The 72089-nt window shown below is 46.6% G+C and overlaps 1 long non-coding RNA gene across 1 annotated transcript; it reads right to left on the bottom strand.

The window, feature by feature from the left end:
* Nucleotides 1-18891: 18891 nt before the first annotated feature.
* LOC142830327 (uncharacterized) lies at nt 18892-46501 on the bottom strand. Its single transcript, XR_012905499.1, has 3 exons — nt 46425-46501; nt 20622-20844; nt 18892-19985 (listed from the first exon to the last, which is right to left on the bottom strand). It is a non-coding gene; the product is annotated as an uncharacterized LOC142830327 (long non-coding RNA).
* Between the last annotated feature and the right edge of the window lie 25588 nt (nt 46502-72089).

Raw genomic sequence — 72089 nt, 5'->3', positions numbered from 1 at the left:
ACATCAGTGGGAGCTAGATTTGCCCTGCCCCTCTGAAAATCAGACAGTGCCTGAATCTGGATTTAGGCTCCTAATTCTAGGAAGCCAATTTTGAAAATGTTACAACAGGTGTTTTGCTGAGGCCAAAAGCTGGCGCCAGAGATTCCTGCAAAGAGTAAAATCCTGGCAGAAGTTGCTCCAGGCCAGGAAAATAAGCCTCAAGCTTTAATTCTCAAAATAAGATTTTGGTCATCAGCAACGTCTCAAGTAAAGGAGGGTCTGGGTGCAAGGAGAGTGGACAAAGACTCAGAGGGCCACAGTGGACGACAAGTTAAACATGAGTCAACAGTGTTGCAAAAAAAAGCAAACCCGATACTGGGCTGCATTAACAGGAGTGTTGTGAGCAAGGCACGAGGAGTTATTCTTCTGCTCTACTCTGTGTTGATAAGGCCTCAACTGGAGTATTGTGTCCAATTCTAGGCACTACATTTCAACAAAGATGTGGAGAAACTGGAGAAGGTCCAGAGAAGAGCAACAAGAATGATTAAAGGTCTAGAAAACATAAGCCATGAGGGAAGACTGAAAGAACTGGGCTTGTTTAGTTTAGAAAAGAGAGGATTGAGAGGGGACATGATAGTGGTTTTCAGGTATCTAAAAAGATGTTACAAGGAAGAGGGAGAAAAATTGTTCTCCTTGGCCTCTGATGATAGGACAAGAAGCAGTGGGTGTAAACTGCAGCAAGGGAGGTTTAGGTTGGGTATTAGGGAAAACTTCCTAACTGTCAGGGTGGTTAAACACTGGAATAAGTTGCCTAGGGAGGTTGTGGAATCTCCCTCTCTGGAGATATTTAAGAGCAGGTTAGATAGACACCTGTCAGGGATGGGCTAGACGGTGCTTGGTTCTGCCGTGAGGGCAGGGGACTGGACTCGACACCTTTCGAGGCCCCTTCCAGTCCTATGATTCTATGACATGGTTTCCGTTCCTATCCCCACACAGGGTCCCTGTGTGACCTTGAGCATTCATCTACCCTGTGCTCTGGTTCCCCATCTTCCATTCCCCAACAGGATTGTCCGAGAGGAGAAAGTTCACCAGTGACTGGGAGGAGCTTTGATACTGGGGCAATGAGGGCAACATTAGTGCTTAGCTAGAGAGAAAACTTGAAAAACACCATCAATATTTGCAGAATGTGCATGTCCCAGAGTCACCTGCCACTGAACAATAGAGGATTTCCAAGTTAAATAGTGCTCAACCCTATTGCTGTTACAGTCAATGGCAACTGCTCCTGGTGGATTCCCCTTGTGCAGCACTGAAATAGACAGGGACAGGAGTAACTCAGTGGTGTATACACGTTACACGTCCCCCTCAACCCCTATCCACAGAGGCTATGGACTACAAAGCTTTAGCACAACCTGAGCAGCCCCAGCCCTCAGCGCTGGAGGGTCTCAGTTCCACCATAGGTGTATCAGCCAAGAGGGCAGCCTTCACAACTGCACTTCTGCAAGCTCTCTGTGCAAAGACTGCCTAGTCCCATCTCGGGGGTTTCCTTGCAAGTTGAGAGTTTATAGGACCGGGCTAGTAAACATCTGTGTCTGAAAAAACAACCAACCAACCCTTGATCTAAGGGAACCTGTGTGCTTTCTAGGGACATAGTGAGTCAAGGGAAAAGCCAAACAGAAACTACCGATTCTTTCAGATTAGATCCTACTAGTGAATAATTCTGCAAACCAGATGAAATCTAGGAGATGAAAGAGGACAAAAGCTGTCACTCTCTGTTGTTTTGTGGGGGTAAACTCTCTATCTAAAATTTGCTTCTGTTTTACTGCCTGTGTGTGTAATTACCAGCAGCAAACATGGCAGCAGCTACTCCATATTACCAGCAGCCCATTCTGAATTTCTTCTAGCACCTTGTGCTCTCAAGCACCTCTTATGATTATTAACCTTTTGTGGAGTAACTAGGACATCTGTGTGGGATGAGAAGCTGTACTTTGGTCAGACTTCAGTTTCCCATAGCCCAGCGAGAAGACAATTAATTATGAGAGTCATGTCAGAACAGGAGCCTGCTGGAAAGAATTCAAATCAAGCAAAGCATCTAATTACTAATGTGCATGAGGGGCTTCTGTTTCTACTGCTGTGCAAGGCAAATGTTTTCTACAAAGAAAATGAAAAGAACAGAAGAGCATTTCAGAAGATCTTTGGAATAGATGTTTGTTTCATTCAGTGCTTTAGCCCATTGTCTTCTCTTTTTACAGAGAACAGCTCAGCTTAGTCAATTCAGAAAAACCCCACACCACTGATAACCTCCATGCTACTTTCAAGGTCAAGTGTGCCAGTACCCAGTGATGTGGAAAGACACATGTCTCCTGAGCTTTTGGTAACTGTTGTTTTGAATTTATTAGTAGACTTTGAAGGAGTCCCATTGTTACTATTTCCATGAACAAGTAGCACAAAACCAGGTAAGGTGCCAACATAAGAAAACGTTAGCTTGGCAAGTCATCATTTCTGATGTGACTAATATTCAGCTATTAAAGTGAGACCTTTACAACAGAAGGCAGTGATCCTGCAAACACACACAGGCTTAACTTTCAGCATGTGTGTAGCTCCTTTGAAGTAAATGGAACTGTTCCCAGATTTAAAATGAAGCACATTAGTAAGTGTTTGCAAGATCAGGGCCTAATTTGTTATTTCTGAATAAATGACAGAATAAATGTTATTTGCTATAATTTGCTATTTCTAAATAAAAGACTCTTAGTTTTGGAGTTTTCCTTTTGTCATAGGAAAAATACCTTTCCCATGATTCACAATAAGATCTCAGAGTTGTCCTTGGACCCTGATACCATCTGTATTTGAGCATCATGGATGGGATTTTTCAAAAGCTCCTAAAGTTGGCCTAACTCTGCTCCCATTGAAGTCCGTATTAAAACACTTATTGACATCAGAGACATTGGGATGCTTTTGAAAAGCCAAACCATTAGCATCTCATTCCGTCTAAACAGCATCCCATCTACCTGACATACCAAAGGCTAAGTATGAGATTCTGGAAGTCAGAAAATTGAGGTTCCCACAGTAACCGACTTTAAAATGTAAATATTTATATATATGGAATCATCCCCAGAATGCAAGACAAGTCTTAGAGCCCTGAGCCCTGTAACCCTACTGAAGTCCAAACAGTTACAATTGTTTATGCCAGAGCTGAATTTAGCCCTTACTCTTTTATTTTTCCATTGAGCCAGGTCCTCAACTGGCATAAGTAAGCAGAACTTGGAAGTCAAGAGAGCTATACTGATTTACCCAGCTGAGAATCTACCACAACTCCCTTTGCCTAACATTAATAATACTTTTGTACTTCTATAGACCTTTTCATCCAAATAGCCAAAGCACTTAGAATCATAGAATCCTAGGACTGGAAGAGATCTCAGGAGATCATCAAGTCCAGCCCCCTGCCCAAGGCAGGACCAGTCCCAACTAAATATTTATTAATTTCCATAACAAACCTCTGATTTAGGTTAATAGAATTGTTAAATACATGAGAAGAATTCTCTTTCATGGCTAACCGAGAATACTCATGTGAGGAGTAGGGATGTAAAATCCTGGCTAATCAGTTAACAGTTAAAAGGCTCAGCTGGAAAGCCCCCCCCCCCCCCGGCCAACTGCAGCTGGGCTGGAGCATCTCCTGCCCACAGTGTGCCCCACAGGACTGGAGCAGCTCCCAAGCCGCCGTAGGCAGGGGGAGGCTCCAATACACCAGTTAAACGTTCACATCCCAAGTCTCTACAGCTCACCTCCTCAGAGGTCAAACATATCGCCAGACCCACAGAGGGCACGCTGGTTGGTTGGGGTGGATTCCCTGGAGGCAAGCAATGGACATTTCTGGACATATAAGTGCTTGGCTCCTTTGTAGAGAGTTAGCGTCAAAGGAAACGCTCTTATATTTTTGAAATTCCAAGTCATATGTCAATGGGGAAAATTTTCTAGCCATAAGTAATGCTTGTCTAAACATACATACCTATATACATAGACGTAGGGTGGGAATTTCAAAGCACACCATGTTGGCCTAACCGAGCTCCTCTGAAGTGAAATAGGGCAGAGTTAGGCCAATGCTGAATGTCTTAAAAAATCCCAGTCTCATTTTAGGGTCTCATCCAAATCCCAGCGAAGTCAATGGGAGTCTTTCTATTGGCTTTAGTGAGTTTCAGTAAAAAGCCCTCAGTGAACGACCAAGCACTTTGGGCGTGTCTAGACTTGCTTTCACTTTTGAAAGAAGATATGCGAATTGGATGCGAATTTACATATCTTCTTCCGATCGCTTTTTTGAAAGAGGTTTTTTCAAAAAAGAAAGTAGTCTAGATGCAGTTCTTTCGAGAAAAAACCCCTTTTTCAAAAGAACCGTTCTTCCTAAAAAAATGAGGTTTACATGGTTCTTTCAAAAAAGGGAGTTTTTCTCGAAAGAACTGCGTCTAGAACCTCTTTCAAAAAAGCGATCGGAAGAAGATATGCAAATTCAGCATGAATTTGCATATCTTCTTTTGAAAGTGAAAGCAAGTCTAGACTAATATGAATTTGAGTTAACTAATTCAAAATAAGTTAGTTCGAATAAGCGCTGTAGTGTAGACATACCCTGGGTATTAACACCACATATGTGCACATTAGACAAATGCCTAGGTAGCCTCCTGGATGAAAGTTGCTCATGCCCACAGACATTAACAGAAAGACTTAGACTGAGTTCAGTGGGCTCTGAACTAGGCCCTCTGTGTTAATCCATAGGCTTGATTCACAGCTGTAATTTGCTGCTTGCTGCACCATTGTGCATTCACTCCAGGTGGTGTTTATACTGCTGCCATCCCTTAGGGTTGCCACCAGGGGAGAGCAGGTCTCTGTGTCAGACAGGGCTGCATAGGAGGCTGACTGGGGGCTGGATTCTGTGCATGATGAACTCACCTCTCCCCAGCCTGTGCCACCTGCTGCAACAGAAGCCCTGGCTAAATCAAGCCAATTATTCTGACATTAATATTACAATAAATCCAGAACATCGGGCTACTTCTTAGTGGCAGCAGAGGGTTTCAGAGTGGGGATTTATTACCCAACTGTAACCATTCCATTTGGTTAATCTTTTGGTTATTACATTTTTTCATATAAAATTGCTTTAAAACAAGGAGATGGTGATTAATTCAATGGTGACGATTACCGATTCAGAGGAAATCAGCCCACTTTGTTCATGTTGTGAGGATGGAACAGTCAGTTGGAGATGATTAGATAGAGAACCCATTTGGATTTATTGCCAAGAAAAGCTGCAGCTCCATTCATTATCCCAATTATCCAAGAATTGGACGTAGCATTTCCACCACACAAAACTGAAATAGAAGAGTGTAACTGGCTGAATGAGCTGCTGAGGCAGATTTGGGGACTTACTGCAATTACTTTAATACCATGGATGCCAAACTGTATGTCAACACAGAATTTCACCCCTCCTCACTTCCAAATCTCTCTGATTTCAGTGAAAGTGGCCTCTCTTATCAGTTATCATCCCTACATCGCAATACAGGGCCTGATTCCCACTTGCAGCTTTTCAACTGCTCTGGCAAACCTACAGTGCCTGTGTGCACAGAGAGAGTCCCCGGAATGTTGTTTAAACATGGTCAATGGGTTTAAACATTCTGAGATCTCTCTCTGTCACGGGCTTCCCCCTAGCACACAGCTGGCTCGAGTGTCTTACATCAGGCTTGCTCCAATTCTTCCATGTGGGAGAGAGATTGGGGGTATGGCAAGGACATTCATGGCTTTCTGGTTGTTCTCTTTCCTCCTTGGACTATAGGTGGGGAACCTTTTTTGGGTCGGGGGGCCACTGACCCACAGAAAAATCAGTCAGGGGCTGCACACAAATGCAAAGCTCCCTAATGCTGGGGGGCCTGAGCCTCGGGGGGCCAGATCCAGGAAAGCCAGGGGCCACATCAGGCCACCAGGCCTTAGGATCCCCACCCTGCCTTAGACCCTTAGGGGGATGTGAAAAGCAAAGCATAAATTACAGCAGCCCTGAGATGGTTCTGAATTACACTGTGGGTTGGGCAGCTCCCACATCCCCAGCCATAAGAATGGAAGACAAGGTTGTGACTCAAAGAGTGTGGTGTCACATAGTCTTGTCTCCAGAGTTAAGACTGAAATATTCTGCTTTGCTCAGGAATATCCGGAAAACAGACAGGAATGAAGATTTATACAGCTTCTGACAAGGAGCTGTCAGTAGAACAGCTCTGACAACGGATGGCATGCCAGGGTCTTGAAAGAACACAGATGTGTACCCGAGGCCCATTACATAGGGTATGTCTACACTGCAAAGTTGATTCGAAATAACAGCAGCTCTCAGGAGCCCGCCAGGGGCCGCAAAAGGCAGGCGCCTTCCTGGTCTAGTGTGGAGATCATGGGCCTCATTGAGCCTTGGGGGGAGGCCTCCAATGCCCACGATCTCTACACTAGGCACAGGAATGCAGCCGTCTACAGCCGCATGGCTGCCAGCCTGGCCACCAGAGGCCATATGCACAGCCAGGAGCAGGTGCGCAGCAAAATTAAAGAACTGTGGCAGGCCTATGCCAGGGCCTCCCAAACAGGGGCTGACCCGGAGGCCTGCTCGCAGTATGAGGCCCTGGACCGCATCCTGGGGGGTCAGATGGTCTGTGCCCCACTCCTCATCATTGCCCCCGGGGCAGAGGGCCCTGCCCCTGACAGAGGGGAAGAGCAGGAGGACGGCAGCCAGGAGCGTGGGAGCATACCCTGCACCCAGAACCCCCCGAGCCAAACCGGAGAGCCCGTCAGCAGCTTCATCTGAGGCCAGGGAGCCTTCACATGTGAGTGATATCACGGTCCCCTTATGCAGGGGCGGGGAGGGAGGGGAAGCCCAGGGACCTTGCACATTGGCTTTGATGACCACGGAGCAGGTGACAACCTGTGCATCTGCCGAGCCATCCGGGACATGTGGCCCCAGCTGGGTGCCATGCAGGGTCCCTGGCCTGTTCCCCACACATGTCTATGCACGAAGGCACATGACACACTCCTGATCCCGGGGAGAGACACTGCACACTGCCCTCCCTCCAGATGCCCCTGCTACACAGAGACAGAGCACATCTCCCCTCCCCCGCCACACACCACGGGGCTGGGGTGCAGTTCTGGGCCAGCTCACACTCCCGGGGATAGCAGGATGTGATGGTGCAGAGACCTGCCGTTCTCGCCTTGCAGAGGGGGGCTGGGTTTCACCCACTGTGTCCCCAAGGAGAACTGACCACTGCTCTTTTTTCACCACAGCCTCAGCACCTACGAGTGCAAGGCGCACCACCCCACCTGGAACATGCACCCGCACCTGGGCCAGCCAGCGCATCCGCAACCTGGAGGAGTTCCAGAGGCAGCAGCTGCGGTTGCAAGGATGGCAGGTTCACAGCCAGAAGCAGTGGCTGTAAGAGGACCTGCAGCTGCAGCAGGAGAGCTTGCATTGAAGGTCTGTTGGGAGGGGCTGAGGTGCCCCATGTAGGGCTTCATCAGCCAGGGCTGTAGGGGGTAGGCCGCATCTCCCAGCAGGCACACGGGCATGTCCATGTCCCCAACCCTGATGTGGTGGTCGGGGAAGAAAGTCCCGGCATGCAGCACACTTGCCGGACCAGCCCACTTTAATGTCTATGAACTGGCCCCGGTGGTCAGACACGGCCTACAGGATCACGGAGAAGTACCCCTGCCTGTTGATGAAGAGAGAGGCCTGGTGGTCTGGGGCGTGTATGGGGATGTGCGTCCCATCGATTTCCCCCCTACATTTGGGGAAGCCCAGGGCGCCAAATCCCTGGATGACCGCGTCCAGGTCGGTGAGGCGGATGACTCTGCGGAGCAGCACCCTGTTGATGGCCTTCACCACCTGCAGAGAGACACACAAAACCGCAAATTCACTGGGGCACCCGGGTGGCTGGGAGTGTTCGTTCCCTGGCACTGCCCCGCGCCCCACTCCCAGGAGCAGCCCCCGCTGCGATCCTGGCTGCTGCGGGCGATCTGTAGCGTGGCCAGGACAGACCAAACCCTCCCGGGGAGGGCACTTACACCACCTCCCCCCCGTTTTCCCTGGGGCAGCCAATGTCCTCCTTGCAGCTTCCAGAGCTTCCAGAGGGCAATGGGCACCCGCTTGTGGAGGGGAGTGGCGGGCCTCATGTGTGTGTCCCGTTGCCACAGAGCAGGGGCGAGCCACTTGCAGAGCTCCAGGAAGGTGTCCTTCTTCATCCTGAAGTTCTGGGTCCACAGACATATACCTCCAGACCAGTGGCACTGCTATGGGCACCCGCATGGCCCCACAATACGCCAACATTTTTATGGCTGACCTGGAACAACGCTTCCTCAGCTCTCGTCCACTTACACCCCTTCTCTACCTCGCTACATCGATGACCTCTTCATCATCTGGACCCATGGGAAGGAGACTCTGGAAGAATTTCACCACGATTTCAACAGCTTCCACCCCACCATCAACCTCAGCATGGACCAATCTACACGGGAGGTCCATTTCCTGGACACCACGATACAAATAAGTGACGGTCATATCAATACCACCCTATACCGAAAACCTACCGACCGCTATACTTACCTGCATGCCTCCAGTTTCCATCCCGGACACACCACACGATCCATTGTTTACAGCCAAGCACTGAGGTACAACCGCATATGCTCCAACCCCTCAGACAGAGACCTACACCTACAAGATCTTCAACAAGCATTCTGTAAACTGCAATACCCACACGAGGAAGTGAGGAGACAGATTGACAGAGCCAGACGTGTACCCAGAAGCCTCCTGCTACGGGACAAGCCCAAGAAAGAAACCAACAGAACACCACTGGCCATCACCTACAGTCCCCAGCTAAAACCTCTCCAACGCATCATTAGTGATCTTCAACCCATCCTGGACAATGATCCCTCGCTTTCACAGGCCTTGGGAGGTAGGCTGGTCCTTGCCCACAGACAACCCGCCAACCTGAAGCATATTCTCACCAGCAACTATACACCGCACCATAATAACTCGAACTCAGGAACCAATCCTTGCAACAAACCTCGGTGCCAACTCTGCCCACATATATACACTAGCAACACCATCACAGGACCTAACCAGATCAGCCATACTGTCACTGGTACATTCTCCTGCACATCCACCAACGTAATATATGCCATCATGTGCCAACAATGCCCCACTGCTATATACATCGGCCAAACAGGACAGTCCCTACGTAAAAGAATCAATGGACACAAATCTGATATTAGGAATGGCAACATACAAAACCTGTAGGGGAACACTTCAATCTTCCTGGACACACAATTGCAGATCTAAAGGTAGCCATCCTGCAGCAAAAAAACTTCAGGACCAGACTTCAAAGAGAAACTGCTGAGCTACAGTTCATCTTTAAGTTTGACACAATCAACTCTGGATTAAACAAAGACTGTGAATGGCTCGCTAACTACAAAAGCAGCTTCTATTCTCTTGGAATTCACACCTCCAGATCAGCTACTAGAAGTGGACCTCATCCTCCTTGATTGGATCCACCTGGTCATCTCCAGCCTGATCCTGGCCTGCATATTTATTCCTGCCTCTGGAAATTTCCACTACATGCATCTGACGAAGTGGGTCTTTGCCCACGAAAGCTTATGCTCCTACACTTCAGTTATGCGGTGTAGACACTCCCAATTTTGAAATAAGCTATTTCAAAATAAGTTACACAATTGACATAGCTCAATTTGTGTAGTTTATTTCGGGTTAAGCCCTGCAGTGTAGACGCACCCTCACTGCCCTACCAGCCATGCACTGGCACCTTCACACATGCCCTGATTCTCAGACAGTCCTCTCCTGTCCCTGTATCTGGGTGACCACCCCAGCCCTTCCTAACGGAGTGTAGGCTGGCTCGCCCCAGGAAGGAACTCTCACAGCCTCTCTGCTGGGAACACCCTTCACTCCCCTACGCCCTCCCTGTGGGTCCAGATCTCCACCCAGGTGATGTCAGTGGATAAGCTTCTCTACTGCTCCCCCTGCCTATCGCCCGCCCTCTGGCTCCAGGCACCTCCCCTCCACTGCTCCTCAAGTCTCCTGCCCTCTCCAGCTCTGGCTCTCTGGCATGGGGATGCCAGCCAGCAAACTCCTCATGCTGCTCTCCTGCTTCCTTCCTGGACTCCTCCAGTCCCCTGGTCTCCAGTGGCTCTTGCCTGCCGCCAATGGAATCAGTCTGTTCTGACTCACTGGGACTCCATCTAGTCCCTTCTAGCTCTCAGGTGCAGCCCCCGCTCCTTCCAGCTGGCCAAATGGCAGCACCTGATCTGTCACAGGGACACTGGACTGACTTCATTCTGTTAGGGCTAGACTCCCAGGGCACAGTGGTACTCAGCACAGCTACCAGGTGTAATGTAACCTATAGTGGCCATCCTCGGCCATTGCCTATCCTAAGTGACCATCCCAGAGTGTCCCAGAGCACATTCAATGCAAGCTAACAATTAATAGGAAATTGCTTTACTGACCTGACCAGCAGCTACCTAAAATGGTCCCTCTGGCACTTTTGAAGCTGTTCTGTGTGCAAGTGTCAGCAGCTTTTGTGGTCTCCTTGCACGGGAGTACAATCTGGAGCAGCCATCCTGCAGAACCACAATGCTCAGATCTGCAGGGTCTTGGTGTGTTGCTTTTGCAAGTGAACAATGTGGCCTGGGATGCCAGAACTACAACGCTACATGGGAATATTGAACCTCTCACTCGAACACACTTTGTTAGCATGTGACATGGTTGAGGTTTAATACCATTTTCATTAGGTGCTGTATTTTAAGTGCTGCACAAAGAATAAAATATTGCTGCATTAAATCAGCATGAAATCTCCTTCCTGGGATTCCCTGAGAACAGATTGAGTACAATTTTGGATTCTTTTAAGATGCAGTTTATGCCAGTCTCTGGACTGATATTTAATACAGGTTTCCCTGTATCTAAACTATGTATGGATCTGTAAACAGCTGCCAAATTTGTTCATGTACAAAATCAAACTTCTCGTATTTTGCCCTTGAAGAAAAGCAGTGGTCCTGTGTATTATGTTCGGTGTATTTTCTTTCTTCTATGCATGAGGGTTTTTTAGTAGCAAGGGTAACAGTAAATCATTGATTTTCTGTCATACTTAGATTTGTTAGTTGCCTATAATGAAGATTCATTTGTTAATATTTGTTCAGTGTTCAAATGTCAAGTGTCATATATAACAGCATTGGCAAAGTGGAGGGTTATGGTTAGACACTGAGGGAGGTAGAATTCACACCAGCCTGTAATGGAGTTATAACAAGGTCCTTCAGCACATGCCTAGCTTTCAGAATGTGGGTACCACTGGATGTACTTTACTGGACGAGGGCCATACCATAGCGAATCTCTGGACCTTAATGAAGCATTGTCTTGATTAAACTGGAAAATGGGACTGTAAAGATTTAGATTAGAAAGCAATGGGAGTTTTCCTATTGACTTTAATAGGTTTTGGATCCGGCCTTATGAGCTGACCTACTGGTCTGTAGGGACTTTTGTTGACGCTTTCCCTTCCCTCTTTTGGCACCACTAGCCCACTTCTGGTTTTTTAGGGCCTTCATTCTCCTCTTCTCACCTCTGATAATGTCACTGGCTACCCAAAGACTTCTGGCCAAGAAAATGAGGCAACCAGTCTGCTCTCATGCTATTAGCTGTGACAGACAGACAAAGGTGAACTAAATGCAGTTTCAATTAGGTGTTTTCCAAAAGAATAAAATCTTCCAGAAACCTTGAATCATAGGGAAAAAAACCATTGTCATATTGCCCATCTCCCTGCCAAGGCAGAGTTCTTCATTACCATGTCATCGCACATGAGATTGTTGTATGTCTTTAAATGAACTAAGTTAGGGGACTTCCAAGGGGTCTTGTGGAAAACCATTCCAAAATCAAACAATTGTATAGCTACTTTATATATTGCTAAACTTTAGTGACATGAATTCAATACAGCATATAGAAAAAGACCCTATTGCTCTAAACTTTCCCAGTTTCTCATTGCAATGAAATATAATTTGTTGACTATTTCAGAGTTACTCCAGATATGGATTCCAGGCTGTGACTTAGGTTCCGATTGCTAAAGGTATTTAGACTCCTCATTTGCATTAATTTCAATGGGGATTAGGCTCTTAAGTACCTTTAATGGTATGGTCCTTAGCTGCTAAACTTTTTGGAAGGCAAACATAACAGTTGACTAGAGCTGTTCTAAAAATGTTCATTGGAAAATATTTCACCAAAAACAACATGTTTAGTGGAACATGTCTATTTTTAGGACCTTTCCAAAAGATAATTTTTAAAATGATTCACATTTGAAATGGAGTTTTGCACTTTGACTTTCCCATTTTATTTCAGCTAGTATACTATAATCAAAGCAAAATATTTTGATGCAATGTAAACATTTTGGTTTGATAAAGTCATGTGGATGTTTCTGATTCAAAATATTTGACAATTTTTATTCAGCAAATATTTCCAGATTTTGGCTTTTTGTCCTGATTTGGGACAAAAACACACTTTAAAACGTCAGAATTTCTCATGAACTGGAAATTTTACTTTCTGATCAGCTCTTTTGTTGACAGCCCAAGTTATTGTGCTGCATTAGTGCTAGAGTCACAATTGCAAAAGAAAAGGAAATACACATAGTTAAATCAGAGCCTCAGTGGTAACACATAGCGGCTTGCAAAGTATTTTACAGGAGGGGAAACTGAGGCATTGAATGATGAAGAGCCTTACCCAAAGTCAGACAGGACTCCAATGGCAGAGCAGGCCCAGTCCGGTGCTCTATCCACTATGCCACATGGCTTTGTTTACAAGTAGGAGCACGTTTAATTCTTTAGTGGTTTCAGTATTTAGTGCACTCACCTTTTATCTGAAAAGAGCCAGATTTACAGAGAGCTTTCTCCACTCAGCGTCTCAAACTCCACTTAGTTTTTCCAGCTTCTGCATTCACTAGAGGCTCTATTCTTGACCAGCCTGTGATCGGCTCTCTGACATTGAACAGTGCCTACCTTCACAAGTACTTCCCCACTGATTTCAGTGGGGCTATGCATGGTATCGTATAGGATTCAATATAAAGGCTTCACAGTCTAGGCTTGTGATCACAAAGGTATGTATGCAAATCAGGCCTCTCGGTGTCTAGTCGATTTGCACATGCAGATTCGACATGCTTGGACAACACTTGGCTTCTGCATTCACAAAAACTTGACATTTGAATTGACAAGTGCAAAAGCTAGACATAGGCAGATGCAGTTTTGGAGTTCAAGCTGGGACCTACATTTCACTCTCAGGAGTTGGCTGTTTTGTTTTTGCCTTCAAACCACCCAATTTATTGTTGAATATTCTTAGGAGAATGATGTTAAACCTGTAACGTCCTTTAAAACTGAGGAAGGCAAAATATGGCCTTCGGGCCAGATCTGTCCTGCCACCCAGAGGGTGCCTCGTACAGGCTCCCCGTGTGCTGTGCTCTCACACACCTCTCAAAGTGGCTGGCTGCAGAGACCATGTGTGTCTGCACAGTGCACACCTGGGAGTGGCTTAGCATGCTGCCCCTACCCCCAGCACAATCTCGCAGTGCCCATTGGTTAGAAATTGGTCAATGGGAGCTGCCTGAATCATGCTTTCTGTCCAGGCAATGTGCGGAGTTCCCCTCCCCGCACATGGCACGCAGAGATGAACAAGGCCCTCGCAGCTGGCTGCTTTGAGAGGCACAGGGGTCCTGCTGGGCTGCTGGCTGGAAGCTGCCTAAAGTAAGTGCCTCCCAGCCCGAGTCTGCATGTGGCATGCCACTCCCTTCCACAGGTCACAAACCAAACCCTTTGCACCCCCCACTTCTGCACCCATACCTCTCCCAGACCATGCACCCAATTATAACCCCCTCCTGCCCTAGGTCACAACCCAAACCCCTGCACCCCTGTCCCAGGCCACAACCCACTCCAGACCCTGAACTCCTTCCCACACCTATGGGCAGTGATGGAAGGTAGGGCTGGGGGGAGGCAAGCCCCCAGTTCTGCCCCCAACCCCACACCTTCTGCCCAGGCCCCACCCCCAGTACCACAAAGAGGTGGAGTGGTGTGCAGCTCCAGCTTCCCCCTGCTCCAGCACCACAGGGAGGGAGGAGGGCATGTGGCCCCACCTCTCCAGCCACAGAGCACAGGGGAGGGCAGGCAGCATGCAGCCCCACCTCCCTGGCCCTGGAACACCGGGGAAGGAGGAAGCACCCCACCTCAATCTCCTGGCCTGGAGCACAGGGAGGGTGGGTGCTGGGGGTGGTATGTCTACAGTGGGTGTTCTGGGGGCAGTGTGGGCAGGGCCATGCCTGGTGGTTTGGGAAGGCAATGCCTTCCCCCACGTATGATATACATTGCCCCTCTTGCCCCCCTCCTGCACCCACCTCCCCTCCTGGACCCTGCATGCCAATCCCCTGGCCCAGGTCACAACCCCTCCTTCAACCAAACTCCCTCGCAGACCCCGCCCACCTTCCTGCACTCCAGTCTCCTACCTTGAGGTCCCTTCTGCACCCAGCGTCTGTTAATGAGCTCACGGCACCTCCATTGATAGAAGAGTGCAGCCCTTGACTGTTTCCCACAGTCTTGGGATGGGCCCCCCATCAGAGATGATTGCCCAGCCCTGCTTTACAAGGAGCTGATCAGCATCTCTTCTTGTCTTGAGAGAGTTGGAAAGTGCCCGGCAGGAATGGAAAGGGGGTTTTCCATCAAGATAGTGGTAGTGAGTGTTAACAAGTCAGCACCAGGAAGGGGAAGCGGGGCCTGCACATTCGGAATCATTCCACTACAGTGCAGCCTAATGGAGATTTCCTCGTGCCTCCCTAGTGATGCAGGCTGGGCTTGTTTGCGCTGCTGAATCTCTTGTATGCACAGGCACATTGTTTGCAAATGCTTTAAACTATAAAAGCTTGGAAAAACATTATCTATTTTATTCTCTTGTAACGAACTAATTTAAGGGGAAAAACTAGAACAAGGGCCAGTTTTGTACCCCGGTGACAGAGATACTCACTGCCATGTAGGAGAGCGGAGTATGATTTTTCCCAGGGGCTGGGCATGATACTGATGCTGTATGCAATGTCAGCTCAATCCAATTAAAGATTCAGAAGCTGTGGGATCTAGAAGGACCAGGTCTGTGTGTAGGATGGGACCCCCAAGGGGAGATGATAGATTTCAAGCATGAAGGATCTCAGCTCTCTTTCTTGCTGTGTGACAGTGGTGCTGTGCGCTGCGATGAAGGAACCCTGGCTCGCATGATCAGTTCTGGTGTTTCATCCCTCAACTTCCAGGGCCCAGAATGCCGAGAAGATTCAAGAGCAAGCATGTGGCCAGACTGAGTGACCTTGAGGAGCTCTGGGGGACACTCCAGGTAGTCCTTTCCCGAAAGGTTAGTGACTCTGGTGTGTAGGGAGACAGGTGTTCACATGGAACAGGGAAAATGAGAGATCCAATAATAATTTATTGCTGTGCTGTGTTGCTCATAATAGGGAAAATGTGTTACCATGAATTGCTGCAGTATGGTGGGAAGGGGGAGGAAGTGAAAACTCTTCAACAGATTCATTCCATATATTCCAGCCAGCAGCTTTCCCAAAGAAGTTCTGTTCAGAAGGTGAGACTCAGAAGGCATCGGGCCTGTCAGTGATGTGACTTTACTGTCTGTGGCAGATTAAGGGTGGCTACTTCTAGGCGCTTTGATTTGACGGGAGCACCAAACAGAGTTTTACAGCAGCAGTCTGTAGTAGATGTGATTCTGACAGCACTTCCTTTTCTGGAGAAAGTGGTGCTGCAATCCAGAACCAATCTGAGGTATGTTGAACGTCAGCGTGGCTCTTCTCACTGTATAGCTCATGTCAGGAGGTGGCGTGGACAGAACCTACAACTTTCCACGGCTTTGCTTCCTGTCGGTTTCCAGCCTAAGTATCAGGGTTGGGGTTTTCCTTCCTGTAGACCAAAGAAATAAGGAACTACTCCGTGTTCAATAGAAACATGTCAAATATTCTGGTTAACACAGCAGAACAATCTGGATGTTTCAGGGACTATCCCAGGGACTTTATGAAAATTATTTAAATATCTATTTCCTCTTTGTTCTGCCTATATGCAGAGACCAAACATGCAAAGGAGAGGCAGCTGTGCAGCTCAGAAAGGGTTGTCTGTACCTACTAGAGGAGATTCCTGAATAAACCCCCTCAAGGCCAGATTTTCAAGACAAACATGGCTCAAGGCTATTTTTTCAAGGGCTCAGCACCCACAACTGGGGACAGATTTTCAAGGGAATTCAGCACTCAGCAGCTCCTATTGTGATATTTATGGGCAGATTTTCAAAAGACCTTTGCACCCAACACATGCCCAGTTCAACGTGCTGAGATTTTTAAATGCGGTAACTTATTTCAGTACCTACCCGGGAGATGAAAATTTGCCTTTGAATCTAAGCATTTTTTTTCCAAAAAACAAAACAAAAGAAAACAAAAAAGCCCCCAACAACAACAAAACCCAAGTCCCTGATGTTTAAGACATGGTGGTTCATTTTAGGAGACAGTATCTGATCATCTAGGTTTGCAATCAGATCTTCAGAACCCTTGGAGAACTAACGATCCTTTGTTCCAATCTAGAATTATTTTCTGAGCGACAAGGGATGGTTAAGTGAGAAATCTGGTATAGAATTGTGCTCGCCACCTTTTTTGTGTCATGAAATGATGACTTCAGTCTGTGGTGAGCAATCCTTCCACAGAAAGAGGAAAGAAAAGTCCTCGTTGTCACAGCCACTCTTACTACATCCAGTGCTTTTACACAGCTAGCGGGGCTTCACTTCATTAATTGCCTACACTGAAGAAAAGCCTCCTACATGTTTTATTAACTATGTCCTTATTGTCTACCTTCTTTCTTCCTCTTTGGAAACACAGGACTCTGGCTTCCAGGATTCCACCCCATGTTAGCTCCTGCAGGGTTCTTCACCACAGCCTGACGCAGGGTGTGTCTCGATTAGAGGGTTTTGTCGACAACAGTTGACGTTTGTTGAGGAAACTATACCTATCCAGTAAGTCGACAGAACGCGGCAGTTTTGTCGATGGTGGTAAACCTCATTCTACGAGGAATAACTTCTTTGTCGACAGAACGGTAAGTGCGGACGTAGGGAAGAATTTGTCAACATTAAAGGCTTCCAGGAAGAAGCCCTGGTGGACACTCCTGCCACAGCTTTCAACTCTATTGTTCCTGCCTGCAGGCACCCAGGATTACCATTCTGACAGCAAGCCAGCTCCAGCCAGGACCTGAGACCGCGTAGCTCTGTCCGGTCAGGAAACTCGAAGCCATGTCCCAGGGACAAGCTCCCCAAGACCCCCTGGCCCTTCCAGAGTCCTTCTTGGAGCTCTGGTCTGAGGAGGAGGCTCTTGAGTTCCCACAGCCCAGGTGCAGAACGTGGACATCTACGCCAGAATGGCTGATGGCCTGGGCAGGAAAGGCCACCCCCCCCACCGTACCCCAGGCCAGAGCCAGGGTGAAGGAGCTGCGGCAGGGGTACATCAGCACACTACTGTGCCTACTACGAGGACCTGGACCGGATCCTGGGGGCCTCCCAAGAGTCTGGCTTAGAGACCCCTGTGCTGCAGCGGCTGCAACTCCGGGCAGACAACCAGGAGCTCCAAGAGGACGAGGAGGAGGAGGAGGAGGAGGAGGAAGACAGCACCAGGAGCTCCAGGAGGAGGAGGAGGAGGAGGAAGACAGCACCAGGAGCTCCAGGAGGAGAAGGAGGAGGAGGAGGAGGAGGAGGAGGAGGAAGACAGCACCAGGAGCTCCAGGAGGAGGAGGAGGAGGACAGCACCAGGAGCACCCAGGAGCCAGACACCCACGCTCAGGAGGCCTCCCAGACAACTTCAGACACCGGGGAGGGAACATGAGGTGAGTGCTGTGAGGGTCCAACACACAGGGCAGGGCAGGCGGGAGCAGAGTGGATGGTGCAGTGCTGGGACATGTCATGCTGATCACAGCCTGGGGGGGGGGGGCGGTGGCGCACCCATGGCTGTCCCCAGGCTGTCCCCGTCTTACCCCTGCACCTGCATGGCTGCAAGGCATGGGTTGGGGACACTGGGATTGCCACACAGCTTCAGGCCTCTCAGCAATCTGCGGGAACCCCAGCTGTGGCCTGGCGCTTGTCCGTGCTGCTTGGCCATGGGGTGTGTGTGAGATGGGGCAGGATGGTGGCTTGCACACCTTGGGTACGTCTAGACTACGTGGCTCCGTCGACGGAGCCCTGTAGATTTGTTTGTTCGGCAAAGGGAAATGAAGGGGCGATTTAAATAATCGCGGCTTCATTTAAATTTAAATGGCTGCCGTGCTGAGCCGACAAACAGCTGATCAGCTCTTTGTCGGCTCAGCGCGCTAGTCTGGATGCTGCCCTGTCGACATGAAAGCCCTTTATCGACCTCCCCGGTAAACCTCATCCCACGAGGCATAACGGGGAGGTCGATAAAGGGCTTTCAGGTCGGCGCGGGAGCATCCAGACTAACGTGCTGAACCGACAAACGGCTGATCAGCTGTTTGTCGGCTCAGCGCGGCAGCCATGTAAATTTAAATGAAGCCGCGATCATTTAAATCGCCGCTTCATTTCCCTTTGCCTATCAGCCTAATCTACATGGCTCCATCGACGGAGCCATGTAGTTTAGACGCACCCCTTCTGGGCTCCAGGGAGGCCGTGGCTGCTGGCCAGGCCACACCATGCCTTACTGAGATGCACATGAGCATCCTCTGACCCTAGGACAGGCACTGACTGCTGAGAAGGAGGGAATGCCCTCTCAGGGAAAGTGTGGGCATGCACGACTGACGACTTTTCCCTCTTATGAGCATGTTTGTGTGTCTCCTTCTGCAGGTGGTGAGGGCTATCAACTCCCTGCTGCTGGGGAGGGGCACCCCACTGGAGGACCTGGATGCAGCTGTGGCTGGATTTGCTCCATTGGGGTTCCCGAACTGTGGGGGAGCCATCAACGGGACACACACCCCGATCAGAGCGCCGGACCATCAAGCTGCAGTTTATTAATAGAAAGTGCTACTTTTCCGTTGCCCTGCAGGCCCCGGTGGACCACAGGGGCCAATTCATGGACATTTTTGCGGGGTGGTCAGACAGGGCACATGATGCCTGAGTCTTTAGAAACTCAAGAGCCGATGCTGGCCACGAGGGCCATGCATTTGAACAGCCCCACACCGCTGCCACATGCCAGGCCCATCAGTGGGGGTGTGAATCCGGGAGGCCTGAGGGAGCGGTTCTCTGAAGCACACCAGGAACTCTCCCCAGGGCCTCCCCAGCAGGGGCCTCTGCCTTGTTGCTTTATCCCTTCCGCTTGCCCCTTTCCTGATAACACACCTGTTTGGTTTCAGAACAAAACAAGTCTTTTTTATCCAACATTCAGCAAAGGTAGGCAGGGGGGGAGGGGACGCTGAACTGGGAAGGGGATCTGAATTGGGGGAGGGTGTCAGGACTGGGAGGAGGAGTGGGGTGGCTTGAAGTCCCACCTCGGGTGTGGGGACCTTGTTGGGATTGTGTGGGTCTGGGGGCCATAAAGGGCTGGTCAGGAGTGGGGGCTAGAGCGGGGTCAAGGTTGGCAGGGGGCAGGAGGAGGGGCCATAGGTATCACTTGGGGAGGGGGCATGGCCATTGCTAAGGGAGGGAGCAGAAGCAAAGCAGGGGCTGGCAGATAAGCAATGGCTATGGGGGTGGGGAGAAGGGTGGAACCCAGGAGCGGCAGCATCAGGTGAGGGTGCCGCCATGCGGGACATGATGCTGCACGTGGTGTCACAGCATGACATCAACTGGTCCCAGGCACGCTCCCGCCGCTGCGGGTCAGCATCGAGCCTGCGCGCCAGGGTCTGCTGGATGTCCCGGAGGATGCTGATGTGCTGGCGCACCCGGGCTCGTCTGCAGGTCCCCCGGACGCTGGTGGGTGGCTGTGGTGGTGTGTCTTGGCCCTCTGTCCTGGCTGCTCCGGCTGTGGAGACCACACAAGAGGGAGAGGCCATCAGTCATCCCTGCACACACATTTCCTGTGGCTGTGCCCTCCTCTGTGAGCGGCGACCACTATAGTCCACTCCCCACAGGAGGGGGATGTCCTGGGTGCAAGGCCATGTGTGGGGGCCACAGTGTGCCCAGAGGACTGTTCTGCCCACTTCCCCCTCACCCCAGCGCTGGCAGGCAGACACAAAGTGTCTGGCCACAGTGGGATCCCCTCATGGCCGGCAGAGGAGCCTGGAGCAGCCTGTCCTTCCCCGGGGTCTGCACACACAGCTGCAGCTCGCTGTGCTGTCTGGGAGTGGCTGCTGCCTCGCACTTGCAGGCATGCGTCTGGGGTTGTGCCTGCACCCTTGTGGCTAGCCTGCGTCCAGCCGGGTGAGCCCTCTGGCTGCCTCCTCCCCGGGAGCAGGATGTATGTGCACTCCCCATTGCCTGGCACCAGGATCCTGGGCGTGTTCAGGGGCTGCCTGCTGTGTCCACGTGCTGCACCCTCCCACTGCACGTGGTTGCACGTGAATGGACTGTAGCACCATGTGCAGCCCGAGTGACAGTCGCCTCCCACTCCCTGTGCACCCGTCTCCCCTGCCCTGTGTGTGTGTCTGTGACAACGCACCTGAAGATCCCGCCCAGGTCCTGGCTGGCCATCACTGGCTCCAGGGACAGGGGGACAGTCCCTGGGTCCTGCTCCTCCTCCTCCTCCTCCGGCTGGGGCTGGCCCTGGCCCTCCGGCTTGTATTCAGGGGCGACCTTCGGGCGGACGACGACCGGGATGTTGAGGCTGGAGTCCACCGCAATGCCTGGGGAAGAGGTTTCCCCACCAAGATGTGGTGGAGCTCCTGAAAGTAGAGGCAGGGCTAGGGTCCTGCCCCTGAGTGCACGCTGCACTTGGTGGCCCCGATATACCCCTGACGGATTCCTTCATCTTTGCCCGGACCTGCTCCATGGGCCGGGCAGGGTGACCTTACTATGCCAGGATATGGCCATATGGCTAAAAAGCTCCACATTCCGCCGCTTGGCCCAGGGATCCCGGAGCAACTTCTCCTCGTCCCACAACTCCAGGAGGGTCACTATCTCTGGGCCAGACCGAGTGGGGGCATGCCTTTTTGTCCCCTTGGGGGAGGAGGTCCTGGGACCACTGGGGCTGCTCCCTGGAAGGGCCTGGGGTCTCTTAGGGGGCTTGCTGCTCTACCAGCTGTGGCTATGGAGTCACAAGACAGAGCTGCGTGGTGAGGGACCTGCTCCCTGCAAACTTCCTGCCACAAGGCTTGTCCAGGGTGCCTGCAGCTTTAAGAGGGGTCAGCAGACAGGAACTACGGAGTTTTACCTTGGATGGAGTGGCCAAGAGGCCACCTGGCTTTTTTCCCTGAAGGCCATTTCTTGTGCAAAACCCCCTGTTTTCTGTCCACACACACCTTTTTGCACAAGAATTCTTGTGTAAAAAGGAGCTATTCCTCGTAGAAAGAAGAATAACTCTTGTGCAAACCCCCCTTTGTTCTGTCAATTTACTTGCACAAAAATACGCTTGAGGTGTGGTTTTTGCGCAAAAAGGGCTGTATTTGTGCAAAAACTCTGCAGCCTAGATGTAGCCTAAGTAACTTCTGCTGAAGCACAGCAGGTCTTTTAAAAAGACACAATCTTGATTTAGTAATGTAAAAGTATGGACTACAGCTGTGATTCAAGCATCTCCAGTGAAGTCGGAAGAGTCTAATTTTAGCTTTGTACATGAGACACAAAATTTGCATCTAGAGGTTGTGTTTTAACACCCATTAAAGTGAGAGGCTGCTAACGCTACCTAGATCCTGTTATAGTGTAGGTAGATGCTACACAAAGTTTTCTCATTCTCTCAGAATATTTCCAAACTGCTATTCTAACTGGTTATTCTGAGGGTTTATTTGCACTCAGCATCTCTCAGGATCCAACCCTAGTCCATTAACCAGGACTGGGTGAAAGGTTTCCATCAAAAAGAAAAGTTTTCACAAGTGTCTGCTTTTCATGGAAAAATTAAATTTTTCATTGTTTAAAAAAAGCATGAAAATTGAAGTATCTTGATTTGACATTACTGCTGTAGTGCATCACAGGAGTTGTAGTTTGGAAGCCTCATATCCATCCCCTTCTCCTCTTTGGTTCAGGCTTTCTGGGGCAGACTTCATAGCCCATAATGCAACATGGCCAGGGAGTTCCATGGTCCACCACCTCTTCACTCCAAAAGAAGAGACTATAGGAGGTGTAGTCTAACCAAGGTTTCTGAACCCAAGAGGAAAGGGAAGCATGAAGCAACTGAATCACAACTCCCATGAGGCACTGCAGCAGCACTTCTGAATCAAAACATTTCAGTGTCAGATAACTTTGTTTTTATATTCAACTTTCTCTGAGAAAAAAAATCATTTTTTTCTGCAATCTCCTGAGTGGTTCTGCTGCATAGCAGAGAGCATCTGTTGTACTGAGATTGTACCAAGTTCTATAGTGTGGACAAACAGCTGCTGGGGATCAGGCTGAGACGGCCAATTCATTTCCATTTGTGACCTCACACAGTCTTTGAGCCTAGCTGTACAGAAGTGAAAGATGTGGACACTCACACGCTGTTCCACACCCCCCCCTCCCAGGCCACTCTCTGCCATTTCCTTCACTTGTTCACAGTTAGTCAGTTGTTGACACTGAGGGTATGTCTACACTAGCTTGTTAATTCGAGCTAGGTAGGCAAATGAGGGCAACCGGGGTTGCAAATGAAGCCTGGGATTTAAATATCCTGGGCTCCATTTGTATGTTCCCGGGCGCCGACATTTTTAAATCCCCCTTAGTCCGAACTAACTGCCCGCGGCTAGATGCGGCAGTTAAACGTTAATTTGAACTAACTCCTTAGTTCGAATTAACTGTTACTCGTGGAATGAGGAGTAACAGTTAATTTGAACTAAGGAGTTAGTTCGAATTAACGTTTAACTGCCGCGTCTAGCCGCAGGCAGTTACTTTGGACTAAGGGGGATTTAAAAATGTCGGCGCCCGGGAACATGCAAATGAAGCCCGGGATATTTAAATCCCAGGCTTCATTTGCAACCCCGGTTGCCCTCATTTGCCTACCTAGCTCGAATTAACGAGCTAGTGTAAACATACCATGACAGACTAAGTATGTGTGAAGGCTCAGTATTGTGCAGCGACTAGCCCCTCAAAGACCACATCATGGAGAAGCTGTCTGAGAATTCCTTGTTTCATGGATGTTACATGAAGATTTCAAAAGGCACAAAACCACATTTCTTCTGTTTCTAGAGGCACACGTTTCATCATCTTTCTCTGCCAGCACATTGTCTCAGCACCTTTGCTTATTAGTTAATTATGCAAAAATGACACACCAGCGTGATTGTTGCTGGCTAATATTATAGACGTGGGTGCATAATAAGATATAGCGCAGTTGGGCGCAATACCTTCAGTGTTGTGTTTCCTGTAGAAAAATACAGAACATACACAATCTCAGGGAGACTAAAATAAAGGTATCGTTTTAACTGAATACACTCTGAATATTAGAATGGCCATACTGGGTCAGATCAATGGTACATGTAGCCCAGTGGCCTCTCTTCAGACAGGCATCCATTCCTAGCACCCAAAACAGTGAGCTGGCGTGAAAATCTCACCAGATATGTCATTTGCAGAAAAGTGGTATTTGCATGACCCGATCTGGGCACTGAGAATCTTCCTGGTTTCCTTCCTTGGCTCTCCTCACTTTTAACTTCCCCCCTCAGGCTGACCAAACACAGGACGAGGAGGTAGCTCCTCAGGGCTGCAATTCAGCCGGCCAGAGAGGGTGTGGGTAAGCAGCTCTCTCCCCCGTTAAAAGTGAGTGAGCTGCCCTTTCACCACTTGGAAACATCATTGGCTTTGGGACACTTTCTGTATCTATCTGGCCTTCCTCCTCCATTCGGTGCCTCCCTCTCCCTGTGATACTGGGCTTAACTCACTCTGAGATGGCACCGCAATCAGGCTGTGTTTTGTGTACCCAAATTCCCTCTCACCATTTGATACACCAGCGCCCTACAGGCCCAGATATGAATAGCTCAATACAGTGACTGTGTAGAAGCAGAAATGTCCTGGCATCTGAAGCAACGTTAACGATTTCTCCATTAGCAATAGGATCTTTTCCTTCTGGACTGCTGCTGAACTTCCCCGGCATGTACAACCCTGCAGCTGTGCAGCTGAATGGCCCAGGTACATCCCAACAATGCACCAAGGTCAACTCCTCAGCCAGATCTGCGGCCAGCGAGAAATGGAAGAGATAGGAAACCTCTCCAGTGGGCAACCTGATTTTCCAAACTCTACACAGCCAGTGGAGGCTGCGGATAGTTGAAATCAGATAGGAAAAACGGATATAAATGGGTCCTCTGAGCTAGTTCATACTAGTGGATGGAGGGCATTGTGTATCAGTTTCAAGACATATGGACAAAGGCTACTTTCCTTTCCCTGAGGAGCCTCATCTGGCATAGGAAAGCTTCCAATTCAGCACTGGTCTCTTAATCCAGGCGTTAGTTGCTAGCCACACCTGACTGGGTTAAAGGTCTGGAAGAACAGTGAATGGAAGAGCAGTCCAACTGGGTTAGCTCAAAGGTCCATCTAACCCAATATCCTGTCTTCTGACTATAGCCCATGGACAAGGTACCTACCTGCGGAGCCAGAGATTGAGGGGTCAAGTTCTGCCCACCCTAGGACGAGGGGCACCTGAAAGTAGGGAGGTGGGGTGGGACCTGGAGTGGCTGAGGGGATTTGCCTGGGGAGCACAGGGTGGTGGGCTCAAGCTTCCCCCTGCCTCAAAACCCCTGGAGCAGACAGAACTGGATCCAGCTTCTGCATGGGGAAGGAAGGGAACCCCCCAGAGGGAATGGACAGGACAGGCAGCCCATCTTCTGTCCTCCAGCCCTGGTTTTCATTAATCTCGGTGGATTAATGAAAACCAAGTGTCACAAGAGAAATGACCCTGCATCATTTCCCAGGCTCATTTTTCTGCAGTTTATACTTTCCTAGACTGCACCTGAATCAGAAAGGGTCTCTCTCTATGCTCTGAGTGGATGGTGACGTGTCCTTTCACATTTAAACTGTTGGTTCAAATTCAGTCTCGGCCAGTAGGAAGGTGACCAATAATAGAATCCTAGGGCTGGAAGAGACCTCAGGAGTCATCGAGTCCAGCCCCCTGCCCAAAGCAGGAACAACCACAACTAAATCATCCCAGCCAGGGCTTTGTCAAGCTAGGACTTAAACATCTCTAGGGATGGAGATTCCACCACCTCCCTAGGTAACCCATTCCAGTGCTTCCCCACCATCGTAGTGAAATAGTTTTTCCTAACATCCAACTTAGGCCTCCCCCACTGTAACTTGAGACCATTGCTCCTTGTTCTGCCATCTGTCACTACTGAGAACAGCCTCTCTCCATCCTCTTTGGAACCTCCCTTCAGGAAGTTGGAGGCTGCTATCAAATCCCCCCTCACTCTTCTCTTCTGCAGACTAAACAAGCCCAAATCCCTCAGTCTCTGCTCGTAAGTCATGTGCATCAGCCCCCTAATAGTTTGGGTTGCCTTCTGCTGGATCCTTTCCAATACGTTCACATCCTTTCTATAGTGGGGGTCCCAGAACTGGACACAGTACTCCAGATATGGCCTCACTAGTGCTCAATAAAAGGGAATAATCACTTCTCTAGATTGTCTGGAAATGTTCCTCTTAATGCATCCTAATATACCATTAGCCTTCTTGGCTACACTGTTGACTCATATCCACCTTCTCACCCACTGTAATCCCCAGGTCCCTTTCTGCTGAATTGCTACTTAGCCAGTCAGTCCCCAGCCTGTAACAATGCTTGGGATTCTTCTGTCCCAAGTTCAGGACTCTGCACTTGTCCTTGTTGAACCTCATCAGATGTCTTTTGCCCTAATCCTCCAATTTGTCTAGGTCACTCTGGACCCTATCCTTGCCCTCTATCATATCTTCCTCTTCCCCTAGTTTAGTGTCATTTGCAAACTTGCTGAGGGTGCAATCCATCCCCTCATCCAGGTCATTAATAAAGATGTTAATAAAACCGGCCCTAGAACCGATCACTCTACTTGAAACAGACTGTCAACCAGACAATTTACTATGTTCATAAAAGGTCAGTTGGAGCTGTCAATGCTCACAGTTGGGCACCAGATCTTGTCAACAAAACCAACTTCATGGTGTTTGACCAAATATCCCTTTCCCTTTTCCCCACATACTGTAGTGGGTAGTAGCAAGAGACATTCTGCAAATCACACAGCATCTATCCCATGGGTACCATGAAACATGTTGCATGTAGGTAGGGTTATGATGTATCAATCTGGCAACTTTCCCTCATCTGCTTTTTCTCATTTTCAGCTGTTACTAGTTTGTACCTGGGCTGTTCTTGATAATCGTTAAGGACAAACTGGGGTGACCTTGAACAAGTCATTATGGTCTTGATCAAGTAAAGCAATGAAACACTTGCTTAACTTGTAGCATGTGAATGGTCATAATAGGTCTAAACAGGGCCCTGATACAGAAAGTTACTTCAGCCTGTGCTTGGCTTAAGTGTGAACTTAAATCTGTAGCTGTGTCTACATTGGTGTGATCTTGCACAAAAGTGGTCGCTTTTGCGCCAAAACTTGCTGCCTGTCTACACTGGCCGCGAGTTCTTGGGCAAGAACACAAAAACACTGACATTCTAATGTATGAAATCAGGGCTTCTTGTGCAAGAACTGTGATGCTCCCGCTCAGGAATAAGCCTTCTTGCACAACTGTTCTTGTGCAAGAGGCCAGTGTAGACAGGCAACATGAATTTCTTGCTCAAGAAAGCCCTATGGTTAAAATGGCCATCGGAGCTTTCTTGCGCAAGAGAGCGTCTACACTGGCAAGGATGCTCTAGCGCAAAAGCACATCTCTTTCGCAAAGGCACATGCCAGTGTAGACGCTCTCTTCTGGAAGAGTTTTTGCACAAGAACTCTTCTGCAAAAGAGTTCTTGCGCAAAATCATGCCAGTGTAGACGTAGTCGCTCTGTGCCTGAGTTCCCCATCTGTAACATGGGAATAGGAATAGTGCCTTTCTCCCTCTTTGTGCCTTTTCTATCTGATTATAAATTCTCTGGAGCTCTCATTAAGCGTGGGAAAGCACATAAGACAGTGGGACCCTGATCAGGTTGGGGCCTGCAAGTGATTTTGTAAAACAAACCAAACAATAGCAGCCTGTTTTCATTTAGGAGTTACATATTTTGATATTTACTCTTTTTTCCAGATTACTTAATATTTATGTTATGATTTTGGGGAAAAAATAGTTGATTTTCATTACCCTACAGTATTTTCCTGGGTGAAATTTGAGCCCTGATCCAATCAATGGCATATCTTCCACTGGCTTCAGTGGCATTCAGATTTCACCCCTCATTCCCTATACCGGAAGATACCGCATTACTGCAGCCTCTGTGGAATTGCAAATTTGAGTTGTTAATGGCACCCACTGTAGCTATCTCTGTATTTAGCATTTTTAGCTCTGTCCCTCAGCTGAAGAAAAGTTATGCTCATTAGAGCTTTTCTCTAATTAGTTACTGGAAACAGATTTTTTGGGGGGTAAATGTCTGAACATAAAGTTATTTGTGTACTTAATTTCTTTTTTATGTTACATTTATTTTAAGTTTAATTCACCAAGGCTTAACATTTGTAGTTCTTGCTGGGGCATTATAAAAAAGCGATGCACATTTATTACAGCCCCTTAAATTGCTGCATTTTATTTCCATATGTTTTAAAATGTTTATTGAACTTGTTTTGTGCACTTCCATAGTTAAAATGCATTTTTATTGTACATAAATGATAAATAATGGATATCTGCCATCTGGCACTAATCCTCTTCCATCCCTATGCTCCACCCATCCTTTTCTTTCTTTTTTAGTTCTCCACAAACACCTTTTCTCTTCCTCATTCTTCCCTTTTTCTTAGTTTCCCTGTCCCCCTCTTCTTACTTTTTCTTGGCAAACTTAATCTCATTTTCCCCAGCATGGCCCTTTTGGACCCAGCAGAGCTGCTTCTGATTGATTCTGGTGTAAATGAGATCAGAATCAGGCCCCGTGTCTCCAAAGCTCTCTTAAGTTCTCTAAACTCTTTTCATCCTTCTACTGATCTCATTTGCACCAGTGTGAATTGGGAGTAGCTCCACTGGAATAAATGAAGTTACACTGCTGTAATACCAGGGTGTCTCTAGACTATAGGTTTTTTTTTAAAAAAGTGGCCTTTTTTCGAAAAAACTTCCCGTGTCTAGACTGCTGCCACGTTCTTTCGAAATTAAATCAAAAGAATGTGGCAGTTTTTTCAACCGCAGTAAACCTCATTTTACGAGGAAGAAAGTCTTTGTTTGAAAGTGCTCTTTTGAAAAAAGGCATTCTTGAATGCAAACAGGGCTTTTTTGAAAGCCTGGGTGCTCTCTTTCGAAAAAGCGGCTCGTTATTCCGAAATAACTTGCTGTATAGATACACCCCCAGTGGCCTTCCAGCATAACGTTGGACAAAGTACCCCACTTGTCTCTTTTCTGTCCTTCTCCACTCTCTGTCCAAGGCTGAGGGTGTGTCTAGACTACAGGGTTTTGTCGACAAAAGTGGACTTTTGTCAACAAAACTATACCTGTGTCCACACTGCCTTTGAGTTATGTCGACATAACGTTGACAAAACTCAGCAGTTTTGTCGACGTATGTAAACCTCATTCTACGAGGAGGTTGACAGAGTTCTGTCGATAGAAGGCATTATTGCATCTACACTGTCCTTTGCGTCCACACTGTTATGTTGACAAAGCGGCTTGCTTTGTCGACAGAACTGAATGTGTCTAGATGCTCTTTGTCGACAGAAGCTTTGTCAACAGTATCTGTCGACAAAACTTCTGTTGACAAAACCCTGTAGTCTATATGTACCCTGAGATAGTTGTGCCAGACTTGAACTTAAGATATTCCTAACCTTGGAATGACACTTCAAATTAATAGTTAATAATTGTTATAAGATTCATCTTTTCAGAATGCCCCCTTGCAATTTTGCCCCCTCACTTCTGCCTCAGTTTCCCCACAACAATCTTCAGCCCACTCCTGCCACAGAGATAACTTCCTCCCCCTACAGCCAGGCCGCAATACCTAATGCAAAACAAAACAGAACGTTTCTGTCTCAATCCAAACTGGACTCAGCTCCTCCTTGTCTTCTGTCCTCTACTACAAATAGTTTTCTGTTCCTGACCCTGGATCTTGCTTTCACTTTTCGCACGTTCTTTCTCATCTTTCTCTACAGTCTCTGCAGAGCAGGGCTAAGTGAATAGTTCCAAGGCTTCCTGACCCTTAAAGTCCAATAACCAGTGTAGAAATATCTTAAAGCCAAAGAGCTGGGTTCACCCCTTGGCACAAGGAAAATGTTTTTAAAAATTCAGTTTCTTTTATCAGTGTTACTAATAACATCATACATTAAAGACACTGCATGAATTTTAATAATCCATATATTTCTTATATTTTTTCAAGACAAGAGCAGAGCAGTTAAGAAAACGCATTCTTGCTTTCTTTCTCTTAAAGAAAGAACACATATAAAGTATCCATGAGGCTATGTCTACAGTGCAGTTATTTTTCAGAAAAGGGTAAGCGAGTTGCGTACCTTTTTCCGATTCTTTTTTTGGAAGAGGCTTTTCTGACTTTTGGTCTGTCTACACAGGGCCAAATGTGGGAAAAACCTCCTCTTTCGGAAGAGCCCTTATTCCTCATAAAATGAGAAATACAGGGCTTCCAAAAGAAGACATCCGCTTTTTTGGAAACTGATCCGAAAAAGCGGACGTGTTCCCTGGATGCGGCAGAGTTTTTTTTATCCTGGAAAAGCGCTGTAATGTAGACATAGTCTAAGAGAGTGAAGTGTGGGATGACACACAGCGTAGTCTGTTATAGATGGGCTGGGGATCAGAAAGAGGCACTTTGTTCTTATAGGTACAGCACCCCTTTTCCCCCACTTACATAACTACGTATGCTACTCTTAGCATCATCTGTGCTATTTGCTAACTTTTTGCATTTTTGTCATCAGGACATCTAGCTATAGGCTGCTCAATTTCAATTTCGTTTCTAGTCAATTTTACTTTCATCTAGTTCTTCATGGATTGATATCATCTAATGTTTGGGTTGTAAACATTGCAGGGGAATATTTATTATTAAAAACTTTAAACCTATTATTGTGGTATTTTGCAAAATCTTGTTTAGTGGAATGTTGCTTTAAACAGAATGATTGCTTAGTAGCGTTTAATCTTGCATTCTGGGACAGTGGACTATAATTCAACATTTGCGTTGCCTGGCTTGGGTTACTCAGGAAGGAGTCAGAATTCCCCAATTTCTTCTGCTACCACATGAGCCTTTCCATACAATTTTCAGGTCAGAGGCTGCTGATGGAACAGCATGTCAGGTGCAAGTAAACTGCTTCTATAATTTACATTCCTGCCTTCCTTTACTATTCACTGGCACGTATCTCTCATAGGCAAGTGAAAAGTTCATGAAGATGCGCTGGTACTATTAAAATTCTGTGAAATGAGCTACTACCTGGAGCACCAGATTTATTGGTTTCCCCTATACAACAGCATCTGCCACATGCAATACATAGGCCAAAGGTCACCCAATATTCTCCAGGGATGGGCATCAGCAGGGAGCCTTCTAACTAACACATATTGATCTGCAAGTTGAGTCACGTTGTGATTAATTTCGATCCAGAATTTCCTGCTACATCAAAGAAATAGGTCAAGATTTCAAAGCTGTGTCAGCTATCGTCATGGCTTTTAAATGCAGCAGAGGTCCCTTTAAGAGGCTAATGAAGGATTATTGCTGGTTAATACCTCCCCACACTTCTAATATTAACCCTGGAACCAACCACACTCAGCTTCATAGCTATTGCTAACAGCGGCTTAATAGCACATTAATATTGAGTGAACAGAAGTTATCAGATTGATTCTATGATTGGTGAGGGATTTATCGCTGCTCTGGCTTCCACTTGCTGCTCACTAGATCTTTTTCCAGTTTCTCATCGCTCTGACCAGAGTATATGGCTTCATAATTAATTTGTGGAGGAAGAAGGTTAAACTAATTTTGTTGTTTTTAATTTCCTCCACCTTTCATTCCCTTCACCTCATGCTGAGCTGTTGTATTTGAAGCAAAGAGCACAAAGGATCTCACCAGCAGCCACTCAACGGCTTTGTCTACACTGCAGGGTTTTGGCATAAGAAGCCTTTTGCAGAAGCGATCTTCCGCAAAAACTTCTTGCGCAAAAGCACGTCCAGACCTCAAAGCACATAATAAAAGTGATGTCCTTTTGCACAAGAGAGCATCCACACTGCTTGAACGCTCTTGCACAAGAAAGCTCTGATGGCCATTCCTGGAATGGCCATCAGCGCATCGGTGCTGTTACCAATAGGGATTTCCTGCGCAAATCCCCCTCCGAAGCGTCCATACCTGCCTTTTTGGGCAAGAGCAAAAAGGAGCTATTCCTCATGGGGAGAGGAATACATCTACTAGTAAAAGCCCTCTGTTCTGCTGATTTATTTGCGCAAAAATGCTCTTGAGGTGTGGACGCTCCGCTGGTTTTTTGCGCAAAAACCTTGTAGTGTAGACATAGCCTGAATGGTCAGGTACCTACGGAACCAGAAAAGAAAGTCTTGTGAGTTAGAGCTACTGAATAGCTTGGAAGCCCAAACAATTTTGGGGTCTCCTGAGACCATTGGCCCTGATCTTCAATCAGCTTTAAAGATATTCAACTTCTATTCTGTTGTGCTTCTCCTGTGTAAAGCAATACAGTATGTTTTAACAAAAGCAACGAGGAGGCCTGTGGCACCTTATAGACTAACAGATTCATTTGGGCATAAGCTTTCATGGACAAAGACCCACTTCATCAGATGTGTGCTTTGTCAGTATACTGCAGAGTTAAATCGGAAAAAGATACACAATTTGTGGGATGCAACTTGTATATCTTTTTCTGATGTTCTTTTGAAAGAGGCTTTTCTGAAATTTTGCATGTCTACACGGCGCCTAATTTCAGAAAAACCTCCTCTTTTGACACATCCCTTATGCCTCATAGAACAAGCTTTACGGGGATGGTGAAAGAGCACGTCCGCTTTTTCGGTATGTTTTTGGAAAAGTGGACACATTCCTTGGACACAGCCTTGCTTTTCCGGGATAAAAAACACTATAGTCTAGACCTAGCCCATGTCTTATGTGCAGATAGAATATATTAATTATTAATCTCATGTTGTATGATAGCAGTGGATAGATGTGCCAGCTGAAATCAGGGCTTCTTTACACTAGGTGCTGCACATAGGGGCTCTGTCTAGACTGGCCTGCTTTTCCGGAAAAACTTGCCAGCTGTCTACACTGGCCGCTTGAATTTCCGCAAAAGCACTGACTTCCTACTGTAAGAAATCAGTGCTTTTTCGGAAATACTATGCTGCTCCCGTTTGGGCAAAAGTCCCTTTTGCACAAAGCAATGTTAATAATCAGCGGTGCTCCCAGCCCTATCTATAACCATAACACTAACCTGTGCTGTGCAGAAATTTCACTCTTTATGCTGAGCTAATTGCAGATAAAAATCGTATTAGCTTTAATTAGCCCCAATGGCACAATTCATGCCAGTAAAGTTAAGCATGCGCGTAAATGTTTGCAGGAGATTGTAGACAGCAAGGCTCTTCGGGCAAGGGCTGCCTCTTTGTTAGGTACAGTGCCTAGCACAATGGGGCCCTGTCTGGAGACCCCAGGTGCTTCTGCGCTACATGGAAGACCGAAAACTGCATGGTCAAGGTTAACAGACAATATACGGATAGCACTTGTCTGGTGCACACTGTGGTAATGAAATAACGGCTTTCACTTATGTCACTGGAGGTGCTCAAGGGTGGGTAAGGTGCAGCCTGCAGGCCACAGGAATGAGGGTAATCTGATTTTGGGCCACCAGACAATTTGCTGACACTGACTATCTGCGGGGACCTGCCCCACCACAGCTCCCATTGGCTGGGAACGGCAAAACGCCTGCAGCAAAATGTCTCAGAGCTCACTCTTTCCTTGATGGTCTGTCTGCGGCTGGCAGGCTGGAGATTGCCCACCACTGGCTCAGCTGCTATGGTGATGGGGGTCATCCAACGCTGTCCTGGAGATGGCGAGGAGATTCGTTCCCTGGAATAACACATGCATTGTTCTATCACAGTGGCTGTGAAGGAATGCGGGAATAACTTGGGGTATAGTAGGTCTGGTGCCAGTTTAAAACCTTAGGCTCACTTGTTAGCCCCCCTCCCTGTCATTTATTCAACCTCTTCCTCTGCTGGTTAGCAGGCTGCCATAATAAACACAGCTGTGTTCTAGGATGCTTGTGTGTATCTATCTCTAAGAGACGGGGTAAAGAGGTGAGGGGTTTTTGAGGTAAATTCCTGGAACCTCAAAGCAAATGCAAGAGCTCATTTGGATTTGGGTTCTGTTTTATCCGAGCCATCAACGTTCAAAGGATATGGGCTAAGAGGTTCTTGTCTGTCTATTCGTATAAACATAAACCAGACAAAATCATCGATGGCTCATGGTAGCAGAGTTTCTTTCTAATAACAGTATTGCTGGGAACATAAAGGCTGAGCAATATCTGCTCAGAACTAGATGACTCAACTGATGCTTCCTGGCAATTCCAAGGCCATGCTCAGCTCTTTAGGAAAGAATCACTAACATAAGGGCCCCATGAAGACGTTAACCCCATCAGCCCATTAACCAATCAACCTCTAATGAATTCACCCATCGACTTATCTGTGAATTAAGTAGAACCCCATCAACTTGCTAGAGACTGCACATGGCGTTCCAGTGGGAATCTGCCAGTCCACCCCAGCTTCAGGTTTTGACTAGCTCACTTTTCTTGTAGTTGCAGGAATGACTGGCATATTTCACAGGTGTGCTGTCTTCAGGCACCTGAACTTGCTTCCCTTCCCATACACTTGTACAGTTCTGGTTAATTTCAGTAGTGATGTGATAATGGAACCGCTCGATCTTTACAACTTGGCAAAGACATTTCTCTCAGAAAGTTACTCCTGACTGGGTCCTCTGTTCCTGTTATATGGAAGAGTGTGTTTCACTGAGAGTGTAACCATGGAAGGGGGAGTGCATTTTTGTTATTGTCTGAACATTAGCAAATGATTCTGGGCCTTTGGAAAATGACTGGAGAGAAATGTGCTTAACTTTCAGCATTGTTCGCTGGCTTTGCCTGTGCCTTTCCTTTGGAAACATGGTAGGTCTGAGCCAAGTAAGTCTGGGCTCACTAGATGCTGATGATGCGATGTTCTATGTTATCATGATCAACTAGGGAGTATATTTGTGAGTGCACCTATTTTTCAGAACAGAAGCTCAGTCAAACCAAGGGCTGATTCTTATTAGCCCATCATGTGCAATCAAAGATTTTAAGGGTGGCTACATGCCAGGAGCTCAGACTTCAGCAGCTTAAGTTTTGTCTGCAGGGTCTGGCTGTGAGCTTGGACACTAGGCACCTCCTATGAGGAAGCCTGGCAAAATAGCAATGACTGGGCGGAAGGGAGAAAGGAGTGAAGAGAGGGGTATGCTCTAAGGCAGGGTCGCAAACTCACTTTACCTTCGGGACAGATCCAATCCTCAAATCCTCCAGCAGGAACCTCCCTCTGGCAGGACTCTGGGGGAGGAGGGAGGTGCACTTCTGACACCATGCCTGTGTATTTCCTAGCCCCACCCATGGCCCATGTGCTCTCCCACCCTGCCTGCTGCCCCAGGTGATTTAAAACCAGCCAGCACAGTGGGGTGAGAGTGGCTTCCTGCTGCAGCACCATGCTGCTGCCGGCACATCCCTGAGGCGTGGGGGAGGTGTGTGCAGAGCCATCCCATCCATAGGTGTCAGCTGTGAAGCTATTAACTCACGTTGTGAAACTGACTAGATATCAGTGGTGCCAACTCTCCTGATTTGATCACAAGCTGGAAAGGCCTAGGCAGATCTGGGAATATCACCACATAATCGTGTCTCCCTCTGTGCCCAGAAGCCCAGACAGGGACCAGGCTATTACAAAAGACATGAAACTGAGTCCTCACTCTGACGGCCCTTTCCCTCGCACTGGCATCCCCCCCACTAACGTCCGCGCCCTAGCACTGGGATCCTGCCTGCCCCACCGTGAACATCTGTGTCTGCACTGGGCTCTCCTGCCCCCACCAGCAGTGACCCACCACCCCCACCCCGCTGGCTGCAGTAGCACATCAGCTCAGGCAGTTCTCTGGCCAGCCCAGTTTGCAGCGCTGCAGAGGCAGCCAGCCTGGCTTCCCGGACTGAGCAGCTCCCTCTGCATCTGAGACTCTGCAGGTGCTGGGGAACTGGGTTCTGCTGGGAGCTGTGTACACGGGTTGTGCTCTGCCCCGGGTGCCAGCCATGCCAGCCTGAGGGGCATGATTTAGTGGGCTGGATCAGTGAAGTGCTCAGGCAGCAGAAAGCCGGTGAGCTGGGAGGCCTCCTTCTTGTAATGAGCTCTGCTCAGTGCGGGCTAATGGGAACAGTGAATAATGGCTTACACTAAGTTTGGCAATATCAATGCCTTCTGCTAGCCAGGTACCTCATGAAAACAGAGCGTCATGAGAGTCCTCTTTTGCCATCCAGCAATCCAACACCGTACCATCGATGGAACTCGGGAGGCTTCTCCATGCAGTTTTATCGATCTGTCTGCTTCTCGTTTTCTTCTTTCAGCCATCAAGGATTCAAGGAACACTTGGAAGTGGTGCACGGGGGATGGTGGGTAGGAGGAATGCACAGAGCCCTCGATAGGGTGTAACAGATGAGGGGTGACCAATGCCATCTCTGTGACAAGCAAACAAGGAAACTCCCTTCCAGCTATAAGAGCTCTCCACTTACGCTTTAACAGCGTGCAGGGAAAGTTGGTTACATAGCGGAGCTCAGATCAGTGCAGATGGTTTTCAAAAGGGGAAGGGACACAAGAGAAGTAGAAGAGGCAGAGGCGGCAGCTAAGCTAGATATAAGACTGCAACTCTCCCAGGCTCTCAAAGTATAAGGCCATTGCTGGATTTTCTCTTCCATTCTGTGAAATGGAAGCATTTTGCTGTGAATGTGGATGATCAGAAATCCTATGAGATGGCAAATATGCTGAAGGGTAAAGGCTCCCTCCCTGAAGGGCGGATGGGTAGGGTATGTTTAATAACAAAACAAGGTCTTCTCTACATGGCCTATATTTTACAAGTCATTAGCTGTACAATGACAAGGGATCAATGCCATGGAATCACACTAGAAAATACACGACTCAACCAAAGTCTGGAGAGAGGGATTATTTTGTCTTGAAAATCCTTTTTTTTTTTACAATCTCATCTCATCAAAGAACTAAAAAATCGAGAAGGATAATCTCATGAAAACCTTTTCTGAATCCTCCAAGTAACATTCATTAGCTACTCCACTCGCTGTGCCACTCATCCCAATTTTGTGAGGTCCCCAATGCACAGTGACATGTTGGTGGCGTCTTTACGCTGTGAGCTCTGCAGAGAATTGGAGACAAAAGTCTTTGAGAACATTAGTCACTGGCATTCCCCTCTGGGATCCTGCTTCACTTCCAGCTTTGATTGCATCACTTGTGAATGTGTGTGTATGAGAGAGGGGAGGGAGTGCAAGATGGATGAGAATTTTTCTGATCACATCCACAGCATCCAGGGAGTCTAGAGCAAAATACCAGAGATTTTTTCAGCTGTCAATTCTAGTTTTTAAAAAAGCTAGAACTCAGAGGCCTTGTTTCAAAGGACAGCTGTCTCTCTCCAGCTCAGAGGCTAGCACATTCCAGTACAAAACATGAGAAAAGCAGCATCACAGTTGGTCTTTCTGCTGAAGCTGCCAACAAAGCTGCCTGTTAGGCCCTCTGTCCACCACATCTATTACTGTCTCCAGGGTTCTGGCTACAGCACTGTTGTCTCCTGACCCTGTTACAAATGGGTGGCATTTTCAAAATCAGTCATCTTTAGCCTAACTGCTCTCCCTCTCCAGTTGACAAGATGCTTCCACTGACTCAGGCCAGCACCAAGACCTATGAAAGTCCCACCAAATGTGGTTAAAAGTGATATGGTTAGTCCAAAACTTGAGCTCAGTAATGGGAAAAAAGTTAGGCCCCCTATACAGTACACATTTTAACTCAGACATGGGGCAACAATAGCATTGTATCTTTTACAATCCCCTGATTGGCTACGGTTACAGGGTCTGAATGTTGCCGTGGTGATTTCATCATGGGAAGCTGGGCTTGTGTCCTTTGGTGCAAGTCAAGGTGTTGATATTGATTTATAGAGCCATAGGGCTGGAAGAGACCCCAGGAGGTCATCAAGTCCAGCCCCCTGCTCTAGGCAGGACCAATCCCAACTGCCAAGAGGCAAATTACCAAAGACTCTCCCATGTGGGCACAGCAGAGCTTTGCATACACACGGGATGAGGAATAGTTCCAAAGATCCATATATACCCCTGGGCTGGATGAAAGTTAGGGCAGATCTGTGCATAGCTGTAGATAGAGATCGTGACTATGGAACTAGCACCGGGATTTTGAAAAATCATAGAATCGTAGAACCATAGAGCTGGAAGAGACCTCAGCAGGTCATCAAGTCCAGCCCCCTGCTCTAGGCAGGACCAATCCCAACTAAATCAACACAGCCAGGACTTTGTCCAGCCAAGATTTAAACACCTCTAGTGATGGAGACTCCACTACTTCCCTAGGGAACCCATTCCAGTGCTTCACCAACCTCCTAGGGAAATAGTTTTTCCTAATAACCAACCTGGACCTCTCCCACCACAACTTGAGACCATTGCTCCTTGTTCTGCCATCCGTCACTACTGAGAACAGCCTCTCTCCATCCTCTTTGGAACCTCCCTTCAGGAAGTTGAAGGCTGCTGTCAAATCCCCCCTCACTCTCCTCTTCTGCAGACCAAACAGACCCGACTCCCTCAGCCTCTCTTCATAGGTCATGCGCTCCATCCCCCTAATCATTTTGGTCGCCCTCCACTGGACCCTCTCCAATGCATCCACACCCTTTGTGTAATTGGGGGCCCAGCTTCTACTGTTCAGTCATATGGATGCTTCTTCACTCTGGCAGCTTCAAGACACTTTCTCACTTTTCTGAAGCTATTTCAAGGTATATTACAAGGAGGTCCAGACAGCTCACTGCATGGGCACAAATGCTTCTGACTATCTACTAGCCAGGGCAGGATAGATGTTGAAAGGACTAGCAGGTGCAGTTGGACCAAGTTTAATATAAAGTATGTAAAGCTGGTTAAAAAAAACCTGTTTTATTTCCAGCAGACATTCACATACCAAAACATGTTGGTGTTTGACTCCAAACTAGTTGGTTCATAAATGTTGCTGTAGTGTCTCCATGTGATCTGTAGTCCAGATGCCTCAAGCTCCCATTTTCTTCTGCAGACAAGACTTCCTGGTCAGAAAACATCTCCAATTAAGCAACATGGTCTGCCCATTTGGAGAAGGTGAGTTGTGCATCATGGGATTCCCTGGCCATGGTGCATCATGGAAGATGTAGTTTGGGTGAAGAACCTGGCAAACCCCAAAATGTTACTCAATTTTTTTTAAAATAAAAATTAAAATGTTACATTTTCTTCAAAATTTATCATAGGAAGTTAGTTTCCTGACCAGTTCTGTTTACAACCAATAAGTAAACCAACTCCACTGGTTTGCCTGTCCCATGCATTTGCTTTATCAGCTAAGGTCACAAGCTGATACTGATACTACTTTATTCCCAACTATTTCATGCATTTTGCAAATAGTTATTAAAATATCCATAGCATGAATCAAATCAATTCATGTGATCAGTCTTAGTCATGAAAGCCTTTGGTAGGTAATTGTCATGAATTTGACTAGATTTTAATACAGTGTTTATGGAAAGATTTAATTACTGCTGTATCCTTTTTGAAAAGTCTGCTCAAAAGCCTGTTTGCTCACTGTAGTAAGTTTTACACCCAGTATTAATAGTCTGCAGAATCAAGCCATGAAACTGCAAACCTTTCCATGCAGGGAGTGTGATCGAATCCACATTAATGGTTAAGGTACTGAACTCAGAATTTGAATATAGAATCACAGAATCCTAGGGTTGGAAAAGATCTCAGGAGATCATCAAGTCTAGCCCCCTGCCCAAAGCAGGAACAACCACAACTAAATCATCCCAGCTGGACTTGTCAAGGTGTAACCTAAAAACCTGTAGGGATGTAGAGTCCACCACCTCCCTATGTAACCATTCAAGTGCTTCACCCTCCTAGGGAAATAGTTTTTCCTAATATCCAACCTAGGCCTCCTCCACTGAGACTTGAGACCATTGCTCCTTGTTCTTCCATCCCTCATGACTGAGAACAGCCTTTCTCCAGCCTCTTTGGAACCTTTTAGGTCGTTAAAGGATGCAATCAAATCCCCCCTCTCTCTTCCCTTCTGCAGGCTAAATAAGTCCAAATCCCTCAGCCTTTGCTCATGAGTCATGTGCTCCAGCCCCTAATTATTTTCACTGCCCTCCGCTGGACCCCCTCCAATGTGTCCACATCCTTTTTATAATTGGGTGCCCAGACTTGGATGCAATACTCCAGATGTGACCTCATCAGTGCTGAATAAAGGGGAATAATTTCTTCTCTAGATCATCTGGAAATGCTCCTCCTAATGCACCCTAATATGCCATTAGCCTTTTTGGCTACAAGAGTAAACTGTTGACTCATATCCAGCTTCTCATCCACTGTAACCCTCACGTCCTTTTCTGCCAAATTGCTGCTTAGTCAGTCTGTCCCCAGCCTGTAACAATGCCTGGGATTCTTCTGTCCCAAGTGCAGGACTCTGCACTTGTCCTTGTTGAACCTCATTAGATTTCTTGTAGCCCAATCCTCCAATTTGTCTTGGTCACCCTGGACTGTATTCCTGACCTCCAAAGTATCTACCTCTTCCCCTAGCTTAGTGTCAACTGCAAACTTTCTGAGGGTGCAATCCATCCCCTCATTCAGGTCATTAATAAAGATGTTAATAAAACCGGCCCTAGAACCGACCGTTGGAACACTCCACTTGATATGGACTGCGAACCAGACAACGAGCCATTGATCACTACCTGTTGAGCCTGATTATCTAGTCAGCTTTCTATCCATCTTACAGACCATTTATCCAAGCCATACTTCCTTAGATTGCTAGTAAGAATACTGTGGGAAAATGTATCAAAAGCTTGGCTAACATCAAGGTAGATTACATCCACTTCCCTCCCCATATCTACAGAGCCAGTTACCTCATCATAGAAGGCAATGAGGTTGGTCAGGAATGACTTGCTCTTGGTGAATTCATGTTGACTATTCTTGATCACTTTCTTCTCTTCCAAGTGCATCAAAATAGATTCCCCTTTGTGATTTTTTTCTGGGGACTAAGGTGGAGTGACCGGTCTGTAGTTCCCTGGATTTCTCCTTTCCTTTTTAAAGATGAATGCTACATTTGCCTTCTTCCAATCATCCAGGACCTCCCCAATGGCCACGGGTTTTCATAGATAATGGCCAATGGCTCTACAATCATATCAGTCAACTCCCTCAGCATCCTCAGATGCATGAGATCTGGCCCCGTGGATTTGTTTATGTCCAACTTTTCTGAATAGTTCTTCACCTGTTCTTTCTCCACCGAGGGCTGCCCCCCTCCTTCCCATACTGTGTTGCCTAGTGCAGTAGTCTGGGAGCTGACTACTGCACTACTTGTCTGTGAAGACAGAAGCAATAAAAGCATTGAATACTTCAGCTTTTCCCACATCATCTGTTACTACGTTACCTCCCTCATCCAGTTAGGGTCCCACATTTTCCCTGACCACCCTCTAATTGCTAACATGCCTGTAGAGACCTTTCTTGTTACCTTCACATCCCTTGATAGCTGCAACTCCAATTCTGCTTTGGGCTTCCTGATTGGACCCTTGCATGTTTGAGTAATATATTTATACTCCTCCTTTGTCATCTGTCCACGTTTCCACTTCTTGTAAGCTTCCTTTTTGTGTTTAAGATCACCAAGGATTTCCCTGCTAAGTCAATCTGGTCACCTACCATATTTGCTTTTCTTACTGTGCATCAGGATGATTTGTTCTTGCACCTTCAATAAGGCTTCTTTAAAATACTGCCAGCTCCCCTGGATTCCTTTCCCCTTCATGTTAGCGTCCCAGGGAATCCTGCCCATCAGTTCCCTGAGGGAGCCAAAGTCTGCTCTTCTGAAGTCCAGGGTGTGTATTTTGCTGCTCTCCTTTCTTCCTTGGTCAGGATCCTGAAATCTACCATCTCATGATCACTGCTGCCCAGGTTGCCACCCACATCTACTTCCCCTATTAGTTCCTCCCTGTTTGTGAGCAGCAGGTCAAGCTGTGCATGGCCCCTGGTTGGTTCCTTCAGCACTTGTACCAGGAAGTTGCCTCCAACATTCTCCAAAAACTTCCTGGATTGTCTGTGTTCTGCTGTATTGGTCTCCCAACAGATGTCAGGGTGATTAAAGTCTCCCATGAGAACTAGGGCCTGTGATCTGGAAATTTCTCTTAGTTGTCTAATGAAAGCCTCGTCTACCTCATCCACCTGATCTGGAGGTCTGCAGCAGACACCAGCCACAACATCACCTCTGTTGCTTCTACATCTAAACTTAACCCATAGACTCTCAACAGTCTTTTCTCCCTCTAAATACTAGAACTCCGAGCAATCATACGGCTCTCTTACATACAATGCAACTCCTCCTCTGTAGCTTCTGTGAGGAGGTAACTGGCTCTGTGGATATGGGAAAGTGGGTGGATGTGATAGACCTTGACTTTAGCAAGGCTTTGATATGGTCTCCCACAATATTCTTGCCAGTATGTTAAGGTAGTGGTAGTGATCAAGAGCTCAATGTCAGCTTGGTGGTCAGTTACTAGCGGAGTGCCCCAAGGATCAGTTCTTGGACCGGTTTTGTTCAACATCTTTATTAATGACCTGGATTTAGGGATGGATTGCACCCTCAGCAAGTTCCCAGATGTCACTAAGCTAGGAGGAGAGGTAGATATGCTGGAGGGCAGGGATAGGGTCCAGAGTGACCTAGACAGATTAGAGGATCAGGCCACTAGAAATCTGATGAGGTTCAACAAGGACAAGTGCAGAGTCCTGCGCTTGGGATGGAAGAATCCCAAGCACTGTTACAGGCTGGGGACCGAATGGCTAAGTAGCGGCTCTGCAGAAAAGAACACTTTGGACAAGGCAGACATCACCTGATGCCAAGGCAGGGTAGTGCAGGCTCCCCCACTCACACCCAACAAGGTCCCCATCTCAGATGGAGTCTCTGTAGGTGCCTACCTTAACAGAGCCCTCATCTCGGCAGGAGTCTCTGGGCACTCCCATAACAACAACAGCGTGACGCTGACTGTTGTGTGGCTATTAGGAGGCACCAGCTAGTGTATTCAACTTTCTGCATCATCCAGTTTAATGGCCTTCTTTGGGGAGAGCCAGTACTGTGGGGGGTGCCCATTAGAGATCTCTTTTGCCAGCTGATTACCGAGCATCCGTAGGCATTGCTGTGCCTACACCCGGTGCCCGTTTGCTTGCTGGGATTGGCTGCTGAGGATGAGCGGCGCACAGGAGGGAAGAAGGGAAAAAATGGAAGAACAATGTTTGTTAGTGACAGACTAACTCCCTGGGGTGTGACTGTTTCACCAGCCTGCTTCCACCATGCAGGCGCCTCCAAGCTACTCCCCAGATGCCAGCTCAGTACCTGCCTGGCGCTGCTGATGCTCTTCAGCTCAGTGCTACTCCCCAGGGCTCTTGGCTGGCTTGTCAGTGGGCTGCGTCAGCATCACACCACAGCCTCTCCCGTTAGCCCAGAGATCAATGCCTGACAGATCCAACCCTCTCTCCTCTCTGGCTGAGGCCAATGAAAATCAGGGGCTGCTTTCTGTTACAGGCAAAAATGAAAGAAATGAGCAAAAGACTGTAGCTGGGAGCCTGTAGGAAGCTTCTCTCTGATCTTTACCATCATCTGCCCCTTTTAACTTTTCCCCTTTTGCTCTCCCTGTCTCCACGGTGCACAGAATGCAAAATGAAGGGCTCCTACACAGCTACCGACATTGGCAAAGGACAGCAGCTTTTGCTGAGAGGAGCAAAACGGCTGCTTTCAAAGGGAGCAACAGCCTGGCTGTGAAATGTTTGTGCCCGCTGAGAAGCACAGCTCCCCACTGGCAGGCTCTCACAGTCAGACCCCCGTCAACAGTTCAGGGCTAGCAGAGGCAGGTGCCAGGGGAATCGGAGCATTAAGGGACAGGTGCAGCTCCATGGTAATCAGAAGGAAACAGGAAAGAAGAGTGTTTGGAGCTCACCAGCCAGGAGATAAAAAGGTGCTAAGAGGATGGGCAAGAGAGTCTTTTTGTTAAGGGGGGAGGGAATGTGGACAGTCTTCTAAGACCTGAATAATGCAGCAGGAGACACCAGTCCAAGCTGTGAAAGTTTGCCTCACTTGCCACCAGACTCCCATCATTTGCCCGGGTTAGCTCACGAAGGCTACGAGTTCCAGGCAGGGTTTGGGGGTGCACGAGGGGAGAGAAGCAGGAGACTGGGTTTGAACTCAAGCAGGCAAGAAGAGGCGATTCAGTGCTTCATAGACTGCTGTGCACAAAAGCAGCCCAGGTACCAATCTGCCTCTCCCGCCGGCTGCCAGGTGAGCGTCCCTCCTGGTCCAGCCAAGTGACCAGATGCAAAGGCAGCTCTCTGTCCTGTCTTTCCCTCCAGTGGGGAGGTGTAACCTAGGACTCAGCGTCTGCCTATGGCACTGGCCCTGTAACACCCCCTCCCACCCCCAAAGCTGCCAGGCCTGGGGCACAATGGTGCTGATTACAGTGGGCCCTGGTCCAGAAGTGAGGGAGAAGTGAGAGGGCTGGACAAATGGGTCTCAAGGTCTATGTCTACACTGCACTCTAAACTCGAAATAAGATACACAATTTGTAATATGCAAATTGCACACTTATTTTGAGTTTATTTTGAAATAGACTATTTCAAAATTTGATGCTATTTACACAGCACCAAATTTCAAAATAACGTGCTATTTTGAGACATCCCTTAACCCTCGTGGATGCACCCATTATTTTGAAAAATATTTAAAAATAACAGGTGGCTTGTGAAGACGCGGGGGAGCTTTTTCACAATACCTCTGGTGTAGACATACCCTAAGGGGAGGGGATGTCTCAGCTCTAGCATGCCCAGAGGAAAGATTCTCCGGCTCCTTGCCCTGCTTTTAGCTGCATGCATGTGGATTTTAATGCCACCTTCAGGAAGCCTCTTCTGCCCTCCCTTTTCCCCGCTTGGTCTCTCTACAGCTGACCCTGGGGCGGGGGCTTGAATGTTATATTGAATCTGTAACATTCAGTCCAAATGTATCTTTTTCTGATGTGTCACTGTCTCCTCAGCTCAGTTATTTCCTGGCTGAGAAAGAGCCGACTCAGGAGCTGTACCTGGCCCATTGCTCTGCCTCAGGTGTCTCCAAGCTTTTTAACCACAAGATCATATTTTCAATGTAAGTGCAATGTAAGATCTACCTCAAACCCAAATACCCTTGCCCCAATTCCTTCCCTGGGCATTCATTAATTCATTAATGGATCTCCAAGTCACCGTGTTGTTTCAGGCCAATTCCACAAACCAAATACAGGGAAGGATTGGAACTTAACTTCATTTACAAGTTTAATTCTTATGCAAATGGAATGAACAGGGACATGGCTGGGTCACACACTGCCTTCCACATCCTAATGACTTAACCAACCAACCAAACAATGGAGGTGCTAATTGTTCTAATCAGCCTCTTATAACTACTTGAACCATCTACTCATTGTCTCTCCCTTCTTTTCTCTTTTTTTCATCCCCCCCCTTCCCCCTTCCCTTATTTATTCTTGGATCTGGACTTCTAATATGCCAGTCATCTGAAGAAGTGGGTTGTGCCCACAAAAGCTCATGATACCAGCTACTAGACTATTTGTTCCTGAAATGTCATGCTGAATAACTGCATTTGTATCCACGCACTGCAGTAAAAGAGTTGGGGGAGGAGGGTCGGGGAAAGTGGGGAAATGTGATACCAACAGCATTCTTAGTTTACAGTGAGGTTTGTGTGAACTCAGGTTAAAAGTCAAATCCAACAATCACTGCTTGACCTCATCTCTTTTCCAAGCAAATTATTCCACAAGGTCCTATCATCCATCCAACCTACTGATTCTTACTGATAGACCTTGGCAGACGCTTCCCCTGAATTCCTGATGAGAGAGAGAACGCTGACAGTTGGCATTTAAGAGGAGCTGATTTAGCTGCTTGGTTTATTTGTTTTGCAGTCAGTGCAAGGGCATGCGCCTGCCTTTGCATGTGTCACCAAGTTCCCAGAGGAACATCTGAAACCATTTACAAACCTCTCCATTCCCTTTGCTGAGCTCCTCTCTACATACATTTCTTTTATACGGGATGAACGACCCTTTTAGGATTCAGGAACCAGATTCTCTAAGTCATCTTTCATGTCACTCCAAGAGCTCTACCTTACTGTATATTTTAGAAACTTTGTGTGTCTGGGAGTCAATTTGTTCAATTCCTCCTAAACGGTAAGAGCTGGGAGCACCAAACTGAGTTTGCAGCTTCCTCCTATCATAACTAAACGTATGGCCAGTGGTTGGTTGTGCCAGGACAATGGGATGTGCCTGGAATCTATGGAGAGGGAGGAGTCCGATAGCAGGGACAGTTATGCTCCAAAATTATCACAGGGCGTGGTTGCACCTGTATCAGAGCGGCCAGCTGGGGCGGGGCTCTGTGTGTTGTCAACCACAGGCCACAAGTAAGTGCCCCCCCTCCAAAGTTGGAGCCAATACCATTCAACCCTAATCCTAACCCCTGGTCCTCAGTCCCAGTGCCAGACACCGGGGGGAACCCCGCTGCCCAGCAGCCCACTGCTGTGGTCCCCCTGGGGAGCAGCTGCTGAATGGGGCTGACCAGCACGGCCCCTTCCACCACAGGCCCCTGAGGAGCAGCCACTGGTTGGGCAACGTGCCCCTAGCTGGCCTACGGAGCAGCTGCCAGCCAGGGTGAAGCAATACAGCTCCTGCCACGGTGACCCCACCAGGCACCAGCTGTTGGCTGGCCAGTGAAGACCTGGCTAGCCGCAGGGCTCCCTTGAGCCCCTCCCCCACACACACCTCCCATCCCTCGACCCTGAGCCCCACTCACCTCCCATCCCTCGACCCTGAGCCCCCTACATCTCCCATCCCCCTGCCCTGAGCCCTCCCAGCTCCCATCCCCCTGCCCTGAGCCCCCTACATCTCCCATCCCTCTGCCCTGAGCCCCACACACCTCCCATCCCCCTGCCCTGAGTCCCCTACATCTCCCATCCCCCTGCCCTGAGCCTCCTCACCTCCCAATTCTCTAGTATACTTACATTTATATGTAGCCCAGGAGACTAACTTTGGATAATCTTGGAACAAAGAGAGACAGTTCTATGATGCCTCTTCTCAGCCTTCAAACTCCATGATACTATGTGTGAATAGCTCAAAGTTAATGGATACATGGGTAACATTTTAAACCAATGATTCCATATTTGCCTTTAATTTAGACTCAGTAGATCAGAGAAAGAAAGAAAGAAAGAAAGAAAGAAAGAAAGAAAGAAAGAAAGAAAGAAAGAAAGAAAGAAAGAAAGAAAGAAAGAAAGAAAGAAAGAAAGAAAGAAAGAAAGAAAGAAAGAAAGAAAAGCTAAAATATGGAAACATTGATTTATTCATTTAAGGTGACCTGAAAAGGATAATGCAATTTGTATTATGCATCTATTGTAAAAATACAGTTTTGAGGGATTAATAATTGCGTATCATATGCTAGCATTTACAGACAATACAGATATCTCCGTTGTTTAACATGAATGTATGCAATATTAACTATTGTTAGTGTTACCTATTGCTTTGTATGTTATGTAAATACATGCACTTTCAAACCCAGCATTTGTTTAGTATGAAGTATGTCCAGTGGAGTCTCACACAGCAAAAATTTGGTCCTGCAACTGAAAATCAAAATTAAATGTATGAATGGGAATTCTTTTCTTTGTGTGTGAATCCAGAGCAGATCTGTTTAGAATAACATCTTTATTCCATATTAGTATTGCAAATGCACCATTCATCTGTAGCAGAAACAATCATTTGTGCTAGATTTCGATGTCTCAGCTTCCACATATGTATTTCTGTATTTTCCCTGCACTTTGCTGTGTAGCCTTTAGGCTCGGTGGATTTTAAATTGACTCTTGTCTTTTGAGAGGGAGTTATAAGAGAAAATAACAGTCTGAGTGAGAAAAAGCAAGCTGTGCTGACTAGCCATTTTGATTTGGGGAGAAGAAGGAAGATACCGAAGGAACAAAAGCAAAGCCTCTGTTTTCTAAGCAGATGTGAGCAGTCAGTTTCAGTACATTCTTAAAACGGGGTCAGGTAGCTCTACCTTCCACAGCCTAGCATTATCAGTGTTACTTAATCTAAACATGAATGAATGGAAGGATTTCTCCCACAATGGATTACAAAGTCAAGAGTAAACCAAAATCCAGCAGAAATCCTTTTAGTTATTTTTACAAGAGTTAGATTTTTGCTTCTCAAATTTACAATGGAAATTTGTGTAGATAATCTCAGTTTAGTTTGTGCATGTGTGTGTTCTTCCCCCCAAACATGGGTTTTTGCAGTGACAGAAGAACAGAACAATTATTTTGGAGTATGGATGTGACATCTAAATAATAAAAAAAGAATCCATTTAAAAACAAGCATCTTAGAGCTTTGGGGATTCCCCCCCCCCCTTCACTATGCATTATTCATATTAGACAAGGCGACCAAACGTGTAATCTTCCTGTGCAATTACCAGGAGAACATACTCAAAGACATATGCTAGTGCCTCTCAGTGGAAGGAGATGTGCAAGTAGTGATTATTTACTAGACACTGTCATGAAGTCAGCAAGTTTGACTCTGAGGTTGCAGCTTAATTTACTTTCCAATAGTAACTCTTTGTACGCATCCAATAAGCCACTCCAGCATGTGGTTGGTGTGTACATGTGTTCAGTGCTTTGCTTCTCTCATGCACTGTTTAAGAAATATGTTTTGCATTGATTAGGTGTTCCTATACAAGAGCTGGCGAATGAAGGACAGGCCATTTTTAAATTATTTACAGCCTTGGCCTTTTACTGAAAGCAAATCATCAACTAAATCTAGTTTGTTATCCTTACAGCCACTGGGTTCATTTCTCTTGAGCACAGCCACTACAATAAAGATCATCTCCTCAATTTATTGTTCTCTTGATTTGATAAATACATGTCCTGCAAGAAACCTCTCACAGAGTGTGTTCAGCTAATTCAGGCCCCAACATTCATTTTTGCAACTTTTCTTTCTTTCCTTCTTTCTACTGTTGCTTGTTTTTAATCTGCTAGGATGCATGGATTCTTCCTCCCAGTTCTTTAACCTCTCCCTTGACAGGCAGTGGCTAGGCCCATGTAGGAAATGCATTTCTCTCATTGAGCTAGACAGTTCCAGGATCTTTTGGCATTCTATTCTCATGAGGAAATCCGACAGAGGAATGGAAAGGGTTAAGTGTGCCATCATTCCTGTTATTCGTGGTATTATTTTAGTTCATGCCTTGAGGTCAGTCAGTTTGCAGCTCATTGTTCAAGGTCACATGGAAGTAATTCTGGGATGTGATTGAGCTATAGAGTCAAGGCTCTTTTTTTAATGGCTTCATTGGACACCGATGGGTATGATCATTTCCAGAACAAAGAGCCATGCAGTGGATGTAGCTTCCAGCAAGTAGATGCATTCAGACTGAACGGGGGCGAGGGCCTATTCTGCAGCAATAGGGAATTCTGATATGCCTTGTTCCCCGCTTGCGATCTGTCTTACTTGCTGCCTGAGATGGCAGACAGATCCTACACTGAATGAAAGTAGAGCAAAGTGATCACAAATCCATGGCACACAGATGAACTAATGTTATGGACTGTATAGACACCACTGGAGCCAGAATGCAGAGCTCAGGCCTGCATTATGCCCTGATTCATATGCAGTTATTTAAAAGGTAAAACCAAAAAGGGATATTCTCGGCAACAAGGAAGTGTCAGCCTTCATTTCATTTTTGCTCCCAACCTTGGCAGCCAATTTTGTCCCTGTTCTGACTCAGTAGCAGGGCTGAGTCCTGGGGACTTCTGTGGGGGTTGTGTTCGCCCAGAAGGAATCCTGGGCCAGTCAATGGATGTGTGTTGCCCGTGATCCCCAGGTTATGCCATTGCTCTGGGCTAGCCCTACCCTGGAGCACAGTGAGCCTAAGGATACACATTTCCATGCTGCTGCCTTAGGGACGGATGCACAAACCCCAGCTCAGTGGGAGCTCAGGCCTGCATTATGCCCCGAGCACACTTTGTGAGCACACTTGAAAATCAGACTGCTTTGTTTTAGAAGCCTAAATGCAGTCATAAGAGCCTGACTCAGCGTCTGATAATGTTGGCAGCCAAGCCATTCATCCACAAAAACTGTGCTCGTCTTCTTGTCCACAGTATACTCACTGTATTAGTTGAACGCATGTGTGCACACACAGGATTGAAACCCAGGAACAATTTGGGGGGCAAAACCCCATCTGTTCCTAGGTGCAGTCTCATTTGTCAAATTTGAGATCACGGAAAATACACAGTTCATCTACTGTCTGTAGGTACTTACCTGTCCTTGGCTGCAGGCTTCATTCCTATTGCATCTGAGAGATTCACTCTCATTATGGTAGTTGTCTTCACAACATCCCTGGTGAGGCAGGGCAGTGCTGTTATTCCTATTTTTCCGGCGGGAATCTGAGGCACAGCGACTTGCCCAAGGTTGCACAGAATGTCTGTGGCCGAGCAGATTCTTGAGTCAGAGTTTCCTGAGGTGCAGGTCAGCACCCTGGACCAACCTTGGCTTTGCTAAATGCAGGAATGGAAAACACAATGGAATGTAGACAGTTGCCCCAAAGGCTGAAACTGCAGCTGTGTAGCTGCTTGTCTTCACTTGGGCTGACTTCCTCCCAGGGCACAGAGAGATTGACCAGTAAAGGGAGGTACCAGTAATACCTCCATGAGCCGTCTTGGGAGAGTCCGACCCACCCAACCACTCAGAAACACAATACACCAAGTGACCAGGAACCAGATTTGTCAGAGTGGTGGAAGGGTGCTTTTTAAAGAAAGTTAATAAAGATGACAAAACTTCTTTGAATGACAGCGTGGCGCTGACAGGCTTCACAAAGGAAGTGTAGGGAAGCTGTCAATGTGCCTGAAGGGGAAAAGAGCAGGAAAGAGGCCCTTGTCATTCCTTTCGGCACTGCCTGCAGTTGGTTTTTAGTCAGTTACTTGCACTGCAGAAGAGCTTTGTCTGAAAGTCACCTGGGGTATAAACCAGGTTGAAAAAGTTCCCTTGTTCATCATTACAGGATCTGTTGCAATCTCCTTGCCTGACTGGCATGTACACTGAGGGGTCAGCAGCAATACACTTCCCGTGTCAGCTGTCTCTATGTTTGGTCTGATTTTATCCATTGCTGTTTTAACTTTTCACTGCCAGTAAGGTTGGCCCCAGAGGTATTTCCCAATGCCACTCTCAGATCTAACAGGAAGAGAGTCCTTTAATAAATCTGCCTTGGCCGGAGTACACATAGCAGATTGGTTCAATGAACTTCCAGGCCTGGCTACTCAGTGACGCACAGCACAGAGATGATTGCCAAGATGAACTAACCCAGTCTGTGTTAATTCCAGCCGTCATACAGCAAAAGAGTGTCTTCAGGATCCTTCACCATACTACTCTACAGGTGGAGTTTGGGTTCCACTAAGAAATGCAGGATCAGAACTCATTCAAAATCAGATATCTAGTCACCATGGTTTAAGGCTTACTGTGATGGTCAACAGTAGAGAAGTTCAAAAATTTTTGAAACTCATAATCTCACAGCAAAACAAGGATAAAACATTTAACAGTTCTGAAGGTGAAAATGTTCCTCAAATACAGTTACAGACATTGTAAAAAAACAACACAATGTGGATGAAATTTTGAATTAAATAGCAAAATATTATTTTTTTATAAGAATTTTCAGGAAATGTATGCTCCAGTGTCTGACTAGCTCTAATCAATGATCTCTTCAGGCATCATTTAGGGCTTGTCTAGATTTAGGAAGTCACACCAGTTCAACTGTACTGATACAGTTTTCAGTAAACAGTCTGTAGCCATGCAAAAGGGGATTTGACTCCAATCAGAATTTGGCACAAACTTATGTGATTTGTTGGATAGAGACCAAGATATCTGGTAATGAACAATGGTGACAAAGAAAATATGGAAACCACCCTAATGTGGTTGCAATAGGATATGTGCTCTGGAATATGCTCAAGTATGAGAGGACATGCGAATGTGGTCTCCTTGCACATAATAACATAAGAAGGGCCATACTGGATCACACCATCTAGTCCAGTATTCTGTCTGCCAACAGTGGCCAATACCAGATGCCCCAGAGGGAGGGATCACAACAGGTAATCCTCATGTAATCCTTCTCCTGTCACCCATTTCCAGAAAAACAGAGGCTAGGGACACCATTCCTACCCATCCTGGCTAATAGCCTTTGATGGACCTAACCTCCATGAATTTATCTAGCTCTTTTTTAAACCCCGTTAAAGTTCTAGCCTTCACCACATCCTCTGGCAAGGAGTTCCACAGGTTGACTGTGCGTTGAGTGAAGAAAAACTTCCTTTTGTTTGTTTTAAACCTGCTGCCTGTTAATTTCATTTGATGACCCCTAGTTCTTATATTGTGGGAATAAGTAAATAATTTTTCCTTATTCACTTTCTCCACACCAGTCATGATTTTATAGACCGGGGTGGCCAACCCATTCTGGGCAAAGAGCCAAGGCAGAAGTGGATCCAGTGCAAAGAGTCGGCACAAAGTTGTCGAGCAAAAAAAAAAAATAGAGAACTGCCCCTTTAGGAAACTGCAGTTAAACACATTTTGAGGCTTTTTGGCCACAGCAGGCTCCTGCCGCCTGCCTCCATCTTTATTTCTGCAGTTTTCATGGCCGCACCAGACAGCTCCCCTGCCCAGGTCAGCACAGGGAGACGGGAGGAGAGGGCCGTTTTTGGGGGCGCGGAGGCGACTTTCAAGCCATGGGGGATGGGCTTCATGAGCCACACTTCGGGGGAGGGGGAAGAGATGCATGCGGCTCATGAGCCTCAGGTTGGCCACCCCTGTTATATACCTCTATCATATCCCTCCTTACTCTCCTCTTTTCTAAGCTGAAAAGTCTAAATCTTTTTAATCTCTTCATAGGGGACCTATTCCAAACCCCTAATCATTTTTGTTGCCCTTTTCTGAACCTTTTCCAATGCCAATATATCTTTTTTGAGATGAAATGATCATATCTGTAGGCAGTATTCAAGATGTGGGCGTACCATGGTTTTATATAGCGGCAAAAAAAGATTCTCTGTCTTATTCTCTATCGCTTTTTTTAATGATTCCTAACATTCCGTTTGCCTTTTTTCCTGCCGCTGCACACTGAATGGATGTTTCCAGAGAACTGTCCACAATGACTCCACACATCACTGAAGACTCTTGCACCAGAGTTTAGCTGAAAAATCTGAAGGGCTTGGAAGCTAGCAGGCCCTTCAAATGAAGGTGAGGAATGGTAACAGCTGATTTGCAATGTAGCTCTTGTGGAATGCTGAGTACACCATGGAAATATAAGGTTTAGTGCGTGTGATTTAAAAAATAAGAAATGAAAAGCTTTTAAAATGATATCATGTGCCGAATGTGGCTTGGTATAGATTTGAAGACTCAGAATTCAGAATTCTGGTGATAAAGGCTACATCTAGACTACAAAGGTAAGTCGGAAAAAGATACGCAAAATGTGACCCGTAATCTTTTTCCAGTTTTCTTTTGAAAGAGGCTTTTACGAAATTTGGCTTTTCTGAAATTCGACATGGTGCCAAATTTTGGAAAAACCTGCTCTTTTGATACATCCCTTATGCCTCGTAAAATTAGGTTTACAATGATGGCAAAAGAGCGCATCTGTTTTTCCGAAGTGTTTTTCGGAAAAGCAGACATGTTCCTTGGATGCGGCATTGGTTTTCTGGGATATCTCTGGCATCCCAGAAAAGCGCTGCAGTCTAGACGTAGCCATACAGTGCTGAAAAAGAGATGGCTTTTCAATCCTTAAACATGCCTTGGAAACACATCTTAAAATGTGTTTTGGCTCAGAAAAGAGCCATCATAAAGCACCATAAAATAATCGATACACTGCTAACAACAGGTAGAGTTTGGTAAAGGCCCAGGAAATCAGGGCTGTGAAAAACTGTGCATCGTGTCTTTTGGATATGTCTTTGTAAATTGTGCTGTGTGTTGCAGAATTCCAGCTTAGTTGAAAGAAATAAATGAAAATGATGCTTCAGTCTCTATTATATCCCATTACTAAAATTAGTCTCCTAAAATCTGCTGTTGCTATAAAGCTCTTCAGGGAAAGTACCTTGCATTCTTTTCTGGTTCAAAAGAGCCACATTATAGGTAACACTAAAAATAAAATAATACATTTTTCATATATATAGTTTCTTTAATCTCAAAGCACTTTATAGTCCATATGTTTAAAGAGCTACAGAAATCCATCCGTCTCTCGTTTGGGAGCAACCATTAGGCAGACTAGTTAATACAGTGGGTAAGGGAAAATTTTGGACAAGTATTTTAAAGCAAGCTCATACCATTCTGAGACGGGCCCTGAGATTTTGAATGTCCATACAGAGAAGGGAGGGCTTTCTAGATTTAAGGCTCCTCTAAACAATCTTTTTGAAGTAAAATGCATGGATCTCAGTTTACAATGAACAGCTTAGACCTGCTGGCTGGAGTCTGAACTGAGGCTTGCTGAATCTAGTATTATCCTCCACATTTGCTTCCTACACAGCCTGTTTAGTTCATGTAGCCACCTGCAGGTGGATTTGAACCTGGGACGCTTAGTGTAGGAGCCTCTTCAGCTTGAGCTATAAAGCCAGCTGGCTCTCAGCTTAGGCTGTAGAACTCCCTTGTTCTTATCTCTTACTGTAAGTCATGTAAGTGCCACTAGTTGGGACAGTGAATCATACTCACGAGGTGTATATATAGATATACTCTCTGTAGATAATGGATCAGTGGAAGCACCTCAGGAAAACTAGAAGAGGATAAGTAGTTTCTATCTTGCTTTGCTTCATAGACAATTATCTTCACTAACTGCTCCAAAATTGGGTTCTCATTATACCTTTACCTTTCACATTTGCCAGTTCACTTGTACCTCAAGTGAAACTGACGAGTGGCTGCGTCTAGACTGGCATGATTTTGCAGAAATACTTTTAATGGAAAAGTTTTTCCGTTAAAAGTATTTCCGCAAAAGTGCGTCTAGATTGGCACGGATGCTTTTGCGTAAAATGTACTTTTGCGCAAAAGCATCCGTGGCCAGTCTAGACGCGATTTTGCGCAAGAAAGCCCCGATCACCATTTTAGCCATCGGGGCTTTTTTGTGCAAAACAGTTCTTCCCTGTCTACACTGGCCCTCTTGCACAAGTATTCTTGCGCAAGAGGGCTTTTCCCCGAGCGGGAGCATGAAAGTATTTGCGCAAGAAGCACTGATTTTGTACATTACAAAGTCAGTGCTCTTGCGCAAATTCAAGTGGCCAGTGTAGACAGCTGGCAAGTTTTTGCGCAAAAGCGGGCCAGTCTAGACGCACCCACTGTGTAGGCCGACTCTAATGAATTATTTCTTCTCATTGTCATGGAGGAGGAAAGAATAGCCCCAAGGTCCACACTGACGTGCTTTCGGGGGATCATTCCTTCTCAATGCTGCAGCTGGTGATTAGTATAACTCTGGTCCTGTGATCCAGCATTACGCAATAAAGCCATGATTCAGCAAAGCGTTTAAGTGCATGATGATTTTAAAAGTCATGCTACTACTACTTACTACTATTTTACTCTCTGCCACCTCCCTTTTGTATCTCAGGTACAGTGACCTTCAAATAATGGTAATTTTGTTTGTGTTATTTATTGCTAATTAACTGCACTCTGGGTACTGGATGTGACATGAGAACAAAGGGAGATAGAGGCCATGTCCCAAGTTGATGGTAAGTAAAATGCAGGCAGACAAAACTAATCATATTAGGGGACCCAGAGGAAGGCTCTGCCTCATAGCATCTGTATGTATTTCGGTAGTGGTGAAAGACAGTCTTTGCTGATGGTGGGCTTTGCAAAAGAGAGGAGATTTGAGGATGAATTTGCAAGACTAGAGGGTGGATGTCTGACTCACTGAAGCAGGGGTAAGTTTAGACATAAGCATTGCATAGAAGGAAGGCTGAAGATCTCACCTCTTTCAGTGTGCCTGGCCAAACTGTAGCTGCAAGCATGTTCCAAGGATCTGGGGTTTCATCTAAAGCCCAGATCCCCAAAAGCTTTGATGCATTTTGGATCAGGACCTTATCTTTTGTCAACATTAGACCATAGACTCCTAGGGCTGGAAAAGAACTCAGGAGGTCAAGTTCAGCCCCAGGCCCGAAGCAGAACAAACCCCAGCTAGATCAACCCAGCCAGGGCCTTGTCAAGATGGAATTTAAAAACCTCTAGGGATGTAGATTCCACCACCTCCCTAGGTAACCCATTCCAGTGCTTCACCACCCTCCTAGGGAAATCAATTTTCTTAATATCCAACCTAGACCTGCCCCACTGTAACTTGAGACCATTGCTCCTTGTTCTGCCATTCATCACTACTGTGAACGGTCTTTCTCCATCCTCTTTGGAACCTCCCTTCAGGAAGTTGAAGGCTGCTATCAAATCCCCCCTCACTCTTTGCTTCTGCAGACTAAACAAACCCAAATCCCTCAGCCTCTCCTCATAGGTCATGTGCTTCAGCCCCCTAATCATTTTGGTCACCCTCCACTGGACCCTCTCCACTGCGTCCACATCCTTTCTATAGTGGGGGGCCCAGAACTGGACACAATACTCCAGATGTGGCCTCACCAGAGCCGAATAAAGGGGAATAATCACTTCTCTGGATCTGCTGGCAATGCTCCTCCTAATGCAACCTAATATGCCATTAGCCTTCTTGGCTACAAGGACACGCTGTTGACTCATATCCAGCTTCTCATCCGCTGTAATTGCCAGGTCCTTTTCTGCTGAACTGCTACTTAGCCATTCAGTCCCCAACTTGTAACAATGCTTGGGAATCTTCCGTCCCAAGTGCAGGACTCTACACTTGTCCTTGTTGAACTACATCTTCAACTATCCAGATATATGTTGGGAAAATAACACTGCGGGGCACAGAATATCCAATAAGTTCTTGGACTGCATTGGAGACAACTTTTTATTTCAGAAAGCTGAAAAAGCTACGGGGGCGGGGGGGGGGGGGGGGGGAGAGAAGCTGTTCTAGATTTGATCCTAACAAATAGGGAGGAACTAGTTGAGAATTTGAAAGTGGAAGGCAGCTTGGGTGAAAGTGATCATGAAATCAGAGTTCACAATTCTAAGGCAGGGTAGAAGGGAGAACAGCAAAATAGAGACAATGGATTTCAGGAAGGTGGATTTTGGTAAGCTCAGAGAGCTGATAGGTAAGGTCCCACGGGAATCAAGACTGAGGGGAAAAACAGCTGAGGAGAGTTGGTAGTTTTTCAAAGGAACATTAATTAAGGGCTCAAAAGCAAGCTATTCCGATGTGTCAGAAAGATAGAAAATATGGCAAAAGACCGCCTTGGCTTACCCACGAGATCTTGCATGATCTAAAAATAAAAAAAGAGTCCTATAAAAAAATGGAAAGTAGGACAAATTAGAAAGCATGAATATAGGCAAACAACACAGGAATGAAGGAGCAAGATTAGAAAGGCAAAGGCCCAAAATGAACTCAAACTAGCTACAGGAATAAAGAGAAACAAGAAGACTTTTTATAAATACATTAGAAGCAAGATGAAGACCAAGGACAGGGTAGGCCCTGTCATGGCTCCTTCCCCACCGTGGCATGATAAATGCAGAAGTGGGGGCCAGCAAGTGTACCCCAAAGCCTTTCTACCAGGCTTTGGTATAAAACTTCCCCTCAAAATCTTAAAAACCCAGATTTTGGGAATAAAACTTCTGCTGCCACACCCAAATATTAATAACGAGATTAGGGGAAAGATCATTTGGGAAATCTCACCCCTATTATAAAAATCAGGACACACAAGTAACCAAAACCAGGTTAATAAAAAGAAAAGAGAAAACTTTTATTATTACAACAATATTCCTGTTGCAAGCATAAAGATCAGATGGAAAGGTAACAAAATATACTCATGGAGGAATTACACCATAGGCTAGAACTTAGTTAAAAAGAAAAGCCAAACATCTCTTAAGCAGTGCCAGATCTCAGATCCCATACCCAACCCTTAAAACAATAAAGCCTAACGAAACTACCTAAACTTTACCCTACTTACAGAAAGTGAATACTTGTTTCTCGGAGAGAGAGAGACATACTTGTCCCTCCCTGTAGCTGCAGAGGACTCACCCAGAGAGAGAAAAAAAGAAAGGAAAAAACCCAAATTCCTTTGTCCCAGTTTGAAAGTCCCACCTACATTCCTATTGGCCACTCCACCTGGCTAGGTGTAGTTAACCCCTTAATCCTCAGGCTGCTGGCTAACCCTCATAATCATGACAGGCCCACTGGTCAGCGAGGAGGGAGAAACAGTAACAGGAAACTTGGAAATGGCAGAGATGCTTAATGACTTTGTTTCGGTCTTCACCGAGAAGTCTGAAGGAATGCCTAACATAGTGAATGCTAGTGGGAAGGGGGTAGGTTTAGAAGATTAAAAAAAAAAAGTTAAAAATCACCTAGAAAAGTTAGATGCCTGCAAGTCACCAGGGCCTGATGCAATGCATCCTAGAATACTCAAGGAGCTGATAGAGAAGGTATCTGAGCCTCTAGCTATCATCTTTGGAAAATCATGGGAGACAGGAGAGATTCCAGAAGACTGGAAAAGGACAAATATAGGTCTGGGCTGTCCCACGAGCAGCCCCAGAAAGGAACGGTGACACCAAGAGTCACAGCTGATCCCTTGCTTTCCTCTCATCCTGGGATTGGAGTTGTAAGTTACTGCAGCTCTTTGAGAGCTGGGGCTCACCCCACCCCACTCCTGGCACCTGGGTAGTTATTCCTGCCAATATGCAGGCAGGGGAGCTAAGACTCCACCCACTGGCTTACGATGGGAAATATTTTGAGAACAGACACCGAAACCTCCAAGTTGTAGGTAAGCCAAACAAATGGGAGGAGTTTGACTTCACCTTGTGGGCCTGCTTGGCCAGGTAAGATAGGGGCACACTCTAGCCCTAAGGAATCAGTTTTAAGACCAACCAATTCCTCATCACTTGCCAGAGAGCGAGGAGCTAGGTATGCACCAATACGATATCTCCTTAAATCCCACCAATCCAAGTTGACTCCAGCACTGCTGGGCTCTGTGGATCCAGAGAGACAGAGCTAACTGATAAGTGTCTTGAGCTGGGATAAATGTACATGTTATTCTAGGGACTGGGAGTGGAGGAAGAGGGCACTTTGTCTAAATGATCGGCTCATAAAATCGTAATAGTTAGAGATGGAAAAGACTTATTAGATAATTGACTCCATCCCCTGCCAAGGCAGGATTTGGTCTCCTGACAGAAGATGTAACAGATATTAAACACTCTGTGCCTACCACAACAAAAAAGTCCACTGAAATAATTATGTTAACAAAAGATTTATGGCTAGTATGACTAGGGTTTGTCTGTAGGACAGCCGATCCAAACCTTATATTTGGAGCTGTCAGGAAGGAATCTTTCCCCATGTAATTTTGTAATGAAGACAAAAATATTTTGTTGAAATTTTCATCTAATTTGGAGGTGCTGGATTTTTTTAAACAAATGGGGTGTGTTTAGACTGGCAAAAACTTGCCAGCTGTCTACACTGGCCTCTTGAATTTGCACAAGAGCACTGACGTTCTAATGTAAGAATTCAGTGGTTCTTGCGCAAATACTTTGACGCTCCCGCTCAGGGATAAGCCCTCTTCTGCAAGAATACTTGTGCAAGAGGGCCAGTGTAGACAGACACCTTAATTTTTTGCGCAAGAAAGCCTGATGGCTAAAATGGCCATTGGAGCTTTCTTGTGCAAAAGCGCGTCTATACTGGGTATGGATGCTTTTGCGCAAAAGCATCCATGCCAATCTAGACGCTCTTTTGCTCACAAAAGGAAAGAAATCCGTCCTAGGGCCTAGAAGCAGACACTGATCTCTTTTGAATACTTATAAACAATATTTCTAATAATTGCAATGTTCCAACAGCACTGCTATTCTTTACTGTATCCTTATCCGTGTTTGTTATTATCTGGTAATTATTTAGAGCCAGGAATCACTGCTCGAAAGTGTAACAAGCCCATTGAATTCCATTTGCCATGATGTGAGGTGTATCTGCCTGCCACACTAGATAAGCTAGGTGATCGTCTCACCGTTGTGCAGATTTAAAGAAAAAAAGAAATCGCACAGAAGGAGAAGGTGGAGAGCAATGGATCCGGCTCCTGCATTGTTCATTTCTAAATGAGATAGCAAAGCTTCTGTTACAGTCCCGTAGGGGCTCCGTCTGGCATGAGTCAGCAACCAGCCAGATTTACTGCCAATTGATTAAATTAACATTTGTTATAAGCCAGAGATGGGAGGAGAGGGAAAACACGCTTGGTGGCTTTTACATTATTTATGTCCTGGAACTCTACATGCTATACTCCATACATACTTGCTAGATACAAGCTGCAAGATGCCCTTCTCTTAAAGAGACACAGTGCATCCTTTTAGCATCCATGTGTCTCTAGGAGAATTTTAGAAATGAAGAATGTTACAATGCACGCGAGTCTGTCTTACACCCTGGAGAACTACGCTGCTCCATTGGGCATTTTGCTTCCATTATTTTAACTATATGAGCTCTGTTCTCCCAATAATGGTGTGACAGATAGAAATGAAGTACCACTGTATTTTTAATGTTCTCGACTAAGTCTTTATTTAATTGTGAAACAGTGACTGATCTGTCTCTGTGCAGAGAAGGCTGGTTTTGCTTTATTTTGCTTCTATGGCATTAAGCCAAGCATAGTATAACAGAAGTTGAATTCCCACTGATTTGATTTTTTTTTCCCTGGGCACTGCTAATTAATCTGAATCAGCCTGCTGGTTGCTCTTAAATTTCAGTAAATTGGGTCTGAATGTTTAGAGGGTGAAAATGTAAAACACCAAATGAAGTCGTTTGTCTCTGCGGGGGTCAGCTGGAGAAACGTGGATGGGAAGGATTTGTGCGTGTCTGAGAGGGAGAAAGATGTGTCAAAGTTGAAAAAATGTTTTACAAGTATAAAACATGTGAGCGGTGTGACTATTCTGGGAAGGAAGATATGCAAATGTGATGTATATAAACTGCTGAGAGAGATGCAGAATCTTTTGTTCAAAACTCCTGTGCTGGATTTAATAGCAAGGCAGGCTCAGATCAAGACAATAGGTGTGACCACAATATCTAGATATTAGCATAGTGGCCATCACCCCGAGCAGGAAGTAAGGAAGTTCTTCCTATTCTCCTATAAGCTAATATCTTGGTTCAAAAATAGCATCAGGATGTATTTCCTTCTTGTTAGCTGACTTGCTGACCATTGACTATGCTGGGAGCCAGAGGTTTTAGTGAGTGAAAGGCTAGAGGTGCACTGCCCTTTCTCAAGAGATCAGAGACAAAAAAAGGGGAATCTAAGACCAAATGGCTGACAATGAGATTGTTTCCTGAGACTGCTAACAAGGGTACAACTGAGGCCACATCTACACTATGGTGGCAGTGCAACTGTGCTGCTGTAGCACCATAGCCTAGTGCAAGGTGGGCAATAAGACGGTGGTGGTTTGCCAGAGTTAATCCCTGACTGTATGTACCTGCACCTCCGCAGGTAAGGGCAATTGCAGCTCCTATTGGCCGCAAACCACCGTTCCTGGCCAATGGGAGCTGCGGGAAGCAGCGTGGAGATGCAGGTAAATAAAGCTGCAGCAGCCTGCTAGGGATTAACCCTGGTGAACTGGATCTGGCCCATCACTGGCCTAGACCAGTTGTTTTTATGTATCCTCTTGTGGTGGGGAGGCGGCCTGTAAAGCCAGCTGAAGACAATCATTGTTTACTTGTATAGAATTTCCCTAGGGTGGCCTTTGTTCGATTCCCTACCTCCTCTGTGGAAAAATACAAAATTCAAGATGGAATTTAGTATCAGGTAACACAGACCAGTGGGCTAACAGCCACCGCGGGCCCCAGGGCAAGAAGGGGTGGGGACAAGGGGCAGTCAGTACTTAATGCAACCCAGATCACGGCACATCCCGCCAGCCCTCAGAACTGTGCAGAGTGGTGCTTTGGCGACAATTCAGAGAGGCCCAGGACTCTGGCCACCATCACTGCAGTAGTGGTGGCCAGGAATTCCTGGCTCCTTTGATCTCCAGGCCCCAGGCAATTGCCCCCATTGGGTTGTCTGACAAGGACACATGTCTTTGCAGCAGTCTGCAGGAAGACAGTTCTCCCTGCTCATTTGTCTCTTGCTAATGGGCAATTAGCTCTTTGTCTGGCTTCTTCATTGCTGTTCCTCCTGGGTTAGAAATAGGCTTTTCCCAACATTAATACATTGATAATACATCTGCAGTCAATACTCCTAATTTCAGATACAGAAATAGTACATGCATGCAACTAGAATATACCCATTCAAGGGATTATAAACTTTCCAATGAAATGTTACATTAAATATTTTGCATACAGCATATTCAAGGGAGGCATATTCATGCTCCCATAAAGTATGTCACACCTAGCATGCTTGATATGCAAAGAAATAGAGGAGCTGCAGATCCACCTTATACACAGGGCAGGGCACCCAAACTGGTGTTAGGTACGGATTAGAAATCAGATGCTCTGATTATCTTGTCCTGACTGGAACATGCGTGGATTTGGTTTTGTTTTCCTTCCAAACCAGTTGCCCAACCTTAGCAAAATGTACGATGCTTGAAGAGATGTCTGGCAAAATGCTGTTTCAATGGGTTTTCAGCTGACAAAGACAAATCCACAGACAGACAGACACACAGAGATCCCATTTTTTTTCCCCTAACTGAATTGCAGTTGGGCAGTAGATTATTTCACTGCCAATAAAGACAATACTTTAAGAGCACTGATTGGATTTTTAAGAGGAAAGAGAATTAAATTTCTCTTTGAATTAGAGGAGCTAAAGATCATAGGGCTTCAAAGGGTGGAAACTGTGTTTGGGCTGTTGCAGGAAATGGCGAGTATTGTGGGTACGTCAACAAAGTACAAAAAGTGGTTCAGTGTCTCTCTTCCTTATACATAGTCATTCACATATACATATAAGGAACCGGTATAGAGGTTAAGTGCATGTTTTAGTTGCAAAATTATGATCTGAATAAAGATCCAGATTTTAAACCTCTTCCTGCTGCCTTGAATGTGCACAGAGATTCACATTTGGCATTCCAATGTGTTTAATCACAGGCCTATTAGGGTGCACTAGGAGGAGCATTGTCAGCAGCTCTAGTGAAGTGATTATTCTCCTTTATTGGGCACTAGTGAGGTCACATCTGGAATATTGCATTTAATTCTGGCTCCCTCCCCCCGCTATACAAAGGATGTGGATGCATTGGAGAGGGTCCAGCGAAGGGCAACTAAAATGATTAGGGGGTTGGAGCAAATGACCTATGAGGAGAGACTGAGGGTATGTCTACACTGTCACCCTAGTTTGAACTGGAGGAGTAATGGTAGTTCGAATTAGGAGCTTTAATTCGAACTACCTAGCCCGTGCCGCGTGTAGCCGCGGGCAGGTAGCTCGAACTACGGGGCATTTAAAAATGGTGGTGCCCGGGATATTTAAATCCCGGGCTTCATTTGCAAGTTCGAATGACTACATTAGCCACCCTAGTTCGAACTAGGATGGCTGTGTAGACATACCCTGAGGGATTTGGATTTGTTTAGTCTACAGAAGAGAAGAGTGAGGAGGGATTTGATAGCAGCCTTCAACTTCCTGAATGGACGTTCCAAAGAGGATGGAGAGAGGCTGTTCTCAGTAGTGGTGGATGGCAGAACAAGGAGCAATGTTCTTAAGTTACAGTGGAGAAGGTTTTGGTTGGATATTAGGAAAAGCTATTTCACTAGGGGCTCGTCTACATTGGCCCTTTTTCCAGAAGGGGCATGGTAATTTTTGAAATCGCAATAGGGAAATGCGCGGGGGATTTAAATATCCCCCGCGGCATTTAAATAAAAATGTCCGCCGCTTTTTTCCGGCTTTTAGAAAAGCCGGAAAAGAGCGTCTACACTGGCCCCGATCCTCCGGAAAAAAAGCCCTTTTCCGGAGGATCTTATTCCTACTTCAAAGGAATAAGATCCTCCGGAAAAGGGCTTTTTTTCCGGAGGATCGGGGCCAGTGTAGACGCTCTTTTCCGGCTTTTCTAAAAACCGGAAAAAAGCGGCAGACATTTTTATTTAAATGCCGCGGGGGATATTTAAATCCCCCGCGCATTTCCCTATTGCGATTTCAAAAATTACCATGCCCCTTCCGGAAAAAGGGCCAATGTAGACGTAGCCTAGGAGAGTGGTGAAGCACTGGAATGGGTTATCTAGGGAGGTGGTGGAATCTCCATCCCTAGAGGTTTTTAAGTCCCGACTTGACAAAGCCCTGGCTGGGATGAGTTAGTTGGGGTTGGTCCTGCTTTGGGCAGGGGGTTGGACATGATGACTCTTGAGGTTTCCTCCTGCCCTAGGAGTCTATGATTCTATGATCTGTGCTGATTCATACCCGTAAATGAGATGCATGGGATTGAAAGCCACACAGAATCTGCTTCCCATGCCCTGATCATGAAATCTGAAGCTGAATTTGAATCCATGGTTTTGAACCCATAAATCTGTGAGAGTTCAGAATCTGGGCTCCAATTCAGAGATCTAATCTCACCTATCCTGCTGCTACACTGATGCAGATGACCAAAGCAGAAACCTTCAGGTCAAACTAGCCTAGTTCGTACTACCTAGTTCGTGCTCCGTGTAGCCGCGCTGCACGGGGTTCGAACCAGCGGGGTTTTAAAAATGGCGGCTCCCCGCTTATGCAAATGAAGCCCGGGAAATTCAAATCCCGGGCTTCATTAGCAAGTGCGGTATGCCTACATTACCCCGCTAGTTCGAACTAGCGGGGTAGTGTAGACATACCCTTTGATCCTTCTTACAAGGTTTCTGGGGAGGCTGCCTTATTCTGTCCTTCACAGTAGGACACCTTCTGATGCCAAGCCAGTAGTGAGTCGTCTGGTGTCACTGCGGCACAAAGCATTTGCAGCATCAGGGTCAGGTTTCTGGCCACATTTAGTAAGCATCTGTTCCTTATCACTCTGTGACTTTGGAGAAGACTGGTATCTCACACAACCACCTGGATGGAAGGAAGAGGAGAAGCTATTAGCTGCTGCCTCTGCTGCTACCATGGCTTCAGCCTCTGGCACCCTCTCCCTTCCTCCTATGCTTTTGCCTGCAGGCTCCCGCGGGATGGGGAAGTAGCACTCTCCTGGGAAGCAGGGGGTCGTGGACACAGAAGAGGGGAACTCCATGAGTCACAGCCCTGCCTGGACCCCTTTCCCCCCGGTACGGGGTTAACTCACTGCTGCAGCACCTCCTGCTGGTTGCTCTGGGGAATTAGTTCTTTTGTCAGCTTCCTTCTGGTTGATGTCTCTCCTACTCTGGACGCGCATTGCTCCCACACCATGGCATTCTCTTCAGGACACTGCTCTCTGGCAGTGCCCACTCCCTTTAATGGTCTTACTCCCTTCTGTGGGTGTTATCAGCAGTCCTGAGTCTCTATTGCCACTGTGGCCTCCAAGGCTAGCCCCTCTGTCTCAGGGGTAAGCCACAGGCTGTATGGGCCAGCTGTTCTCTGTTTCACCCAGCACTGTGTCCAACTAGGGGCCCAAAGTCTAGCTCCTTAGCCACAGTTGTCCTGTGCCTTCCCTGGGTAGGCCCTAACCGCTCACTCCTCTGCTGGGCTGCTCCTCTATAGGGGTTGGCTCTCTCCTTTCTGCTTTAATCCTGCTTGGTGAGTGTGGAGCAGTCATCTCCCCCTCCAACTGCCCACAGAATCATGCCCTGGCAGGCCCCTTACCATACCTGCCTCCAGCCTGCGTGAGTTCAGAGGCTCCGCTGAGAGCTCTGTGCACCTGCTGTACAGTGGCCGCTTTCAAGCATGACCTTGGCCTGACACAGAACATATCTCCCTTGTCTTTACAGAGACCTTCGCTGTATGTTAACAGATCAGGTTTAGGTATCTCCTGTAATATGTCCCCTTGTAACTTTTTGTTACCGCAGGAATAGCAGGCATATTGAGGTATATTCCCCTGGCTCCAGCACTTGTCCAGCTTGCACAAATCCACATGTGAAAATGGACAAAAAAGAAACATGATTAATGAGCAAATGGAGTGGAGGAACATGCTTCTGGAGATGTGGGCAGAAGGGAAGGAGAGGATGGAAGAGCAGCAGGGCAGAATAGCAGAGCGGCCGGACAGGAAAGCAAGTGAAGCAAGTCCCTGATGGCTGTGATGGAACGCTTGTCAGAGAGCCTGGAGAAGAACCCTCCCCCATCCTGTGCACAACAACTTTCCCTCCTTACCCAGTCCCATAGCCTGCACCGCAGAGCTCCCAGGACATGGGATGGGGGGAGGGAACTCAAGGGCAGCCTCACACTCAATCTCCAGGACATCAGGAGGCAAATGTTGTCCTCCTCGTGTTTCTGATCCCTGCTTCAGGTCTCACCATGGACTTCTTTTCTGCCCCTGCTGTCTTCCCCATTAAAAATGCAGGATCTCTGAACAACAGTCTCTTTATTGCTTGTATTAGAGGGGTGGGGGATTACAGGCAAACACATTGAATGCGGGGGCATCTCACTGAGAGCAACACGCATGACTCTCAAAACCGGCCTTCCATAAAACTTTCTTTCAAAGAGTCTCTGATTTGCGCTGCCCTGCATTGTGTTCTCCTTATCATCTTAGGGTCTGGCTGCTCAAACTCTCTGGCTAGGAACTCTGTCTTGGCCCCCTCCCCCACCCGACAGCTTTCCCCCTTGCTCTCACAAATATTATGGAGCACACAGCAGGCTGCCACCAGAAGGGGAATGTTGCCTTTGCTACGCTCTAACTTAGTCATAGTCTCCTAAACCTGCCCTTTAAAGCTCCAAAGCACATTCCACCACCATTCTGCACTGGATCAGCCTGTAGCTGAACTGCTTCTTCCTGCATTCCAGGTTGCCTGTGTACAGCTTCATGACCATAGTCGTAAGGGGTAAGGGATCCCACCGGCACCTGCAACACCATGGAGAAGTACCTTGTGGCTTATTTACTCCTTGGCAAGGTGGTCAGGGCTCAAGATGGGTTGTGTGTTCTCTCTATTGCCCATTGCAATTAGGGAACCCCACTGCAGCAAAGCCCTCCACATTTCCCAGAATCACTGCCCTCTGTAGTAGAGTGGTGTTGATGGCCTTGTCCACCAGCCCCCAGTGTAGGTTTCCTCACTCCAAATTGATTCCCAGCTGACCGGTAGCTGTCTGGCATTGCAAGCGGGGAATTGCCACATGCTTCTCCACTGTGAGAGCAGGTCTCATTCCGGTGTCCCTGTGCTTCAAGGGACACTTTCACAACGTTCCATGGAAGTGGCACTGAACCTCTCATTTTTGGCCCCACCCCAGAGCCTTGGGGGCCCACAGGATCTAACTAGTCTGGGACCCCTAGGCATGTGGGAAGCGTCATTCTCCTTTTATGAGGGTTGGGGGGGGGTTTGCTTCCCACTTTTGTGTGGCCCTCCAGCTGATTTTTCTGTGGAAAAAAAGCCCAAAAAAGGCTCCCCACCAAAATAGTTTCTTGGGACATCTAATTTTAACCAAGGCTCCTGCTCTTCCTCACCCCTGCAGGATTCCATCATTGCTGCTGTTGAAGCTTCTGTTGAAAACCATGCAACTCCGTCTCACAAATGTTTATCACTTTGGTTTCTGCTTGGCTTCCTGCTGTTGTTTCAGCTCTCCCATTTCATGCATCTTCACAATGAAGGAGTGGGAGCGAGAAGCAGTTTAATTCAATCTCTTCTATTGGACACAGTGTATATGAAGCTTTGTTGCATCAATATAGACTTCAGGCAGAACTATGATGCCCCCTGGAAGGAATACAAGTTGCCAACTTTCAAATCATGATTAGAGAGATTTTTAACCCCAACTGCTGGCTTCAACCCACCCAGGTGATGCTAGCATTCCTCCATCCCTCCACTGAGACCTAGTGTCCCAGTTCATAATCCATTATATACATTTAATGCCTTTTTATCATCCTGCTGATATATCTGACCACGTGAGCTTTCTTTTGTCACTAATGACCATTTCTATTACTAGTGCTGGTCAGGAACAAAAAAAGGGGGAAACAGTTTTCATGGACATTTTTCAAAAATGTGAAGTTTTCATTCCACCAGTTTCAGAAAGGAGCCATTATTTTGTTTGTTTGTTCCAACTTTCAGAACAAAATGTCACTGGAAGCTTTGACTTTGAAAATGTTACTTCTCAGTCTTTTCAGTTTAACTATTTTTTGTTCTTTTTGCCAAGAAAAATAAGGAAGGTGAAGGGGAAGAGAGAAAGAGAAAGGAGAACAGTGAAGAAATTTTTTTAAAGAAGCTTCTTCTAGATATTTCCCCCACTTCCCTGTTTCAAAAAAAGTGGAACTTTTTGGGGGGGGGGGGGGGGGGAATGCCCCTTTTCAAGCCCCGCAACTTTCATAAGCTATTTTTAGACAAAATTGTGTTGGCAATATTTTGATCTACTACTTACCTACAAATGGCCTGAAAAAGATGCAGAGGGATGAGTTCAAGCAGATTAAGCTGTTGACACTTTTCTTTTGCCACTGAATGCAAGATCAGACTCACCTGATCTAAATTGCTACCAAGGGAGCTACCCACCAGCTGAGGAGCTGGCCTATGGATTTCAGGGGGAGTTACTTGTTTTCTGTGGGTGAAATTCTGACCCATTGAGCTTTTTACTGTGTGTCAGGATGAGGAGGGAATGCAGGCTTAAATTAAACTGTACAAATAAATCTAATGGATGAGATCCCCAGCTAGAGTAAAAAAACATCGTTTCAATGGTAACAAGCAAGGAAGACTCTGATACCTCGTGTTAGTCATGCACTTGACATGACTCAGGGGCTATGTCTACACTCGCGGCTTCTTGCGCGAGAAATATGCAAATGAGGCTAAGCATAGAATATCACTGAGCCTCATTTGCATACCTAATAAGCAGCCATTTTGCAAAAGAGGCTCTTGAGCTAGAAGGAGCTGTCTACCCGGCCCCTTCTTGCACAAGAAAACCCTCTTGCGCAAGGCCATTATTCCTGAAAATAATCAGCGTAGCAGCATTGCACAAGAGGTTTTTCTTGCACAAGAAGGGGCAGCGTAGACAGCTCCTTCTGGCACAAGAGCCTCTTCTACAAAAATGGTGGCTCATTAGGTATGCAAATGAGGCTCAGCAATATTCCACACTCACACAAGAAGCTGCGAGGGTAGACATAGCCCCTGAGTCATGTAAAGTGCATGACTAACACGAGGTATCAGAGTCTTCCTTGCTTGCTCTTATTACCATTAGCCATCATTTCTAGTATCTTCCTGCACATGATATATGCTATAGCACGTGTGTGATGCTGCAGTGTCACCATAAATGGTGATCACAGCTCCTAGAGGAGTTACGCTAACTTCATGTTAAGAATTGTGGTAGGAGCAGGCCAGAGGGCTCCTGCAGAGTAGGGGAAAGGCAGCCCAAATAGGGGGAAAGACCTGCTAAATAGGAGCAGAGGGTGGCAGGGCAATTAGAAGCAGCTGTGAGGGGGCTGGCTCAGGCAGATTGGGGCCAGCTGACTCCACTGCTGAAGGCCTTTAAAAGCCTCCACAGTTGGAAGGCAGAGGGGCCTATTTGAAATCATGGGAAGGTGGGTGAAGCCTGCAGAGGGGAGAGTGAGAGGACAGGAGAAGAGGTATAGGAGAGCAAAAGTTTAAGAGTGAGTCATACTAGCTTCAGTGCTGAAACAGCAGGGGAGGGAGTCCCAGGAGGAATGTCTGGGCTCCCTAACACCAACCCCTGGGGAGAAGGGTGAGAGACTGGCCCAAGCAGTGGCCTGGGTAAGAGGGGCCCTTGCCACAAAGCATTAACAGCACTTTATAGCAGAAATCAAACCCTGCCATTGTGCTGATGTCTGCAGCAATACCTTGTCTTGGGATCTTCCGAGGAGTCCCAAATTAAGCTGAGTTAGGCTTGATTGGTACCTAAAAAGGAGAGTTATATGAAACCTTTAAGATGAAGAAAGGCTGTTGGTGCCAGTGTGTGACACCTTCCCCTCAGAGTTAATATTAAGCCAATATTAGTGCATGAGGTCTGAGAGCAGCATGCTGGGGTATGTATGTGCCATGTTTTAATGTGTATGGAACAAGGAGGTCTTGACCACACGAGATCATTGAAGTACCCAAAGAACTGTTTACAAGAGTCTGTAGGAAAATTACTTTGATTGTCTATCTGACCACAGTGCATCTCAGGAGGTAGCCACATTATACTTCTCTAAAACATTCTCTTCAGTTGCAAATACAGTGGCAGAATGACTTCAGTGGGATGCTAATTTCACTCATTATACTACAAATTCCTATACTAAACTGCTCTAGAGTGGGCTCTTAAATAGAGATGGCTTAATTTCAGTAACAGCTGAAGCAATTCTGGTATGAATATACACGGTGATGTATGGGGAAGGCATTATATAACTACAACACCTAATGGTGGAACATGAAAGAGAAATAAATGTTTTACTATAGTAAATTATTAGCAGATTGCCATGTTTTTCATGATTCCAGGAGGGACCTTTTTCTTGTATTACACATTCAGGCTGTCAGTACTTATTACAGAAAGCTAGCTATTCAAAGGTGATCAGAAATCTCCCTCATGCCTCCTTTGGGAGGATGCAGTCAGAGATTTCAAGAAGCTTATGCCAATTATTTTCTCTCACTGTCTATCAGCACAGTGATGTCTGACATACAGTAATAATGTAAGACAGGTGCTGCATAAAGAGTTTTCTTAACCTCCATTCACTCAATAGTTTCCTTTAATTCCCCCTTCCTCCATTTTTGTGTATTCCCAGCTGTCAATCCTATTTGCATATGCAAAACACACACTCAGTATCAGAGCAGATGCAATACAATGCACCTTTACCTGCCTTCTCTTTTAGCTTTATCACAACGTCACACTCAGACATGAATTTTCTATGGAAGAACTCACTGAGAATGTAGCCCGTCAATCCTCTCATGCCTGCCATTTGCCTGGCAGCTCCAAGGAAGAACTTTGTGTTTTGGGTTGGTTTATAAAACATCGCTTTACTATAAATTCTGGGGTGACAACCAGGGCCCAGAGCAGCCTCTCAAGGAAGTGGCCATTAGATATGGAACCATTACCACTAGAAACCTAGCCCTTTTGAAATTCGATAGGACTTTTCCACTGACTTCATTGGCATCGGCATGGCATGCTAGGTCCCCAGTTTGAAAAGGGGGCAAATCGGTGGTGACTGAAAGACATTTCTGAAGGGTCAGGTGATCTGATTTTAGGGCTAGCCCATCCTTCTCTCTCAAACCAGGTTTCAGAATTGGAATTTGCTCCCCACTTCTTGTTCACCAACCCTGCCTCCCTCAGGCTACTCGCAGCCTGAGTTTTGAGAAGTGTCTCGTGGCCAGCCGTCATTTTACTTGGCCTATTTGACAACAATGCCCTTGGAGAAAATGTCCGTGCTGGCTGTCCGAGAACCTGCAGACAAACACACACGCTAAGTATCACCGGGGCGCTGGGACAATTTGTAAAGTGGGGCTGCTGAGAGCCACTGACGAAAATGAGAAACCTGATGTATGATGGAAACCACATCAAGCCAGGGGGTTGCAGCAGCTTCCCTTGTCCCAACACAATATAGCCATTGAAAATTCGCCCTACAGGTCAGGTCCTCAGACCTATTTAGGTGCCTGTCCCCCACCAAAACTCAATTAAAGTCTGGTGCCTGAACACCCTTGTGGCTAGCTCCTTAATGAAGCAGCAAGATGGAACTGCAGGGAAGATTCCATGGAGGATGCAAGTCCACTTGTTCAAGTCAGAAACGTTTCACTTTTTTTAAACCTTAATGGAGAAGTCGTCAGTTTTTATATTCCCTCCCTTCCTCCCCTCTACACTCCCATCATCAAATTAAACTGTACAAATACATCTAATGGATGAACTCCCCAGCTAGTGTAAAAAACATAGTTCCATTGACATCAATGGAGCTGTGCTGCTATATGCCAGCCGATAGGAAAGCTTCTTCCCCCAAAACTGCAACTGAGTTTTAACTAGCAGCTTAACCCCCCTCCCCCAAACAAACAAAAACCAAAGACACAACCCAAGTCAAGTGGCTGCTAGTGACTCCTTGGGGGCCCATCTGAGATGATTAGTCCAGTTGTTAATGGGGAGGTGTCCACCTCCCAAACCCACCAGTTTAATCAGCACTATGTATCAATATCAGAAGACTAAGGACTGCATTAACTTAGGGGATGAACCTATCCTCCCACCCCTTGGGGAGATGCTGCCAGAAAGGGGCTGAAAGTCAGTGCCAGGAAACTGCTGCCTTTACTATCACTGTTCTGTTGATTGATAGGGGACTCCCTGATCCTCAGAGATGTCAGTCTAGAACCTTTCACCATCACTAAATTCACTGAGAAAAAATGCAGTAGGTTATTTTCTTAGGCAGGCTGTCCTGAGCTCATGTGTCCAGGATTGTCCTTAGTAGGGTCCATTCCTGAGCTGAACCAGAGCAAATGCCAGTCAAGAGTTGAATTTCCTTCCATAAAGTTGGAGGTTCCCAGCTTCCAGGACTTTGATGTCAATATTCAGCCCTTTTACCCTTCAGCCTGGCCTCTCTTCCCTTCCTGTTCTCTCCCCAAGTCCTGCCACTGCTTCCAGGCAAATCCTGATGACAGTTGCATCTGAATAACCCTAATGACACAGAATACA

The sequence above is a fragment of the Pelodiscus sinensis genome, chromosome 7, assembly GCF_049634645.1.
Source record: "Pelodiscus sinensis isolate JC-2024 chromosome 7, ASM4963464v1, whole genome shotgun sequence".
Lineage (NCBI taxonomy): Eukaryota > Metazoa > Chordata > Testudines > Trionychidae > Pelodiscus > Pelodiscus sinensis.
The sequence above is the reverse complement of the archived record's forward strand: the minus strand, read 5'-3'. Positions and strand labels throughout refer to the sequence as shown.